The following is a 57,004-nucleotide window of genomic DNA, read 5'->3' on the forward strand; positions in this document are numbered from 1 at the left end:
TTCACTCTGATGGGCATTTATGGTGAATGGGGCGGAGGAGCTGCCAGGCTTGGCATTGCACAGATCCTACAGGCAGAGCGAGAGCTTACATTAGTAATATACCATTACCCTGCACCAAAGCGCTATAATGAGACTAAACTTACCACCAGCTGAAGGCTGCCACATTTATGCCCCGGGAAAACAAGCAGCTGTTTCTCCATACTGGGGCACAGGTCGCACAGGCCTGGGGAGATGAACATTGGTGTAATGAACAGGACATACTCTCACCAATCAACTCATTTATTCATTGGAATAAAAAAAATTAAATAAAGCTCAGAATTGGGCAGATAACAAAATAAGGGGTCTATTTACTAAGTAGGGTTAGGAGACAGAGTGAAAAGTGATAAGGTACCAGCCAATCAGCTCCTGTCATCTAACAGGCTGTGTTTAAAAAATGACAGTTAGGAGCTGATTGGCTGGCACCTTATCACTTTTCACTCTGTCTCCAAACACTGCTTAGTAAATAGACCGCTAAAGACCTCAGGTGAGTGCCAGTAAACTGTACAGTATGTGTCATTTTCAGGGACCTACCAGAAGCATCATGCGTTGTGGCTGCACAGAGCTGCTTAATATATTGGTGCTATAACACTAAAGTGCATTCCCATCAATACCTGCTGTTGTGGTGCTTATTATACAATTTATTATCACAGTGGCCCACGCACATAATACAGACAGACTAGTCAGAAACCAACCATCAGAACTGAAAACCAGGACCAGTCTGTCTAGCCGTAAGGTGCATTTTGCCTACAGTTATATCTTCATACGGTAGGAAGTTTTTACCTTTAGGGTTGTCTCGGGTGTCAAACTCGAAGAGTTTGGTTGGATTGTCAGGGAAAGAGTAGACATAAATCCGATTTTTCAGTATGATGACAATTCTGTAACAGGAAACGTAGTTCTGTCAGAAAGACGAGCAAGTCAATATTATGCTAACAGGATCTTATACTTCAGACTCTGCAGAGTATCCCATCTAAATGTTCTACTACTCATTTACAGAGATTATTGGATTACTAAACTCTCTAGATATCGCTAGAGAATTGCCTTATTAAAGACAACGTGACAGGGGATGTAGTTATAATACTGACAGTTGGGATGCCGGTGGTTAGAATGCCGATACCGGAATCCCGACGGGAAGTACTGGGGTTTGGCACTAGGGCAGTGGTTCTCATACTCGGTCCTCAGGACCCCACACGCTTCACATTTTCCAGGTCACCCAGCAGGTGCACAGGTGTAGTCATTACTCACTAACACATTTGCAAAGTTCCACTGGTGGAGCTAGTTATTTCACTTGTGATTCTGTGAGGAGACCTGGAAAACATGCACTGTTTTGGGTCCTGAGGACCAAGTTTGAGAACCTGTGAACTAGGGAAAGGGTTAGGGTTAGGCACTAAGGGAGGAGGTTAGGTTTAGGGGGTAGGGGAGGGTTAGGTTTAGGGTGCCGGGAGGGTGGTTAGGTTTAGGCACTGGGGGGGGGGGGGGGGGAGGATTAGGTTTAGGCTGCAGGGAGGGAAGTAAAAAAGGGGGCCTAGGTGCTGAGGAGTTAAATGACCCTTACAGATATGGTTCAGCTGACTGAGGGAGTCGCTCTCACCAAAACACAACAAAAAATAGTACAAAAGCAGCCGTAGTATTTGAGGGTTAGGAAGTGAAAAGCACTCAGAACAGTACTAAAAATAATGCAACATTTATTGGTGCAATAAACACAAAATTAATACTATGATAAAAAGTAGCAGCTACAGTGAAAGGCTGTGACAATATAAAATCAAAAGAACATAAATTAGTACTTCAATGAACAATAAAATCCTGGAGTCAAAAACACCTGAGTAATGATGGCAATGATGATGTTCCTTGGTAGGAAATGATTCCGTAGTGGGTATATTATAGATGGTGCACATGCTAGATCAATGCAATTCCAAAGGAGCAAGTTTCCTGTAAAGTTTCCACAGCGCTGAATAATACCTGCAAAAGTGATGGTACCGTCCCGTATTGTAGTAAGAGGGATTCCGGTAATAGCGGTATAGCAAACCGCTTCCACGGATAGCTGGCTCCGGTGTTCAACCCGGTCTAGGGGGAACTCACGTGGTGATGAGAAGCCGCTCTGGAGGGTCCGTGTAACTGGTAAATTCCGGCAGGTCTCAGTGTAGGTATTTCCACAGGTGAATTGGAAGGCGTGGGTGTGAGGCTGTGGGTAAAGCCGCTCACAGGTTATGGCAACCAGATCGGCAGTGTCCGTTGTAAACTGCTGGGGTAGGTGCAAGTGCTACCATTCAGTGCTCGCAGGATGAAGGTAAGCATGAGGCACCTACGCGTTTCGACGTCATCCTGACGTCTTTTTCAAGGTGAAGGAGGGGAAGTGTAGGGAGAGGGGGTGGGATAGGATACTGCCCGACACATGTAGGTATACTAACCCTGTCGGGAACACAGCGTTGGGATTCTGACCGTCGACATCCCGTACCCAACCTCGTGACAGGTGCAGGCTTATATATTCTGCATAATTCTACTACCCAGATATTCTCCTAAATATCTGTAGATCTGCAAATAATTCCTTACAGAATTTCGGCAGTTTATTTGCACAATCAACCAGAATATGATCAAGGGAATAGTAGTTTACTAACAGCAGTCTGCAGATGTCTCAGCTGATGAGCTCCTGATACTTTTTACATTTATATTAGTGAATATTGTTACTCTTTAATATAAACCAACTTGCATTGAGGGCTCAGTGGTCCTTTAAACTGACCTGGAACAATCATAGAAGGTCAATTTCTGAATTTTCTACCAAATTGCTCCAACATAACTGCAAGTGATGAACTAACACAACTAAGAAAACCAAATACGGATCTGAGGATCTGTTAGCCCAATGTGCACAGCTACCAGGTGCCCCCATGCTGCTTTTGGACCCACGTGATCTCTGCAGATTAACATGGGTAGCCTAGCATAAAACATGCCTGACCATCCTGTGATCAGTCCTGCCTAAGTGTCAGCAGCCACACAGCATGTTTGCACCTTCAGGTTACTTATGTTTTAAGTCTCCTGATGAAGCTTTCCGCCATGGGTAGAATAGTGGAGCAGCTTTGTGTTGTGCCACAGACCAATACAAGTAACAAAGCTGCCCGCTGATATAAATAAATAACAAAACAATAATGCAAACAAAAACTGGAAATCCAAAAAGTGTATTCAGTAAAAGTCGCAGGAGGGCACTTACCAGAGAATAAAATTATAGTGTTCATTCTAGCCCCATGCACCTGTTACAACCCCTGCAGTTCCCCTTTCCTGCCTGGGGTGTCGCTCTCTATTTTGGTGCTTCTTGCAAACTCAGCTGATGCAACAAACTGCTGGGATACAGACCAGAGTGAGCTACAAGCACCAGAGCATAGAGTGACACCCCTGGCAGGAAAGAGACACTGCATGGGTTGTGACAGGTGTAGGGTGCTAGATTGAACACTAAGAAATTCCTAAAGGTGGAAAACAGCTGAACATTCCTTGTACCAAGGAGCAGCACCTTTCCAAAGAGACAGATATACCTATGGAAATACTTACTTGTCAGATCTCAGGCGTACACTGAGCACGGGTTTAGTAAATGTAAATTCCAGAACCAGTTTATCCTTTCCATCACGTGAATCATCCCAGATCAGCACTAGACACAGAATAAAGACATGTAAGCACTCCGCCTGTACCATTGCCATTTTACTTTGTCAGAATGTGAAAGGCAAAATAAAGGCTGTAATGTTCTCTACCTGATATATCAGAGAATTTGGGATTACTTCCACCTCCAACCAGCGCCAGTAGATTACACCTGTGTAGCATTTCCACCTGTCCGACGCTGCCCACCTGTTCCAGGTCTAAGAGAGAAGGAAGACGATTAGCACAGGTGAGTGGGATGAGCCGCCCTCCTCACCCCTGGGCTCAGTCTGCTGTACTCACCAAGGTGACCCTTCTCCATCAGTGGCTCAATGTTAAAGATCCTCACTCCTGTCTCCATGGCACAACAGAAGCAGCCTAGAGCACAATATAATAACACTCAATGGCTGTAGGCCTACAACATACATCACTAACTCGTGTCAACATCACAAACCACTTTGGGTAGACAGGTCCACAACAATGTGCATTGGATAGCCTGACTGACATATAGAAATGTATGAACACACGGGATCTCTGTGCACTGATAATAGAGAACTAGTACAGTAGGTATACAGTTGAGATCCCGGCGGTTGGGATGTCGGCGTCTGCATTCCGACAGTATTGGAGTTAGGGGGAGGGTTAGGCACTAGGGAGAGGGTTCAGATTAGGCTGTGGGGAAGGGGGGAAAAGGTTACATCTAGGCTGCAGGGAGGGAGGGTTGGGATATTTATGGACAGGTGTCTGTATCCTAACTGTCAGGATGTTGGCATTGGGATTATGACCGCCGCCATCCTGAGCCCCGGCATCCCGTACCCAAACCTGTTCAGGACGGGCAAGCTCCTAGTAGTCAAGAGGTGTCCAGACTCTAATTAGCCTAGTGAGTAGAGAGCAACGACAGCGTTCGTCCATTAGTGTTGGATCCGAGATGAACCACACTAACCAGTGCAGGTGTAGGGAAGCAGAGGCACTACCACAAAGAAAAAAAATAGTATAGCGAAGTACAGTAGGGAGCACCCTTTTTCCGTATAGTAGTATTTACAGCTATACGGAGAAAGAGTGCTCCCTACAGGAGTTATCCAAGTCCCTTACAGATTGCTTACAATCAACAGAGTGGGAAGTGATGATAGTTTAGCTTGGTGTCCCTCCACATAGCAGCCCAATTACTGACCATTAATAAATCAGCATATCATTGTCACCCATAAGGTGCAGCACTATCACTACTAACCCCCATTTTAGAGTGTTACTTTTACACCAAATTCCCGGTCCAGCCCGGGTCACTGAACACTGGATTCAAGACATAACACAGCAGCTTGAAATGCGTTTACACCGCAGGCTGGACCCAGTTTATTGCCGGGGCTTCTCCTCTGCTGACGCTGGAGATGACATCATCTCCAAGCGCCAGTGAGCCACCTGTCCCTATGCTGTAAAACGGACCTGGGTTGGCTGACCCAGGTCATCCGTTTACACCGCCCCATAATCCGGGTCCAACCCTGTTCGCTACCCGGGTTGGATTGCCGGGTCACAGGACCTGGGCTATTTTTCAGAGACCCGTTTACACTAAGCCACGACCCAGGTTTCTTGGCTTAAAAGGGGTATTTGGTTGTATAATGTATTTGCTGCTCATCCTCATGGCTACTTTGCATACTGCTGCCAGCTGTGGCAATGCCATTGCTTCCCTACACCAACTAGCGTGGTTCATCTCAGAGATCTGACACACAGGGACGAGCGCTGACATTTCTGTCTAATAACACATAGAAATAACTAAGAGGTGGACAGAGTCGTGGATCAGTTCATCACAATCAGACTGCGACATTATTTTTAATTTGCAGACACGGTTTTTGGCATGACACCCCTTGTGCGGGTGAGGGACCATGTTGGCGGTGTAGATGTGACACATAAACCATTGTATACAGTGCCTAGGACATAGGCAGCACCTGACTCCCCAGCAGCTGTGGAACTATAAGTCCCAGCATGCCCTGATACCTATGCGTTGGTAAGGTATACAGTTCAACAGCTTTAGTCTGTCTCATCTGTGTGCAGGAACGGAGTAAAGCACATGGCACTGCAGATGATGTCACCGTAGCTGCCCCTGAGGTTCTCAGTCTGCACCTCCTCCACTCACTCTGATCCTGGTTGAACCGGAGCCCGTTCACACCGCGCTGTTGCGTCATGGCTCACCCCCAGCTGTAAAGAAAACAAATGATGACGTAACGGGAACGCAACACCCGGTCTGACTGACCCCTTACTTCACTATGACTGTCTAGCCTAGGGTAGCAGCACGTACCTGGGTCTCCTCCGGGTGACAGCGGCTGTGTTTTTCACTCGGTGCTTCCGTGTTTACATGCTAGTCTGTGTCATACGGAGGAAATGACGTCAGGATGGGCAGCGGCCCCCTGCGCCACCATTTTAGATTCTGGCAGAGCCCGTGACTTGCCCTTACTGCGAGGAAGCAGCTAGACCCCCATAGAGTAGGCCGCAGAGGTCTTCAACCTTGGCCCTCCAGCTGCTGTGGAACTACACATCCCAACATGAACTGCCACCTTTTTGATCTACCAGCATGCTAAAACTATGGCAGTGCATGCTGGGATGTGTAGTTCCACAGCAGCTGGAGGGCCAAGGTTGAAGACCCCTGGAGTAGTGGGGGGGGGGTTTCCTTTTCGTTAAGCAATGCATAGGGCGCAGACTAGAGTGGCAGGGACCGAACATTAATCTATCAACATATAGAGTAAATCTATAATCAATATATAGGTTATGCAATGGTTTTTGGTCTTTTCTTGAAATGCAGAGTTCTCCCGGGCTATTTCACAAGTGTCTGAATTAGAACTGTTGGTTAATATTTTTTTGTTCTGTGCATCAAATACAGTCTTCCAGCATCACTAATTATTAAGGCACCAATTGCACACGTTATATTGCAAAATATCTGTCTCTGAGGGCCTGTAGTACTCAAGGTTCTAAAGATAACACTACTGTACTTTTCCATACGTTCCCTTTTAGAGGCCTATGTACTAATATTCATGGAACTGCTGCGATTATTAACGATTTTTTTGTGGCGGATATTTTAATTCTTAATGAAAATTTTCCGTTTATGTACTAAGGCAGTGGTTCTCAACTCAGGACCCCACAGTTCACATTTTCCATGTCTCCTGACAGGGGCAGTCATTACTCACTGACACAATTTAAAAAATCCACAGGTGGAGCTAATTATTTCACTTGTGATTCTGTGAAGAGACCTGGAAAACATGCACTGTTTGGGGTAGTTTGAGTACCTGTGTACTAAGGGAAACTCACAGGGACAGAGGTTACCGCAACCGCTGTCTCTGTGCGTTACATTCCCGACATGTTGTAGAAGTCTTTCACGTCTGTGCGAGTTTACCTTAGAACATAGCGGGGATATTGTCATTAAAAATGAAAATATCCGCTGCAGCACAGATACTTAATAAATCACAGCAGTTCCGTGATTATTAGTACATAGGCCCCATAATACGTAAACATTTAACATTTTTCATTTCATGTTGTTTAGAAATGGACATTACATCCTCTAGATGTATTATACAATAACAATTTACATTTTATTTTTTCAATTTCTTTCAGTTAGATTTTCTCAAAAAGTCAGAGGTTCCTAAACGCGGACCTCAATGCCCCCCCCCCCCCCCAACAGTTCAGGTTTTAGAGATATCCATGGCTGAGCACAGGTGGTTAACTCAAATTGACTGAGGTACTAATTAAAATCACCTATACTCAATTATGGATATATCTAAAACCTGAAATGTTGGGGAGCCTGGAGGACCACGTTTGGGAACCTCTGGTCTATACTATAGACTAAACGCACCATCAGCCTCTTGGATAAAGCATCCATCATACCATCTTCCTGTTTCATGCTCTAAAGAAGGGACCAGCGTTATATGCAATCTACTGAAGCAGCACCAGGATGGATTTTGCTAGGAAGATATTTGATTTATTCGGATGGACATCTGGAGGTAGGTGCACCTGCCACATTGCAAATTATGCTGCTGCCATCACCTGGGATTTGTTTGTTCACTAAAGCCAGCAGACTTTGATTTCTACGTCTGGAACAAAATTCCTATGTATTTATGAATTAATTGAATTAAATATTTGATGTATTGAGCTCCAGCGGTCTCTGTGCATTCTCCAAAGTCCTTTTCCTCCAAATTGTAGATTTTATTTCTCTTTTGTATATTTTCAGACACCCGAAATGATTTGAATATGTATGGAAATCTGTACATTATGAAAGAAAATACATTACCAGAAAATTTAAATATCTGAACCATATATGTATGTTATACAGTTCTATTTTGTTTTTATACAAGAACTATAAAATCCTATAATTTTATATATGGAAGCTTTGTAATTATTTTTATTTTTTTTTTACACACCAGTGGAACTTAAAGCTCAAACCAGAGTGTTTAGTTCTATCGTGCTTGCATGAGACGGCAATGCCAGAGACTGGCCGGATGATGTGGTAATTAACCCTTATTGCTTCAGGCCAGTACCACCTGGGCAACTGAATGTCGCTGTATCCCATTTCCTTTTAAAAACATCACTGACCGGTAATTTTTTAAAAACATCCTTTGCAAGCTGAATTTTTTTTCTTTTTAAATACACTTTATTTGAATGTTGTCAATGGTACAGTAATATAACCACTTTAAAATACAGCAACAATTTGTCCAAAAAATATGTATCCAGGTTCCCAAACTTCGCAATTACAGTCCAGGTTTTAAGGATCTCCATCCTTGAGCCCAAATAGTTAAATCAAATTGACGGAAAGTACTAATTAAGTCACCTGTACTCAAGCATGGATATCCTTGAAACCTTTGCCTGTAATGGCAGAGTTTGGGATCCTCTGCAATTGTTTTTGTCTGCCATTTTCTTTCAGTTATCAATTCTACAGCAGTTTTTCCCAATTCCAGTCCTCAGGGACTAAGTGCATGTTTTCCAGATATCCTAGTGGGTGCACAGGTGTATTCTTTACGGGCTGACACATTTTCTGTTCACCGAGGGTGTGTGGCGGAGAGGGATCACTTCATGTTGGAGGAGTGGTAGTCGGAGTCCGCCTACATGTTCAGCATAGAGATGGACATCCAAATAGGATGGTGACTAGCCATCATGTTTTTGTTCTGATGGTAGTGTTTTTACCATTTGAAGGTGGTGGTCCGATGTTTGCCACCATGGAATGGAAATCATTCAATGGTTGGTTGGTTGTTTTTTAATTCCTGACAGCTTGCTTCCCCTGGCTCCTTTCTGACTACTGTGTCTGCATCATGGGCTTGTTGGAGGCTCTCTCTTACTCTCTAGCTGCCTCAGACATGATCCTGCTCAGTACCAGACTCCCTACCCTCTCTAGTCTGCTGATAAGCAACATGACACATTGCTATCTCTGATTGGCTTTTACTGTCTCAGAAAGCCAAAGCACAACCCTCAACCCTGCAGCAGTCAGTCAGTTACACACACACAGAGCACAAGTGTCTTTTCTGTGAGCTTCAGATGCTGCCTTGCTGTTTCAGCACGATGGACAGCTCCTCTACAGTCGCTTTGTGCAAGATTTTTTCTGTGACCACTAAAATAGTCACTGTTCGGCTCCAGTTTGTCACAGATGAAAGGTTCATACACCTAAACCTTCCTTGACCAATGCTGTATAGAATAGAGAAAACCCCATCAAAATCCATCCAATGGTGCTAGAGATTAGCCCAAACTAACGCACAGATCCCAAAACACAGGGAACTTAATTTTTTATATATATATATATACAAACACACAACAAAAGGAAATCCTAGATAAACATGGGCCATCAGTATGCAATAGAATGGTAATTTAATGCATTATGGAGGCTGCGGATCCTCCAAAGAGATACAATGTCCTTAATTAGCAATGTTCCTCTAAGTACGTTTCCTCAAGCATAACATGTTAAGGTGCGTACACACGGGACAATTTTTTGGACGACTGAACGTTATCGTTCAGTCGTCCAAAACAACATCCAGTTTCAGCCCCAAAACGATGAACGATAACTACCAATGCGCGCTCCCGTTTGTAGTTAGCAGTTATCGGTCATTGCCCGAACCTCCCCTCCAACCTGACGATATTGTCAGGTTGAACATGTTCGGGGATGAGGGAGGGAGCCCGGCACTGAACGATTTTGTCCATGAAATCGTTCAGTGTTTGTGCTCAGTGTCGTTAACGACACTCAGCACACCCCTGCCAGGGACACACGGGACAATATCGTTCATGGAGCGAATCGTCCTGTGTGTGCGCACCTTTACATTGTGTTACAAATGTTTGCCTTATAAACACCAAATACAAGACCGTATTCTAACCTCAACTTTAGTAATTAGATGTTGAAATGTAAAATCTTTCAGACTACTCTCAAGGGGAGGTGGGGTCCTCAGAGTAAACGTTCCCATGGAGCCCATGGATTCAGGACAGCCCCCCACAAGGTCAACTCAAAGCGCACTTTTTATTAACCAAGTATTAAGGTTAGTTACTTTAGCCAATATGACTAACTTAACGTAATGCTGGTTTATCTGTTTTAATTCCTTTACTCTGGATACTGGTAATGTCAAGTTGCTTGTTGGGGTTTTAATAAACAATAATATAATATAATAAAAACAAATAGGTCTTTATATAAAAAAAGCAAAAAACACAAAACACTTTCGGTCTGACTGCCTGCATGGAACATGTGTGTATGCTCATATGTAGAGTTGTATGCACCCGTCCTACGTGTGTGCCACTAGTCACCACAAGTGTGTACTTGCACCAGCCCTATGCTAGGTGCAAAAGGCAGGTCTCCAAATAGGTGTATATAAGCTATATATCACATCGGGTGTGGTATAAAAGATAGACAGTAATTAGTTAGACAATGTCTAGATAGACACCAGATGTTAGACAGTGAATAGTTAGATAGGGGACAAAAGTTAGACATGTAAAAAGGTCGACAAGTACAAAAGGTCGACAGGGTCAAAAGTTCGACATGAAAATGGTCGACACACAAATGGTTGACAATTTTTTTTATTTTTTTGTAGCCCTAATTTTAACCCTAACCCTCCCCTTGGTGCCTAACCATAACCCTAACAAAAAAAAACAAAAAAAAAGGGTAGACCATTTTCATGTCGAACTTTTGACCCAGTCGACCTTTTGTACCGGTCAACCTTTTGTGTGTCTGACTTTTGACCCTGTCGAACTGTCTAACATCTGGTGTCTATCTAGACATTGTCTAACTAATTACTATTTATAGTCGGGAACCCATACAACATCCAACACTGTGCAGCCCGCCGTGGCACTTTCATGCCCTCGCTGAGCAATGCCTACATGAGAGAGCGCCCCATTACACACCTGTACTCGTCAGTGTAGAGGCGATGGGAATACATACAACTCTGCATCGCTAGTAGGTGTGTGTGTGCGCTCAGTGTCAGAGCACGTCCAGTGTGAATACAAGTGCTACAAATTGTGCAAACTGAGAACTGCAGAGACTTCTACAAAACAACACATTTATTTACAGGTATACAATAAAAACACAGCTAGGAGGTGCAACAATGTATAAAGCGCCTATCGCCCGTGGTTACTGCAGGGCCTAGTCCTCATGCTCCCCCATATAGTGACAGATTACATCATAACTTAGGTTTACGGCTATATCCTGCTCGCCTTGCAGCTGCACCAGAGCTTTGTTCTTCTGTTTGTCTCTATGCAGGATCTTTCCCACCTAAAAAATAAAAATGAAGAGTCAGGAGTTACTGCTGTGCCATCAGAGTCACACTCGCCAGCTGCATTATACTCAGCTTCCAATGGAAATGACCAATCACTTCCCTGTGGGCCTCTCGCCACCTAATGGAAAGATCAGTCCATGCCCTTTAGGGCCCTCCGTGTCATGGGAATCGCCCATCTCCATCTTAAGTTGACGTCAGGACCAAACATGCATTTTCAAATTGCAAAATGGGGGCAGGAATGATAGAGGTGCTCCACATGCTCAGCTTACTGCAACAAGATGGCGTAGCTGGCCAGGCATAGGGAGCAGACTAGCTGTCGTAATGTGCCAGACTTCATGTGAGATTGTTTTGTAGGACAAGATATTGGGGGGGGGGGTGGTGGTGGTGGTGGTGGGGGGTTTGGAAACGCTCGATTATCCTCAAGCCCAGAACCCACTTTTGTCACACAAAATGGCTGACAATCTTTACTCCACCCTTGAGGTGATGGCAATGGTGCCCGCCACCACAGTGACCTTTATTGCCATTATAGGTGCATATCATAGCTCATAACCAAATAAAGTAAATCACAATAGGCCTGATTCAGAGTCGGCCACAGTTGCTTCGGTGTCTTACATTAATGCTGCGGCAGATTTTAGCACAACTGAGACGTGCACTTGCAGTGTCTTGGGCAGCTGCAGTTCCTCAGACTTAAAACATCGGCCTGCTGCGTGTGGCATAGACTCTGCATCCGACCGACCGAGAATCAGGCCTAATGTCTCTACTTTTAAATAAACTCATGGTAGTAACATTAAAATGACGTAAGATGACCAGTGAAATGTGCCCTTACCTGTCCTTTATGTTCCCCCAGCACCACCATGACATGGTCCCCTTCCTCCTTAGGGATCAGGGTCTCCAGCATGTCCTGCGTTATATCTAAGAGAGACAACACGATCATTTAGAAGCACCACGGACATGGGTCAAATTGGAAACACTTTATATATATATATATATATATATATATATATATATATATATATATATATACACACACATATACACACACACACACACAAGGCAGCACTCCACGGATTTATCACTCAGCATAAAAGAGCCACTTCCAGACTCAGACGTAGCAACGTTTCAGATTTATTCCAAATCTTTCATCAAGCTAGCTTGACGAAAGATTTGGAATAAATCTGAAACGTTGCTACGTCTGAGTCTGGAAGTGGCTCTTTTATGCTGAGTGATAAATCCGTGGAGTGCTGCCTTGTGCATATATATTAAGATTCAGCCTGCCTCTGCCTTTATTTATTGGTGGACTAATGCTGTGCAATACAGACTAATTCATGGACATTACAGCTTTCTGTCTGAGCCGATTAAATGCTACATCAAAAGCAAACTCTGGATCTATAATCAGACAAGTCCACACAGACTATACATAACCCCTGTTCATTGCACTCTCCACGGGGTAGCGGAAAAGCGAGACATCTGTCTGCCAGCAGGAATACTGCAACCCCTCTTCCATATTGAAATCGCAACCATTACAAACGACCAGCAGAGGGCAGCCATGAACACATGGATTCAGCCTACGCAATGGTAGATTTTGGGCTGAAGTGATCCGTGTCCTATCCCGACCCCACAGCAGCACGACTTGTCTATCCTCACCCAAACTCTATTTTTTTTGCATACAAACACCTAATGGCTTTCTGCAGAATGGGGAAGAAAAACAGGAAATTGCAGATTATATATCCAGAACATCCACCTTTCTGCACCGAAACATGATTCGTGCAACATTTTACTGCAACTTTGCTCACTTCCAGCGGGAAGGAATAGGATTCATTAGTTGCTATCAATTTTGGGACGCCGGTATTCAACACAGAGGCATAGACAATACAGGAGCTGCATATTTAAACGTTAAATCCTATTCCCACAAGAGCATCTAAATATGCACTATATACTATTAGCTCTTCTAATAACCCCTGATGGCTCATCCTTCCCATGCCGTCTCTTTTCTGTGGCGGAGGAGATAATTCCAGGCAGCTAAGCCGCTGGCCGACTCTACAAATCCGCTGTCAGGACTTGGACAAAGCCGAATGAGGTCGGTCAGTGATTAGTTTTACTTACGTCTCCCTCAACGATCAGGTGTACATTAATGGCGGAAGGAAATAATAGTAGTTGCTAACTGAATGACCCTCAGCATCTGTATAACCTGAAGCCGGTCATAGAACTCCACCGTGTAATACGAATCTGCTGTCCTGACACTGTACAGAACGCGGGGGGCCTGGTGAGCAGCAATGAATAATTCTGACCAGCATAGAACTTACTCCCGGCCCAATACAGAATATACCCTCCAATCCCTGATCCCACTCCTCGTATGGCGAGGGCCACCCAATATTTTGTGGGTCCCCAGGTTGTATAGTTTCTACATTATTAACATTGGATTTTGCCATAGGAGGTGGTTTTCATGTGGAAGAATGTTCCTTAGGAGTGGGAAGACCAGGATGAGCCAATGGATAAACGTAAGCTGCATAACTATCAGTGATCTGTGGGCAGGTGTTCACCTTCTAAGAGGCGGCCATTTTCTGTCCGGCACACACAGGTCCTAGGGCTCAGCAGGTCTTCTACTAACATCTGTATGGAGGGATGAAGGAGAGGAGAGCGTTAGCTTCTAGCAATGCTGCTTAATAGGAGAATACACTCACAGGAGGAGGAATGGGAGAGACTTTTTAGAAACGGTCACTGAATACCTAAATGCATATCGCTCAGAACTGCTACATACAGTGTGGTTGAACCCCAGTCAAACATGTATTTTGGCCCAATCAAACTAAGTGGTCTTAGAGGAATAGTGATCTTACAGGGGACTTGCTGAATGCGTTTTGGGACAGTCCAGCCATTAAAGCCCTTTGCGCAGAAGTTTCCAAGCCAATGACATATTCTGCTATCCCAAAGTAAATATGAAACTAGCAAAAAGTAGGGGTGCAAAGCATCATCCCTTTAAATTTGACTCCTCACCAACAGGTGGAGTTCATCTGAAACCTGAATCAGAACCATTACTAGGTATGGAATCTATTATCTAGAATGCTTGGGAATCATTACTGAACAATAAAAATTGTTACAATAGCATTAAAAATTGATCGCCATATTTCGCGCCAATGCAGACTACACTGGCGGTGGCAGCATGTGACGTTCACGGCTCATGGCAATGTGAATAACGGAAAAGTACAAGGCAGTATCTCCGAATCACAGATGTATAATAAATGAAGTTGAAGGAGAAAAAAAAATAAAAAATTATTATATATATATATTCTGAAGTTGATCGCAGATGCTAACTGTGGGGGAGAGTCACACTAATATGTGGATTATCCACCCAGGAACACCTCACGCTCATTTTAGCGCACACCCCGTAGAGATGCGATCAGAAAACGAGGAAAGTTTCTCTCCCGTAATTACCCGCCATGTGCCGCAAAGTTCTGATGGAATCTTGCACTTATATGAATCTCCTCCATTAATTTCTTTGTGGTCCCATAAATCCGATTTATGCCTTAGCTAAATCAGCCCAAATGTGTTGTGGCAGAAAATATGTCCTTACTAAGTGGGCCACAGTAGATTTGTTGCAGGAGAGAACGGAGTCTGCACCCTCCCCCGTTACAATATCTTGTGGCTGAAATTCACTTCTAGGCGTGGGCCCAGTGCTCTGCCATTCTCTCGTTACATTACACCATTCTCTTGTAATACAGGTAAAGTCTACCTCTATGGGATGCCATCCCTACAATGTATCTATATTCTGCAGCCCCAGAAATGGTTAATTATTTTAGATTTTCTTAAACCTTCCTCATCACTCCACAAGAAGTGTCTATTTGCATGTTATTTCCATATTAAGACAATGGTCGAAGTCTGTTAGAATGTTTAAAAAAAAAAAAAACCACACAACTAGAAAGCATAAATGAGGAACAGGTGGACATAACATAAAATGAATACCTTGGAGTTGTAGTATTTTCCACCTTTATAGTGTTTGTCTATAAATCGAACTCTTAAGTCCCGATATAACCAGCTGAGGAAGAAAAAACAGCAGATATTTAATTTATTTTCCTACATAGTACAGACTGATATAAAACAGTTAGATTTATAACCTGTGGAACCAGCCACATGACCTGTGTCATCAATAGAGACCAACCCATAAAAAAGCTGAGGAAATATTATATCTGCATATAGCATAATCATGTTTCCTATATATAGGTGTGGAAAAAAATACACCATGTGCAGTGTACTGATTATCAAATATCTTCTAAGTTCTTGAAAAACAGTTCTATTATTTATGAAAGTACTTATTTTTATTTTTGCACAATAAGGCATTGTTGTAAAGCAGATTAGCATACAAGCGTTCCTCTGACCCAAAAATGTAAAAGAAAAGGGTGGTTTGGGTAGAAAGTAAATAGATTTAAAATTAATGAAATGAGGTTGGAAACTGTCAGTTCATGGGAGTCTTGATGCTGAAGAATTGTCCTTCCCTTGTAGCCTTCTCCAGATATCAGATAATGTGAGTGCTTGCTTTATTTTACAAAAATGCATTTGAATTTAAATTGCCTATATACTGTATTAATTTGTCATTATTTTTATTGAAAATGTATCGAATCTTCTGTCCTAATAAACTCCATTTAATAATGTGTCTGTGTTCTCAAATAATTTACATGCTATCAACTATTGTTTTCTTTTTTAAATGCTGCATTTAAGGCAGAGAATTGTGTGGTGAACAGTAACTGACTACATTGAGTTGTGATTGTAGTTTCATATTAGTCAGGCAAGTGTGAGATTTTTGGGGTGATGTTGAGTAATTTTTAGATAGACAGACATTTTTTTTTTTTTTTTTTTTTTTTAATTCCCCAGACTAATGCTGGGTACACACTGACAGACACACTGGCCGATCAATTGATCGGCCAATATATCTGCTGCACGTCGGCCGGTGTGTACCCGCGATATGTCGGTTCACCGACATATCGCATCGGCTGTGCTGCACGGCCGATGGACAGATATGTCTGCATACTGGGATCTGTTGGTCCCAACAAGTTGAGCTATTAGCACTCATTGTAGCATCATATGGGCTCCCAAACAGATAATGCTTCTGACTTAAGCTGCATATACACTAGACAATTTTTTGAACGATTTGGCAGATTCCGACGCATCGGAACGACAAATCGTCAAGTGTGTACGCACCATGCGCGCTCCCCCGGCGTCGTCCCTCGCATATTCTGGTCGTCCCTACGTGCAGCTCAATCTGACAATCTCATTAACGATCTCCCGCAAATCATGCAGCATGTACGCTCTAGCGAACGACCAGGCAACATGTTATTATATAGTACACAATCTAACCACCAAACTATGCAAGATATATTGTTTGGTCGTTTGTTAGATTGCACAGTGTGTATGCACTAGATCGTTTGTCCGGGAGTTCAAGGGAAATCTTAACGACCATTGCATCGTTTGCAAGTCGTCTAGTGTGTACTAAGCTTTAACAGCTCTTCACAAATTCAACTTGCACGGAATGATTTGTAACAATCTGATAAACGTTACATATAATGTTCATGAGCAGAAGAGAGAACGTTTACTAGTGTTCAAACCATCTCCACACAGAGCGATAAAATGGTTTTAAGATTCAGGAAGATCAAAATAAATTAAAAAACTTGAACAAATATCTTCATTTAAGATCTTTAGATGCCAATACAGCGAGACAAGCTCTGTAGGAAGAGTTCATTCTCACTTCTGTTCCTCCGGCTTTGGTCTCTTCTTCTTCTCTTGCTCAGGACTCCTCGGTCGATGTCTCTTATCTCTGCTGCTGGAGTTTCCGTTCCTGCTCGACTCTCTGGATTCCTCCCCATCCCTCCTCCTCGGTTGCGTTCTCTCGGGCGAACACTCCTTGCGCTTATCCTCCTTAGTTTCTTGCTGCTTCTTTTGCTGCTCTGCTTTACTTAACCGGCCTGGAGAGAAGAATATGAATTAAACGTTGCCTAATTGTAGACACTACATTGGATACATGACAGCCACAATTTACTAGCAATGTGCAGAGGTGCAGTAACCTAGGTGAGTTGAGTCTGCTTATTGAAAATCACATGGGCAGGCACAGCAACAGATCAGGCTAACATACTCTAATAGCATACGTAGTCACTACTCCGGCTTTCTGACCCATATCCTTACCATACCTTTCTGTTAGGTCACCATCGTCTCGTACATAACCAATGTTGCGTTCATCTGGTTTCAGAAATTATTACTAGCTACTTGTGCTTTTGTTAGTTTTTCTATATACTCTATAACCTACTATAGAAATTAGGCACAAGATGTTACTGTGACCAACTAGAACCATTGTGCAATAATCTAAAACCATTATATTCACTGCCTCTATTCCACATGCAGCCAACAAGGCAAATCATGTTTCACAACATCAAGTGCCTACTTTTCACTAATGCCCAGGATTTTAACAGATAAAAATTGGCGTTGTCGGCAGGATGAAATATTGTATGTGCTGATGGAAGATGCAGGGAGAATTTGGGAAGTTCATAACTAAATGTGGGCTAGGTTGATATGTATGACTTATTATATGCCCAGATGCAAACATGTAAGTTTGTTTTAAAGGGACAAAATATGACTAAAGGAAGCATGTGCAGGGTCGTACCCTAGTTTCCAGGTATTCACAGAGCCTTTATTACCTTGCACTGGATTTCTCTTTTCTTTAACGGGTGCTTGCAGAGTGTGGTAACCAGGTTTCCGCCTATACTTTCATTGGATATTTTAACACCTTTCACAGATGCACGTTATAAGTACAGAAAAGTGCATTTCTGACAATAAAAACATTGAACTGTATAACAGAGACACAGACAGTAGTTGAAGACTACTAGTAGCTTTGGGCTTATTATAAAACTTTTAGTAAAGGATAACAGATGATAAATTATTAAAGGCATTGGTCCTAAATTGTTAGTAGGCTGGACTTTGTAGTGATGCTGTTATTCTCTTCACGTTTGAAGTATCAGTGGTTTATCAGATGACTACAAATGAGCGTATTTTGTATCTTTACATCCAATGTACTTTGTATGCATGCAGAAAGTGGTTTATATACCCTGTATTTGCTCATCTTATTTTTGGTGGTAGAAGGTAATTTAAAAAAATGTAAAAAAAATAAAAAAATAATACTCAGACTACCGAACACCTTTTTAATGTTTCCTTGGTGTAGATGTTATGAAGTGTGAGTTGCACACAGCTTTATCTATTCACCAGGAGCTAGCACTTCACAGATATTTGTCATACATTAGAGAATTGTTAGGAAGCAATCAGGCATAATGGATAAGCAATAAAAATCGCTGCCTAGACTGAAGGTTACAGATGCTCTTTAAAATGACTTAACATTACCAGTATTGAGTGTGTGTGTGTGTGTGTGTGTGTGTGTGTGTTCTAGAAGTCCACTCCGTGTTCTAAGAACAGATGACAAAGTTCATAGAAAAACCTCTTATCTATATAAACGCTCCCTTGCCCAGGTGGCTGCTGTCTTATTTATGCTTTGTTTAATCAGGTGGGGCCTATGGACTAAGCCGTGGACAGAGGTAAAGTACCAACTAATCAGCTCCTAACTGTCGTCATTCAAACACAGCCTGTTAAGTGACAGTTAGGAGCTGATTGGTTGGTACTTTATTTCCCTCCAAGGCTTAGTACATAGACCCCTGTATTTGTGTGCCTAAAGTGCATGCCTACCAAATAGTGACATTTACAACGCTTATCTATATATATATATATATATATATATATATATATATATATATATATATTCTGTGTCCCCTTCCATATGTGAAATCCATCTCATGTGACATCATCAAAGATATGGTAAAATCTAAAAGCGACCTAGTTTGTAATAATGAAGGCGATTGTCTACGTACCAAATATACAGATGTGATGCTCATCAGAGAGTCTTTAGAACATCCTTCAGAAATCAGCCTAATGCTGGAGAAATCTCACGTGAAGACAAAAAAGCTCAATAGTGTAATACAGTATTAGAACCATCACTGTAATAGAATATCGGCGCCATATAAATAAAGGCTAATGATAAAATAAAGTACCTGCAAACCATAAATCAGTAAAGTGTTTATAATAATTTATTCAAAACTTATTTATTTAAGAAAAAACCCTACTTGCGTGCAGCAATAAAAAGCTACATTTTATTTGGAGCTCCTGCACGAAATCCCAGGTTTTTTACCCCTGAAGCCGAAATTTTTTTTTTTAATTATTTTTTTTATTGTTTTTGCTATTATTATTATTATCATCAACAAAATCAAAGTAATTCCTTACAATGAAACATAAAAGGGGATAGAAACTTAGCCCCACACTCTCCTTTAAATCAAGCACTTAAACTGACTAAAGATCACACAACACAAAATGCCCTTATAATTAGATATTAATCCTTTAGAATGTAAGCTCTCAGGCAGGGCCCTCTACCCTCTTTTTCTTCTTTGCACAGCCCAATGCCCCCAACGCTCGCTCTCTCGTCTCCTAGCATTTATACTGTCTACTCGCCTATATACTGGGCACAGGATTTTTTTTTTTTTTACTTTTTTAAACCTTCATCAACCACCCACACCCGCTACTGCTCCCAAAAGCTACAAGTTACCCCGTTACCCCTACTCCTGTACTCATCCCTCTCAGTCTGTCATTTTTTTTTGTAATGTGTGTTATACTTACTTTTTATTTGATTTTTACATCTACTATATGCCCGACACTGCGCATACTTGGCGGTGACAAATAAATTAAAGATAATACCTGTAATAAAATTCAAATCTAACTAATAAAACCCAGCATGACAATGTCGATTTCCCTGACTGGGGTAATTGCAGGTCTCTGGATTATTAATATTTTCAATAAATCAACTTGTATTAACAGCGATCACTTACATGCACCAAACATTTGTTATTTGTACCATGCTGAATGAACGGAGTTATCAATTGGATTGCTTTCGGAAGAAGCCATATATTACATTTTTTTAATTATATTTTCACCATGGACAAATATTTCTTTAAAAAAAAATCAAAAAAAAAAAAATCCCTACTTATGTGGCCAAATTGCCGGTCACAGGAATTGTAGAAATCGTACACTTTGTACTAATACCTCTCATTTTATAGTGGCTGCCGCATGTTTTGTATGTAGTATAAAGCTGGATGGGATCCAACGGTTAAATCAGTAACCCTTATGCAAATATGTATCTAGGTAACCAAATTAGTGCTTCTAAGGCCTTTGTAGGATACGGGGAGATGTAAAGTGTCAGATTGGCTCCAATTAATTTCTAAAATCTGCTCTCTCTTATCTCATCCCGGACATAAAGGGTGGAGAATAGGCAGCAATCCAGATGCTGAGAGGTTACAGAGTAGGAGCATGGTGAACACATACATATTGGGTGTGGATCTGTTTAGCAGCAAACGATATATTAGTGAAGCATGATCTGAAGTATTTATATGGCTAAATGAACGTATATGCCTCATCTATGCAATGATACAGACGGGAGTGACTGGGTGTGTGTGTTTTTCCTGGTCAATCCCATTACTCATGCACACACTGAAACACTACAGACATGTTACTCACTCAGATCCTTTGCATACTTTGCGTATTCTGTGCTGCTGACTAGTCGCAACGCGAACTGGGACACGGTCGCCATTTTACCACCGATCGCTAGCTTCACCATTGCCCGGCAATTGTCTGCATCCAGGCCTTCCACCTACAACAGTGACACACAGTGGTCAGCGGAAACCCAAGGAGACGCCATCTTTTCTCCCATAACAGAACACGACAACGGAGACACACCTTCCCATAGAGCTCCTTGTGGGCGCCACTCTGGATTAACACGGTGCTTCCCGTACCTAGGCCCTTCGCCTCCTCCTCTGGCTCCTCCCCTGGTTTCAGGGGCCTGCGGGGTTTCTGAGGCTCCAGGTCCTTGAGGGCAGTCCGGTCAGCACCTAGTCCCAGGCCCTTAGGGCGCAGCTTCTGGTCTAATGGCTTAACATCCCTATGTATAAAAATAAATAAATTGTATGAACTTTTATAGAGAAGAGATTACCACACAAGTTTTGTAGCCAAGTGGTGACATTACTGGTGCTCCAGTTGGCCAATGGTTATTCTAGGCATGAACTGGTTGTAGGTTGGTCTGACCCTGTAAACGTTTCAATACTTAGATTAACTACAGGTAGATTTACATCAATGCTCAGAATTTTTTATTTTTTTTTTAACAATTGTATACAACATTTCTATAATCTGTAATTAACATATCTTGCTAGGAAGGGTGTGGTACAAAATGTCGACAATTCACCAGAATGTTGACACCAGAATGACAACACTGACAGAGACAATCGGCATGTCAGCCATGTGGATGTCGTCCATTGGTGAGGTTAGTATGGGTAACATAATTCTAACATCATAAAAAAATAAATAAAGATTACATCATGTCAGCATTCAGACAATGTTGACAATATGAACGTATGCAACTATGAATGGTGGATAGAACTTTGGGAGGATTTACTTCGCACAGAAAGTTATCTGAAAAAAATAGGAACTGAATTACATAAGTGTCAATGGACATGTTCTATCATCAAGACACCAAACAGACCATTGTCTCCAGTAGTGTAGCTGATTTCAGCAGCGCGAATGCCCCGGTCATCCTGAGTAACCAGAGGTTGCTCAGATGACCAATGATCACGCAGATGATCCGACGCTGCCTCCTGTGTGATAAGCGTACATTGTGAATTGAGCCATATATGCAAATTTTCATTGAAGGAATTCTGATGCGCTTATAAAGCCTTGTGATAGTACAGTAACAGCCACATTCAGGAAGTACCTAATAAACAAATCTGCTCTACAGAACAGCTGCCTGGCCCCATCGTAAGCAGCATGCAGCTCTATCACAAAATATAGACAGAATGTCTTCTATTTAAAATGGTGATATATAAAATTATAAATCGGGTTCTTTTTTAAATACCCTCCCTCTGCCCCAGTAATTTCTGGGTGCAGAGATTTAGATTACCTATGTGGAAAATTGAGAAAAGGTGAAGTTTACTCCTCTATATAGCGATTTATTTTTTTCTCTAGTACTTTGTACTGTTCATTTACATGATTTTTTTGTGATTTGTTGTAATGCAATACTTATTTGGGATTATACCTTTCAATGTTTATCACTCTCGATCCTTATTTGCATTATAATAATATGTCAGGTGTTACTGTATTTCTAGTTTGTATGCTTTGGAACTAATAAAAATATTAAGTAAAAAAAAATTATAAAAAAAATACCCTCCCTCCCAAGAAAAATAAGAACTGCTTGGACATTGGGGGTCATTCAGACCCGCTCGCGAGCGGCAGGATGCTCGCAAGCGGGTTGATGTTCCCACTGCGCACGACGGAGGGAGCTCCGTCGTGCGCATGCGCGAGACCCGGCGAGCGACGGGCTCACCATCGCTCCGGGTCTTGCACCAAAGGGGGCGTGCTGTCGATGTTGACTGACAGCACGCCCCCTTTGGTGGGCGTGCCTGCCAGACAGAGGCGTTCCCATGGGAACGCCTACCGTCTCAAGCCGGCTCCACTGACATCACTAGTGATGTCAGTGGGAGTGATTTTGGCTCTGATAGAGCCAATATCACACCAGGGCTTGCGGCAGCGAGACCCTACCGCAGGGTCTCCGTCGCAAGCCCGATGGCCGCGATGGTCAAGACCATTGCGACCATCATCATGGACGCTCGCTATAGCTGTGGGTGGTAACCCACAGCTATGCGAGCGTCCATGAGGACGCTCCAAAAAAAGGTAGGAGGGCCGATTCAGAGCGAGCGCTCTGGTCAGAGCGTTCAGCTCTGAATCAGGCCCATTGTTCCTAGGAAAATCAAAGAGTACTTCACTGAGTATATTTACCTCAATGTAAGAGTTTGACAACTTAGTTATATAGCAGTTAATAAAAAGGCACTCATTAAATATTTAAAAGCAGATGATAATGTATGCTCTTCTGGTTAGTGTAGTCTCTACAGTTGAATCACAGAAAACATCTAAGGGGTCTATTTACTAAGCAGTGTTAGGAGACAGAGTGAAAAGTGATAAGGTACCAGCCAATCAGCTCCTAACTGCCATCTCACGGGCGGGGTTTGAAAAATGACAGTTGGGAGCAGATTGGCTGGCACCTTATCACTTTTTACTCTGTCTCCTAATACTGCTTAGTAAATAGACCCCTCAATGTGTAACGTAATACGTGTGTGTGAGGATTCCAGCCAGCGCACAGGAGCACTGGTGCAACACCAGCTGTTATTTCATATTTCAACACATGAGTTTATATTCCAATGAATGCCATGATTCTCCCACAAGACTTATCAGCCAGGAATCACACGTACTGTTTGAAGGTTTTTCCGATGCCTTCGCCCTCCTTCCAGCCCATCCCTCTAAGCATGGCCATCCCGTACTGTTCCACGGGCACCACTTCATAATCTGCAGCCTCTGCCTGGCAAATCAGAAACAGAACACAGTTTAGCCAAGGATGGATAAACCCCAATCTCCAAGGTAACAAACCAGAAAATAAATAAAGGGACCTGACTGCTGGAGACGGCTATGAATGACAGGCCACACTTCTATACTTTATCCAAGGATCTTTAAAGCTGGTTAGAGGCAATTACAGCTCCCAGGCAGAACCTTACAGAACGGTGTGCTGTTCCTGTAGCCAGAGCCATGCAGGGAGTTATTACAGGAACGGCGCAGTATATCTTAACACTATGAACCTTTTTTTTAATGGTTTCTAGAAGAGGCACAAGTGATTCGGAGAGCCAAAAGCAATGCCTACCTGGCAAAGTAGCCCAGGCTGACTGAGCGTGCGATGAGACAGTAAAGACTAGTACTGGGTGTAAGGATATAGAAGATTTGGGTTACGTATATTATTGCCATTGTTGTGCATGATGCCAAGCTACATCCAGACACCCAGAAATGTTTTACACAGCTCACAAATTGCTGGCATCTAATTTTTGGGCATGTTTGCCCAAATGATAAAAAAAAACAAAAAAAAACCCAAACATGACAAATGAAATAATAATAATACAACAACCACATGTATGTACACAGCATATAAACAGTTTAAAGAGTTCTATACAGGGTGCAATAATAAAATAAAAAATAAAAAAAACTTACGGCTTCTGGTCTCAGGCTAACATCCACCTTGTCCCCATCTTCATACCCACTGGGTACCTGGTTCTGCATGAGGAGAGGTATCTGAAGGGTCTGGTCCACAACAGATTCATTCTGCTCCGATTTACGTGATTCTTCAAATTAAACGATAATAAAAGAAAAAAAACAACAATGAATTACATGACACAAAAGTCAGGTAGAGAGAGGAAACAAGCATCTTGGGACCCAGTTACAGTCTCCACTTACAGAGCTGCCCGTTACTATGCATGTCACTACAGTATGAGTTTGAGCACACTATCAGGAGTGTACTGACAGCACAACGTTGATACTATATGAAGAGTTAATAGAATGCTAAAAATATAAAAGGTAACAGAGAAGGCGCTGCCACTGCACAGTTATATTTCTGTGACACCCTCCAGGTGAGCATCATTTCTGCCCTCTGTCGTGTGTGTGTGTGTGTGTGTGTGTGTGTGTGTGTGTGTGTGTGTGTGTGTGTGTGTGTGTGTGTGTGTGTGTGTGTGTGTGTGTGTGTGTGTGTGTGTGTGTGTGTGTGTTCTGGGAGTCGACTGCTTCTGAATGTCAACAGTAAATAGCTCGATATGGTCATTAGGTCGACACATTGAAAAAATCATGAGCTCCATCCCAAGCATGCCTAGCAATTATACAGGTAACAACATGCAGGGAATATGGTGCCTCGGACAGCAAGGTGGTCATTTCCTGCTGTAACTACATAGGCCATCATGCTAAATGGGCTTTCCCTAATTGGTCATTAGTCAGTCATATGACCTATGGCATCTTCAGCAGTGATGCACTGAAACTCTCCTCTTCTCTGCAAGCTTGTACGAAGCACAATCCCATCACCCCCATCCTAATATGTACATACCAGGGAGGGATCAAATAGTAGGATCTGGTGACGATCTCCTCGGTAATGGGTCACTTGAACGTAAAGCTCCATAGTAGCCTCGCACTTTGGGGCGGATTCTGAGACAGAAGCAAAGTGGCTGTTTTGCATGAAGTTCCAGAAGCCCGATTTACTACCTTATGCTAATGCTAGTCTCCATAGGGCGAATGCAGGCATCCCTGCGGCTTCAAGCAGTTGTTACATGCACTGCTGTATCCGTCACCATCGGCTCTTGCAGCAGCTCTATGCTAGGTGCAAGAGATCTGTAGGAAGCAGTCTTTACTTCACCCTATGCACCGCTGAGAATAGCATGGCACTCTGGCTACACGCCGACAACAGGTTGGATATGAAATCCTGGCGATCAGGAAGCCGCTGGTCAGAATACCGACAGGCAGAATCCAGACATCCATAGGAAGTAATGGTACGTATTTTTCTAACCCCTACCCTAACCCTCCCCGGTTCCGAACCCTAACCTCCCCCCCTAGTGCCTAAACCTAACCTCCCCCCCAAGTGCCTAAACCTAACCTCCCCCCCAAGTGCCTAAACCTAACCTCCCCCCCAAGTGCCTAAACCTAACCTCCCCCCCAAGTGCCTAAACCTAACCTCCCCCCCAAGTGCCTAAACCTAACCTCCCCCCCAAGTGCCTAAACCTAACCTCCCCCCCAAGTGCCTAAACCTAACCTCCCCCCCAAGTGCCTAAACCTAACCTCCCCCCCAAGTGCCTAAACCTAACCTCCCCCCCAAGTGCCTAAACCTAACCTCCCCCCCAAGTGCCTAAACCTAACCTCCCCCCCAAGTGCCTAAACCTAACCTCCCCCCCAAGTGCCTAAACCTAACCTCCCCCCCAAGTGCCTAAACCTAACCTCCCCCCCCAAGTGCCTAAACCTAACCTCCCCCCCAAGTGCCTAAACCTAACCTCCCCCCCAAGTGCCTAAACCTAACCTCCCCCCCAAGTGCCTAAACCTAACCTCCCCCCCAAGTGCCTAAACCTAACCTCCCCCCCAAGTGCCTAAACCTAACCTCCCCCCCAAGTGCCTAAACCTAACCTCCCCCCCAAGTGCCTAAACCTAACCTCCCCCCCAAGTGCCTAAACCTAACCTCCCCCCCAAGTGCCTAAACCTAACCTCCCCCCCAAGTGCCTAAACCTAACCTCCCCCCCAAGTGCCTAAACCTAACCTCCCCCCCAAGTGCCTAAACCTAACCTCCCCCCCAAGTGCCTAAACCTAACCTCCCCCCCAAGTGCCTAAACCTAACCTCCCCCCCAAGTGCCTAAACCTAACCTCCCCCCCAAGTGCCTAAACCTAACCTCCCCCCCAAGTGCCTAAACCTAACCTCCCCCCCAAGTGCCTAAACCTAACATCCCACACCCTAATCCTAACCCTTCCCGGTGCCTAAACCTAACCCCCCCCCCCCTCCCCACACCCTAATCCTAACACTTAATACCCTGTGCCTAACCCTAACCCCACTACCTAACCATAACGTCCCCCTAACTCCCCGATACTTACCTTTGGGAAGCCAGCGGTCGGGATACTGGTGCCTGGATTCCGACCAGTCGGGATTTCAGCACCAGAATTCAGACAGCCGGGTTGCCAACTACATCCCCTGATAACACTCCCACAAGACTGAGCAGTTTAGCAATACTTCTACTGTGAGTGAAACAGTGCAAAACACTGCACATTGGCGATGACATGAGCAGATATAAAAGATTTTGGACAAGGAAAGAACATAAGAATTAAAGGATCAATGAATCAATACAGCCGCAATATCTCCCTTCTTATGTCCCTACCTTCTAAGAGGGAATACTCTCAGGAATATCAGAGACAGAAGCAGTGGGAGACAATTATCTCATTATCTTCCTGCTATGAGCCTCCAGGGAACCACGTAATATCCCACCAGAACACAAGGACTATATGCTCTAAATGCATCTCTCAGCTACCACTGTAAATAACATGTGTCAGCCACAGTCCTATACTGAAGTGCTATAATGCATAGAATACGTACAGAAGGGCTTTTCCTGGGATAAGGCCTACAGGCAGCATGTCACAACATATCCGCCAGAGTCAAATAACCTATTAAAAAAATGGTACATACCCAAATGCCCAAGACCAATCATATTTATGGTGCAGTCAGGGGTCACAATGGAAAGAAAAAAAAAACAAAAAAAAAAAAACTGTGTCGTCTGGAAGCTTGAGGGGACCGCAATGCGGCACACCGAGATGACGATACCTGATAAGGTCCCCTATGCTCAGCAGGGGAATGCACCCAAGGCCAAATAATCTGTCTTTTAGTTTATTGCAGGTTAGGATCGTAAGGACATTGTCTACGTGCACTTTCACCCCGGGAATAACTTGCTAGTGAGGGTTTAACAGTAATCCTGTGATTCTCACAGTTTGTTACGGTTTAAGGTGTGTACAAACGTAACGATTTTTTGAACGATTTAACTATAACGGCGTCGTTATCGTTCAGTTTGGGAGCTATAACAATGAACGAAAATCGTTCAAGCGCGCTCCCGTTTGTAGTTCATTTCAGACTGTCCAACATAACGATTTTCATTAAGGGAAGGAACATATTTCGTTCATCGTTGTAAAAATCGTTCCATTACACTTCAAAAAATCGTTCCCTTTTCAAGGGAAAATCTGACAGATAATCGTTGGTTACAAAATAGTTATGTGTGTATGCACCTTTACTGCCATTCCCACAAACTGAAACATTCATTTGTATTCAAGACAACTTAAGCTGGGTAGATATCAGACGATCAGCAAACGTTGTGATGTCCGGGAGTTCAAGGCGAAATCTGTAGGACCAAAATGATACAGTGCATACACACTGTGCAATCTTACAGACGACGGGACGATATATCTTGCATCGTTTGGTTGTTAGATTGCTAACTATATAATATTAACATATCGCCCGGTCGTTCGCTAGAGCGTACACTCTGCACGATTTGAACAAAATCTTCACGAGAATGTCAGATTGAGCTGCATGTAGGGGCGAACTGAAGATGCGACGGACGCCGTCTCGGGAGCGCGCATAGCACGTACACACTTGAATATTTGAAGTTCCAGTCAGTCGGAATCGGGCAAATCATTTAAAATATCGTGTAATGTGTACCCAGCCTAAGTCTTCGCTGATAGTGGCTTACAATTTTCCTCAACTGCGGTTATATTTAGGGGCCCAGTGCTATGTAACTGTAGATTTTCGCACACTGTAGACGGGTCAGCAAAAATATTTGTCTCCATACAAAAGTTTTTACTCTACTCTATTAAAAATAATTTCTTTAGCAGAGTTAGCTTATAATAGGAGTGTGGGTGCATCCCAATTAACAAATGTAGTTACTTTACAGATGATCGGAATGCCGGCGGGCGAAATCCCGGCGCAGGAATCCTGACATGCGGCCACAACACCGGAATCCCGACCGAGTGAGATGCAGACGCCGGAATCTCAACAGACTGCATTCCGATCGTAAGTATAGCGCCTCCAGTTAACTGTTAGACGCGCGGGGGATTGAGATTTATGTTTAGGCACCGCATTAGGGTTAGGCTGCGAGGTTTGGAGGTTACACCCGGGGGTGAGTTAGGGTTAGGCACCAACATTGGGGGTTAGGCATTAACTGGGAGCGTTAGGGTGCGGGGGAGGGTTAGGATGCAGGAAGGGAGGGTTAGTATACTTACCTACCTCCTGTCGGGATTCTGAGCATCGGGATGCCGCTGTGTCTTTTGGCAGCCGGAATCCCAACTGCCGGTCTCCCATACCCAACCCCTATTCAACAGTGGAATCAGCACCTGTTTTGTTGCACATACCACTATTGCTATATGAAGTGGTCTAGATTGATTGTTCACGTTAAGCATAAGAACGTATTTTCATGTAATATTTCAACATCGATCCCTTTAGTTGCTGTTATGTTTGATCAGATATAATTTAAACATTACTAAATGTCACAGCAGAATTCATGTGCATTACATAACTGGCTACAGATACTTTTATGGTTTACTTCTTCAGAGCTTCAGGTTCACTAATTTCACACTCTCAGTTACTTTCTCCTATACTATGGGAAATACCAGCAGTAAGGCAGCACTCTCCCCAATAGCTTTACAGTTTTTCACAATTATGCAGAATATCTATCCCCCCCCTCGCCCTATCTTTATTTTTTATTTTTCAATTTGTAGGTCACACAATCATTTTTTCTGGTTCCACTACATTTATTATACTAGTCACCTTAAGGCTTATAACGCAGCACTGCCCATGTGGATCGTACCTTATACATTACATATGAAGACAGGAAACAGGAGGTAAAGAAGGACCTGATCGTGTGAGCTTACAGGTGATGCATTCATTGGGGTCAACCAATTAGGTGCGAGCTGGTTTCATGAAACTAGCAGACTTCGCACAAGAGAGTTCTCCAATCCTATTAAAAATGTCTATTCGAAGTACTCGCAGCGAGGGGTTGCGAATGGTCAGCCAAAATGCGATGCGAGAGGTGCATGAAAAAGTGGGGGGACCCTCCTGGAACCTAAAAAGGTGACAATTTGGCTTGCAAAATCATACAGAAGGCTGTTGGAGGGCATCCTGTAGCTTTTGAAAGGGTGTTAAATGACTGATATGTACTTTTTTTTTTTTAAAGTAAAAAAAAAAAAAAAAAAAATGTATAAAGGAAAAATCAGCAAAATATAGTACGCCTCACTCAAACTGGCGTGGCAGCTCCGAAGGGATAGTTACCAATTCCCTCTATGCAAAAAATGCAACCAAATTTATTTAAAAAGATACAGAGCGCCTATCCTGCAGCAAGTAGTAAAGAGACATAAAAACCCTAGTTTACCAATAGTAACATTATATAATGATAGTATCTTATTGGCATTTTAGTTAGAAGGGCTAATGCAAATAGATACTATCAATGTATTATGTTACTATTGGTAAACTAGGGTTTTTATTACCTGAAAAATATAATTTATAACTTTATTGCTATTGTGTTTTATGCATTTGAGGATAATAAACTATTGTCAATGATTGTGATGGAATTGTGAGTGACATATGTATTTTTACTAACTACTTGCTGCATTATAGACACTATCTTTAAATAAAAAAAATTATAAAAAGTAAAAAACTTCTATCGTTTACTTTCATACGAAAAAAAAAAAAAAAAAAAAAATGCTTTCGGGGGACTTTGAGGTGGCTATAATTATGTAAAAAGGCATTCTGGAACATATATACGAACACACACTCTAGGGGTTGACAAAAAGAAACAGGCTACTCCAGACCAAACTGGCTGCAGCTGCAAAAAAACAAACAAACACTCTTTCACAATGGATTGACCCTGACCCACCCACTCCTACATTATTACATCCTCAAATTACATTTTTGTTTACAATGGACTGGACAGAGATGTCCACCAATAAGGAAGGCCTTACAGAAAGGTCTTTTGGCACCTGGTTGCCTTACGACCATACTTTATCCCCATCACTTAAAAGACTCTGCGGATATGCTCCAACTCACTTCATGGTTTACATTGGAAGTTCTTTACAATGGCCCTCCCTTCTGACCCCCACTCTAATTTTAACTGGACCACTATTTATAGATGTGATTGATTCCTTTGTGTACAATTGTAGTTCATGTAGATTTATTTACTGCAAATAAATGTGCATCTTGCTATGTTGCTTCTCTGTTTGTATTATTCGTGTTACTGATTACTTTTAAGTTTATTTGTATTGAATATGCTGTTCTAACAATAAAATATAAAAAAAAAAAATTATATATAAATATATATATTATATAAAAATTATTATTTTTCAAAAAATAAATACTCAATTAAATTTGGGGTGCATAATGCAACAAAATAGTTGATTTTGCGGTATTTTGGGCCTTTTTTTTAAACCCCAAAAACTGACATGTAATTATTGGAATAATTAAGCTAATTGGAAACTTCCAATTGCCCTATTGGTCATTAACTGTGGTGTCCAAGAGGTTCTGCATGATTTTAACCTTAAAATAAGATTTTTCCTTCCATCTCTCACCCTCAGGGAGGTGCGAATGGAAAAAAGTTTACTCTGACTGGTTCAATGCGAGTTTCTAATTGGATTGCAAAATGCTAAATGAATTTGCTGAGAAAGTGGCACCTCGCACCTAACTAGATTGACCCCATGGTATCATTCAGAGGAAAAGTATCATTGGTAACACAGGGAGGTTTTTGTTTTTGCCATTTTAACCTGCCTTATAGAGTCATTCTCTCTTCTTTGGTGGTAATCAAACAAAAAAATTATATATATATATCTCTTACTTTGTGCTGTGCTCACATAGCTTGTGCTTCGGCTTCCCTTTGTTGGGTTATTTATATTTTGATATACACTTAGTAGCACGCACACAACACTTATAGTCTCCCACATATATTTTTGTGACTGCTCCTGATCCCACCTCTAATCTCTTTCCCAGATATGTTTAGAGAAAGATTCATGCTGGAAAAGTCTCATCAGAGACTGGAAAACTACAGTATCCTCCTTTAAAAAAAATAAAACCTTTGCCAAGAAAATGAACAGTTTCCCCATATAAAAGTGGGAGAAGCAGAGGTCTACTGAACTGGGTGCCCATAACAGGTTTGAACTGGGAGCCCATAAACAGAACTTCTTGCATCGTTTCAATGAGTGCGAATTTCTCACTTGTTCCGGTTTATTGTTCTCTGAGTTTTTATGAACCAGATAAATATCTGCATCTGAACTTTTTAAAATTTTCTGCAGCTCAACTCACTGTACAACTTTTATTATTGTGTGCACTACTTTCTTGTAATCCTAAAAATCCCAGCGAGAGCAGCGGCCGTCAGAGAATGCGGAGGGTTGAAGTGAAGTTTACCAGCAGCTGTGTTAACAGAAGTTGCCTTTGTATAGTATTTTGTGTATTACCCGATGCCTTCTTACAGTACGTCCCTTACACACAGTCAGATTTGTTCTCTTCAAAACCTAGAGCGGTTTTGCACTAACTGTTTTTACTGTATAGAATACCGTAAAGCAATCTATGCCATAACAGCGGACAGAGCCTCATTGAGAACATGCAGACTGAAAGGTGGATTTTGTTTTTGCACTAATAAATATAAATTAAAAACAAGAATTGTGTTTTTGCTTAGTCCATACATGTCCAAAGATCCAAACTTCTAGGAACCTATATCCAATATCTCTGCTAATTTATGTACATACTGATTTCAGTAAGCATTCACATGGAGAAATTCTCTGTGCAAAGGCAGAACAGATCCAGGGATCAGTTTGGCATAGGTAAACTTGTTTCCTAAGCAAATGTTCCTGATGTATGCAAAAGGTGATTTAAATATGAAAAAAAAAAAAAAAAAAATTAATTAAAAACATAAAAACGCTTTTTTCCTCATGGCGTTCAGGTTTTCATAGTTAAAAATGGACCCAGATACAAAAGGAAGCAGCCATTTTCTGGGCTAATCCATCATCCATATAAATTCACTAGGAACTAGTAACATGAATGAGGCACTGAGTGCCTCGTGTCTCAGTGACAACACTTTTTCCTAGCAAGCTGAAAGCCTAAAGGCCCCCATACACGGTGCGATATAGCAGCCGATCTGACGGATTGGTACGATATCGCTGCTATAAAGGTACCGTGTATTGGCAAGATATCGGACAGAGTGCGCTCCCGTGGGGTTGTACATCGCACCTCCATATCTTTCTGTAGGTACATTTGATCTGGGGATGCGATGTACAATCTCATGCAGCGCTATGCAGGTGGGGGAGGGGGGGGGTGCTGGCATCTCGGGCGGTCGGCCACCTGATCGCACCGTGTGTGGGGACCGCCGATATGTCGTCCATCGGCTCCCCCGTCGCATGGTGCATATTGCACCGTGTATGGGGGCCCTTAATCGTCTTGCAAAACGGCGGACACCACCACATGTAGGCGACTCGTGCACTCCCAATTGACAAAAGGGTAATATGGCACAGATGTAAGGGAAAAGCGCACATTAGGAAAGGGGTATTGTGACGGCACCTGCAATGAGCTCCTGCACAGCCTGTGAGAGTACAGCATCCTGCTCCGTCTGTGGGCCCTCATTTTCAGCTTTCTCCTTATTCCAGCCGCTTTGGGACCACCGGTTCTTTTGTATAAGGGGGATCACCAGAGGCTTGGCAACGGGAGCCGGGTTAGCACTGAAAGGAGAGAAAGGAAATGGTTTATCAAGTCACAGCTCAAAGGAGACATTATAGTGAGCTTACTGCTTTATAAAACAATATAAAGCACTTTTCTGGCACAGTAGAATGAGAAATCCTGTGTCTGAGATGTGTCGCTATTGCTTGACAAATCCGTGAAAGCATACCATGGTTCCCAAAATAATGTCCTACAAGTGGCACAGCTTGAAGCTGAACTACCACCTATAGAAATTCATTTATAACCACAACCTAGCCAAAAACTGTGAGCTTTTCCACTGAAGCGTCCCACCCCCTAGCCAATGCCCTTGTGTTCCTCCATTCATATGCCCAACACCCTATAACCAAGGCCCGAGTGCTCAACCATCGTGCCTCACTCACCCCCTATCCAAGGCCCATGTGCTCCTCCACTAACATGACCTACCCTCTAGTCAACGCCCCTGGGCTCCTCCACTAATGTGCCTCACCCACTCTTAAAGGCTCCTTCATAGTTGTACCCTATTCCCTAGCCAAAACCAGTGTTCCTCAATTAATATACTCCACCCCCTATAGCAAAGGCCCCTCTGCTCCTCTATTAATGTACCGCACCCCCTATCGCTAAGGCCCCTGGGCTCCTCCATTAACTTGTCCTACCCCCTATAGTCAAGGTCCCTTAGTCCTCCACTGACCTGCCCCACACCCTAGTCAACACCCATGTGTTCTTCCATTAACGAGCCTCACCCCCTATAGCAAAAGTCCTTGGGCTGCTCCATTAATGTGCCCCACTCCGTAACCAAGGCTTCTGGGTTGCACAACTAATGTGCCCCACTCCCTAGCCAAAGAGCCTTGGCTCCTCAACTAACATGCCACAGCCTCTACCCAAAGGCCTCTGGGCTCCCCCACTGATATGTCCACCGCCTAGGGTGGCTCTTTCATTTCATTTACAGTCATGTCTGAAAGCTGGGAGGGTTTCAAAACAATACAATGTTATTGTGTAAGCGTTAAGGTGTCTACACATTCTGTAATTTTTGGCAAGTTCCTTATTTTAAGCCTAACTGGACAAACGGTTTGCCAGGTAACCCGACTGGATGACCAATGCATCAACCCTCCATGATCCAACTAGTTGACCCCAGGCTAAAATAAATTTCTTCAACTTTGACAAAGTTAGCAGCATTTTCATTGTATTATTTCCACATTTTCCTATTTAATCACTATAATTCCCCCAAAATCTGAAACTGGTTTTGTAGAGTAGCCCAGTATATGATTCTAATATACAGTACAACACCCTTGAAGAACTTAAAACAACAGTATACCCAATAAATGTTTGAAGCACCATTAAGTGAAGATCTACTGTACACAGGCGTGCCAGTGCGTTTGAACGCCGTTGCAGGGGCGTGCATAAATTATCCACTGCAATGCCCTACGCAGCCTAAGATCTCATAGCGTGTGATGAAGTTAGCAATTTCTGAGTAAGGTCAGAGCTTGTGCAAGTGTGCGCGAGGCTGCGATGGTACTTGATTGTACCGATGTTTTTGCAGTATTGCTAAGGATTACAGATGTGTGTAAGGTAAAGTGGGCGTCCTTATGTAGTGCTGTGGTGGCACAGCGATCGCAATGGATTAGCATACCTTCGCAGTGAGACTGCGTGCGTAAATCGCAGTTGCGATCCGTAATGAGTCAGGCCCTTGGTACATAGGGGGCCAGAGCCCAATCCCCATTGAGAGTAATGGGGACTGCGGTCTGAATCGCTAATTAGCCTTTTGCAGATTTCTGGGAAATCTCTTGCATTTGGCTACAGCTACGGTTTATAGCCCCGATACTTAAAGTCACGCCCAAAATATAGAAATATCCTGTAAAAACGGCAGCCACAAGTATCGGGGCTGGAGCCATTCCTAAAGCTGTTCAGATCAGAACATATAAATGAAAAGCAATCTATATAAGCACGCTTTGGAAAGTCTGTACATATAGAACCTCCCACTAGATCTGTCTACTGCTCCATGACGTTGGCAGTGATTAAATCAATAAAATAACTATTATACAGTTAACACGCTGAGACCTGCTCCTGACTCGCTTCCCCATTGATTGCCCTAGGGGAAGTCATTAGGTTACAGGCTACTACACTCAAATTATAATTAATTACAGCAAAGGCCACTAGTGAATGCTACATTGTAAAACAGATGCAATATATTAGGCACAATTGAGAGTATATAATCTGTTTTTTAATAACTTGCGCACTGTATTAATGGCACATCTCTGGCACAGTAACTGGTTATAGGTTTTATGAATAAATAAAATAAATGATGTGTAATCTTCATATAAATACACGGCTCCTGGAGTAATCTGTACAGACAATTGGCTCCATTATGTACGCATACTGCCGGCCATGAACAAGCTTTGGCAGCCTGGATCCCTCTTATACAATATAAATCTCTCCCTAATGCTGGGTACACGCTAGACGATATGTACCCCCGATGTGTCTGGGAACAAAGTCGTTTGCAGACATATCTCATCTGCTCTGCAGCACAGCAGATGGCCGATGTATCGGCAGATATATCGCCGCCCGGCGTGCACATGCTGCAGAGACCCCCCCCAGTGACTGACAGCTGAAATGCTCGCCCAGTTGTGATGTCAGGGAAAACACATCAAGCGGCAGATTGGTAAGTCTGTATAGCTTACCTGATAGACCACTGTGTCGGCAGATGCGTCGGCACAGTGCGTTCCCAGCTTAAGTTAGAAGCTGATTGGTTGGTACTTTATCTCTCACCAAGCTTTGAGAAATACCTTTTCCTTGGTCACACCCCCTTTCTGGACGCATGCGCGCCTATGGCGCGCGCAGAAGCGCCCTGGCTCTAGGTCCGGCGCCCTGCCTGCCGCCGGACCTAGGGCCTGATTCAGACCCTGATTCAACCCGCTGAGAGCTCGCAACCGGGTTGATGTTTGCCCACTGGGCATGCGCACAATGGAGCCGGCTCCGTTGTGCGCATGCGCGAGACCCGGCTAGCGACGGACGCTCCGTCGCTCCGGGTATCGCACCAAAGGGGGCGAGCTGTCGATGGTGATTGACAGCTCGGCCCGTTTGGTAGGCGTGGCCGGGGGGGTGGCTTCACAAACGGAGGCGTTCCCAAGCGAACGCCTACCGTTTGTGGGCGGCCCCACTGACATCACCAGTGATGTCAGTGGGAGAGCTTCCGGCTCTACTAGAGCCAGAAGCTCTCTGGGGCTTGCGGCCACGAGACCCTACCACAAGGGTCTCGTCGCAAGCCCGATGGTCGCGATGGTCAGGAGGCCGCACAAAAAAACCCCCAAAACGCCCAGATTCAGAGCGAGCGCTCTTTCAGAGTGTCCGGCTCTGAAGCAGGGCCCTAGAGTGAACAGCAGGACCCGCTCTGCGCATGGGAACAATGAGTTATTAATAGGTCCTCAGAACTTGTGACAATACAGTGATTAAAGTACATATTATCATCCTTTATTTATATGGCGCCACAAGGTGTCTGCAGCGCCTTACAAAGCACAGAAACAGTAGAAGCAAAACAGGAATAAAAAAGTGATTTACAGCACAGAACATTGCAGGACATGGGCAAGGTTTATAAACATTAGTGCAGCATCAACCATAGCACCCAAATACACAGCAGGGCGGCAGAGCCCAAAGGTTTGGATCAGTTATTGGCAGTGGGGTGGAGATGAGTGAGGGAAAGAAAAGGGAAGAGGGCCCTGCTCGTGGGAGCTTACAGTCTAAAGTATAACCGTATAAACTCCAAAGTGAGAAAGAGATATAGAGAACTCTCCCGTGTGGATTACACATCATACTAATGATCAGCAGATCATATTTTCTTTTATGACCACAAAGTTTAAACGGAAACCTACAGACCAGAATGAGTTTTTACATAGGAACAGTTCAATTCAACACAAGCTCTTAACCATCTAGATTGTTCAAAGATAAAAACAATTGGCGTGAAAATATTTGTCATAGGTTCAAAGCTTCAGGCAAAATTGTGTTAATTTGTCCAAACAATCTCTTTAATCCTTTTAACTAAATAAATTGTTTGCTCACATGACTTCAAAACTCAGAGCCGCCACCTCTCTGACCCCGCAGGCGGATATAAACTTTAATGTGCGAATCGCTCGGGGTCCGATAATTTGATATGGAAACAAACCGGCCAGCTTGCTCACTGAAAATCATATAGTGTACCGCTACGTGGCAAAACTATGTGCACCCCCAAACCCTTATGTGATTGATGGACATCTTTCTCCAAAACCACACATATTAATATGGAGTTGGTCCCCCCTGTGCAGCTATAACAGCAACCAGTCTTCAGGGAAGGCTTCCCACTAGACCAGCGTTTCTCAAACCCAGCACTCACGGAACCCTAAGGCTGGATACACACTTGTACAACCAGCTTTCTTGCTGACAGTCAGGGCGATTTACCTTTGCCCTGGACCATGCAAGACTGCCGATATACATTAGGAGATTTAGTATGTACTGCACCGCATACTATATCGCGCGACTGTCCTGCCGTATGGTCAATCACTCGATATCGCATGTGACTCACGGGAGCACGTAATCGGGCATACACACTGCACGATATGCCCGATTTGTTGTTCCAATTTGGCCGATATCGTGCAAGTGTGTACCAACCCTAACAGTGCATGTTTTCCAGATCATCTAACTGGAGCACATGTGTGTTAATTGACTAACACGAAAGGTCTACAGGTGGTATTATTCTTGAAGATACCTTAAAAACTGTTAGGGTTCCAGGAGGACGGAGTGTGAGAAGCACTGCACTAGATTTTGTAACAGGGCTCCAGGAATTCGCATCCATTAGTGAGGTCGGTCTCTGATGTTGTTTGATAAGGCCTGGCTCATGGTCAGTATTACGGTTCATCCTAAAAGCGTTCAATGGGGTTGAGGTCAGGGCTCGGTGCAGGCCTTTCAAGTTCTTCCACAACCAACTGTTGATGGACCTCACTTCAGGCATAGCCATGCTGAAACAGGCGACGGCTTTGCCCAAACTGGTTACCTCAAAGGTGGCAGCACACAATGCTGCCTATGTCATTAAGCTGTATGCATTAATATAATAATTTTCCTATACTTGAACTAAGGGGCCCAGCACAACCATGCAAAACAGCCCCGGATCATTATGCCTCCACCAGCACTACAGTATACAGCTGGCAACACGCATTCCGATAGGAACTGTTGGCCTGAGACCCAGCAAACTCAGAGTTGTCCTTAAGTCTGCCATATGCCGTAGAGCGATTTGTCACGCTAGAGGACAGGTCTCCACCAATGAGGGTGTGCCTTACACTACTAGAGCCAACGATTGGCATTGTGATTGGTGATCTGAGCTCCCAATGAATAGTTCTTGTGCTGACCTTGCGTCTAGAAGTTAGGAACTCAGTAATGAGTGTTGTAACTGAGGACGGATGATTTTTATGCACTACACGGATCAACACCCTGCAGTATCATTCTCTGGGCGGAGTTCAATTCTCTCCAGCCCCTATCGCGCCCGACGGAGCTATTCTATTCTTGCTCCTGTCGGGCGCGATCAGCTGCCAAGCGCTACATTTCAGCTCGCAGCCCCTGGGGGATGAGAGCTGAAATGTGCGAAAAGTGACATGTTTGGGCGCCCAAACATCACTTTTCGCGAACGCACCCAGCACTTTGGTCGGGTTTAGCCGCTTTACGCGGCTAAACCTGACCTCTATGGGCGCGATCAGCGTGAAATTCTGGCACAATTGAATAGTGGCCCGCGATCTCCTGTCACTTTAGACGGGAGATGCGGTCCGCGAAATCAATTGAATTCCGCCCTATGTGCTACCGTTTCATGGCCGAGCCGCTGCTCCTAGAAGTTTCCACTTCACAATAACTGCGCTTACAGTTTTAAGCAGGGTAGAACTTTGATGGACTGACCTGTTTGGAGAGGCGGCATCCTATGACAGTGCCACATTGAAAGTCACTGAGCTCTTCAGTCCAGCCCATGCTATGGCTAATGTGTGACTATGGAGATTGCAGGGCTGTATGCTTGATGCTATAAGTGTGGCTGAAATGGCCAAACACACTAATGAGAAGGAATGTCCATGAAATGGAAGTGCTAACTCTGCTTAGTTCCCATCTATTAGAAATGGATGTTATGAATGCTAAATTGGGTTGTACAACGGGTAAATGACTATTGAAAGTTTTTATGATCTATAAACATCCAGGCTGTAAGCACTCGCCACAAACTTACTTGCACGTCTTTTTAGATCTTAAGAAAAATACCAAGAAATTGGATACAGGCGCTGTAAAGAGTGGTTATTTCCTAGCTGCCACTAAAAGAGGGCTAGTCAGGCCCAAGACAATACACAAACAATATACAAAAATGAAGTGGCGCTTTTGATGAATTGTTCACGAATACGGTTGATAAAATCATATAGACCACATGGGTCACTTTAATAAAATATATATAAACACTAAGATCAATATAAAACCATGTGGTTAACAAGCCAATGTATACATTAGGTACAGACCACATCAACACACTTCCTGTAATTGCCAAATATTGGGGAAAGAAGATGCACAATAATGTCACTTGGATGGTAGAAGATGTATAAAGTCCAATAGCAAGGACACAATGAAATATTGACACACTAAATAGTGTGTAGCTCTACTGTCCTGAGTATAATTACCAGATCCTTGTACCGATGGCGGGATACTCCTATTAACATACAATGAGTATGCTGCACTTGGAGTCCTCCAAATTGTACGGTGTGGGTCTTTGTAGATGTTCCAGATCTTGGAAGATGAAAAACAGAAATGTTCCCAGGCAAACGATTAGGTGCAGGAAGATAGATCCAAGATGGTTTGTATCCAATCTTTGTGTGTGTGGACACTTGGCAAGGGGATCCATCGTCCAACATATCGGGCGGTCCGCACACACGGTGCGATCGGGTGGCCAACCGCTGGACATGCCGGCTCCCCCCCTCTCTTACCCGCATAGCAATCCATGGGATCGCACATCGCATCCCCTTGTCTCATGGCCCTGCAGACAGATTAGGGGGTGTGATGTACGACCCCGCAGGAGCGCGCTCGGCCCGATATCAGGGCCATACACGGTGCGATATAGCAGGCAAATCGCACCAATCAGTCGGATCGTCTGCTTTAATCGCCCAGTGTATGGGCACCTTTAGATTAAATGAAATACGATCATTATGAGTGCTGCCTGTAGTATTTGCTTATACATGGTTGCGTCCTTTGCCGTCGGCATCCCTCATATAATTGTGCACAGAGTGTCCTCCGATACCCAGGTATATAATCTACACACAGAAGTGCACCTCTAATTACATAAAACAAATCTTACTCTATCTAATGCCTGACAAGATAGTTGGATACTATGGGCTTCATTCAGAGGCGGCCGTACGGTCTATGACCGCACGGCCGCCTCAATGTTTGTCCAGTGCGCATGAGGGAGCCGGCTCCTTCGTGCGCATGCGTGAGGCCCGCTACGACTGACAGCGCCGGTCGTAGCGGGTCTCTTTCCAAAGGGGGCGAGCTGTCGATGTTGATTGACAGCTCGCCCCGTTTGGAAGGCGGGCCGGGGGGGTGGCAGCCCAAACTGAGGCGTTCCCATGGGAACGCCTACCGTTTGGGGGAGGCCCCACTGACATCACTAGTGATGTCAGTGGAGAGCTTCCGGCTCTGACAGAGCCAGAAGCTCTCCGGGGCTTACGACAAGTGAGACCCTACCCTAGGGTCTCGTCGTAAGCCCCGATGGTCGCTGACCATCGCGACCATCACCCTAGCGGTAGTTAGAGCTGTGGGTGTAAACCCACAGCCTAACGACCGAAACGGAGGCGGCCGGTCAGGATGCAAGCGGCCGCCCAGTTTCTGAGCGACCGCTTGCATCCTCCGACCGCCTCTGAATCAGGCCCTATATGTAGTGACAAGAAAGCAGCCAGTGGATGGATTGCATATAAAAGGCTGCCTTATGTTAGGATTCATGTTCAGCAATAGTGGCTTCACTAAGAAAATTAGCTATGAAAAAATAGCAGCTAAAACCCCCCCTCCTGAACAAGCAGATCCCTATGTACACAGTGCGCTGCAGCTGCCCCCTCACCAGATGGCACACAATTAGCATGTACACTGTCTGCTTCTACACATACGGTATACTCGGCAGGGGAACACAGAATAAATGCAAACATTCAGAAAGGACTCATGCACTAAGGCAGTGGTTCCCAATCTGTGCGCCGTGGCACCCTGGGGTGCCTCGGGACACTTGCAGGTTGGTTGTCCAGCACCAAATCAAATTTATTTGTGGTCAATGTAATGTAAATATGTGGACAAAAAGGAAGTGCCAACCTGTCCACCACCACATAACAGAACCTAAGGATGACAGGTCAGCACCATTTACTTCACTTTACTACATTTATTCTGAATTTCTCAATAAAAAAAACTTTTGGCTTTAGGGTGCTGTGAAAAGAATGCCGATACACTAGGGTGCCGTGGTTCAAAAAAACGTTTGGGAACCACTGCACTAAGGCATCAGTTTTTACTTTAAAAGGTTATAGCATCATATACCAAAGTCAAGGCCACTAAAAAGCTGACCAGCAGGAAAGAAATGGCCTCTCTTTTTAGCCACAAGCTCAAATAAGATCAGATCGCCATCCCCAAATGCATTTATAACCTCGGGGGATGCGTAGCTATAGGTTTATTGTGTAGAGATATCGTCTCACCATCTCCATGCCCAATGGCTGAACCATTCGACAGGGCCTGGGAACAGGATCTAGGGACCTCCCTGAATGAGGAAGGACAGTCACTTACACCTTCATCCACCTCCTTACACTCACTCCAGGCAAGGGTTCACTTTCCATTTGGTGTAGCGAAAACCCTAAATACTATATTTAATAATTCATTCTGCTGTGTAATTTCTAGTACGGATTAAGACTTGATACAATAAAGGCGTCATCTCTAAATATCATTCACAAATACAAGTCAGATCATGAACTGTTAGCCTGCAGCATTTATAGCACAGGATCGAGGTTAAAAAAATACTTTTTCCAATACGGAGAAAAGAAACAGTCAGCATTTTCCACCACTGAGGAACTGCTGAGAAGCACTTCCTAATATTTAAGGAGCTCCATCATAAGGTCTTTATTTTGTGTGTGCGTGTGTTTTTAATAGACAGAAAAACACCTTTACTTAGGTTGTAAACTACTCTTGGTATTCCTAATAAGACTTACTTCCAAGAGCGAAGTATTTATTGGACGGATTATATATATATATATATACACACATATACACACACAAAAAGCACTAATCCACGATTTGGGGTGCAACATGGTATGTGACCACATTGTTTAAATAGAAATTACAGGGGCTCTGCACTCACCATAATAACTAAAAATAATAAACATAATAAACAGTGGGGTTTTAGTTCATGAATTGATCAATGCATTTAAGCTTGCAGCCCATCGTCACGGGACCCCACTTTACTGCATATATGTGTGTATTTTTATTTTTATTTTTTTGCAATGATTGGATATTGTCTGCAAGGGTATGGCTACTTATGCACCGCCCAACACACAATTTAAGAGGTTGCATGAAAGTGGTGGACAGGGCAGGGTGCAGTGGTCCAACACGGGAATGCATAAGAGGTTCTGTCTTATGGTGCGTAAACATGGGACGATTAAAATGCTCGATATGAACGATATCAATCATATCGTTATCGTTCATATCGTGCATTTTTTGGTCCCTTCCAACCCACCAACGACCTGCAATGCGTGGGCATGTATGGACGATAACGATATCGTCCATGCATGCAGGCCAACCTGGTCGATATCGGCCAGGTTACTATAGGGACCAGCGATCGTTGATCGCTGGTGGTGTTCTGGATGGTTGATATCGATCATCCAGCGCACCCGGGAGATCGTTCAGCGATATCCATATCGCTGACGGTCGTCCCGTGTGTATGCACCAATACTGTATACAGCCAATCTGGTCAGCTACTATGGTGATGTTTCCAGACACCTTGTAAATGGTTAAAAGAAAAAGTGTAGTAGACATTCTTCTGGCTTTTTATTTGCTTTTACACAATAAGGGGCCCAATGCGATCTGCACGCTATATTAGCGCCCATGATCGCATTGCAGTATCCCATGATAGCACCGGGATGTATTAAACCTCACGCAGGGACAGGGGCTCCAAAAGCAGCCCATCCCTACAATGTGCTCGGAGTGAAGAGTCTACATCGGTGGTCTCTTCACTCCGCATTTAGGACTCCTGCGCACAAGCATGTACAGCGGCCATTGCCGGGCTTCCGGCAATATTCGCGAAGTGTAACCCATAGGCTACAGCAGCACGGCGCCATCTGCATGAGGTGGAAGCTGCGGGGACCAAACTCCGGAATGCGAGCTTGGCAAGTCTGACAGCATCGCATCCCCCACAGAAACCTAAAGGGGCTGCGGCTGCTGTGGGAAATGGAGGGACTTCAGCAGATATCCCTCCAAAATACATCTGGGGGATACTTCATTTTTGCGGGTATCCCCTGAAAAAAACTGGTGTTTACAGGAAATATGCAGCAAATATCTCAGCACCTTCCCAAAAAGAGAGAACATCTCATCTGTAACTAGAATCATATTTCATAATAGAAATATAGGTGGTAATTCTGAGCTGCAGCCAGCCGTGTCTTTATGCTAATGTCGCGAATACGGAGACACCCATTTGTGAAGGTGCAAATCCATCTCGGTGCACCATGGAAACTTACAGCAGCCCTACGGCAGCAGGAGCAGGTTCTCCACCCAAGTACTATGGCCTCCTGTGTAAGCCGCTGGGCGCCTTTGGACGCAGCCACTTTCTGCGTCACGCCCGTGACGCACATGCTTCTTACCCACCCCCGTGTAACCTACCAGGAGCGGCTACAGAAATCCAGAAACCGTGCACCCGATTCTGCTCTGCGCCTGAGTGCTATCGATCGGGGACATGTTCTGTACGACTCTGACACATGAGAGGACTTACAACATCGGCCAAGTGCGTGCGGCATCAACACTGCATAGAGTCAGGTCTATAATATGTGAGTCTACATGCTCAAAAGAGAGAATATAATATAATATATATTTTTTTTTTTTCACAATGACAAAGCCGCACTACACTTGATGTAGTCAACATAATTGGTGCAAGGTCCTCATATTAAATAAAGTAATCATCCATCCAAGAGATCCAATCAGGGGCTCAGGTATAGATCTGACCAGCACTCCATTAAGTCATAAATATTTAATATCCATAGTGCAAAAAATCTTTTAAAGCAGCACATGTACTAGCAGCATATAGCATTTAATATATCACTTATCCCGCCATAGCTGGGGCTCAGCGTTCCCTGTGGGAATAGTTGCTGGATATGAACGCTGAGCCCCAGCTATGGCGGGATAAGTGATATATTAAATGCTATATGCTGCTAGTACATGTGCTGCTTTAAAAGATTTTTTGCACTATGGATATTAAATATTTATGACATAATGGAGTGCTGGTCAGATCTATACCTGAGCCCCTGATTGGATCTCTTGGATGGATGATTACTTTATTTAATATGAGGACCTTGCACCAATTATGTTGACTACATCAAGTGTAGTGCGGCTTTGTCATTGTGAAAAAATAAAATAAAAGATATATATATATATATCTCATGAATCAAAGGTTCTACAGTGTGCAGTCATATCATTATCAAAAATACACAAACAACTCTTCTATTCACACCAGTTGGCATATCATGGGCCCTAGACAGGACAGTCTTATCTAAGAGTTCAATGGTAGCTTTTTTTTTTTTTTAAATCTAACTCCAGACTTCCCCAATACAAAAATATTCTGGAAGATACCCACAACCCCCTCAAAAAATGGCAAGATGTTACTCATGCAGTAAATCCGATTAATTTTGACAAATACACATTATTAAAGCCCATATATCAAATCTAAAAAAACAGCTCGATCGAAAAAATCCGATCACAACAGACCTGTTTAAGAGATAGTAACAAGCTTCATCCAATGCTGGAAGGGAGCTCCACAAGGTGCCTCCGTCAACTGTGATTCCTCGGGGCCCAGGAAAGCATTGGAAGAAATAAGACCACCCACGCGTTTGTCTATACGGGCTCCATTAACAAACATACTGTTGGTGAAACTGTGATACTTACTAATATGCCGCTGGCATTTACCATACCTTACCTGAACGGCGAGGTTCAGCATTGTCCCCCCCCCCCCCCCCCCGTCTGTGGTGTCCTCTAGTGTGTTGCTGGCAGCCTAGCGCTGTCATCAACAGGTTACTGACTAATGTGCATGCGTGATGAACGCCTACGCATGCAAGTCTGGAAGGCTTTGCTGGGTCGTCACTGCCGGAAATGTGGACTGTGCCGCTTACACAATCTATAAATGACGTCATAGAGGTTTGCCAAATATTGTGTGTATGTCATAACTCCTTTAGCAAGTGCTAAAGTAGTTATGACTCGTTCTTAAATGGAGCCCTAAAGCTAGGTACATGCTAGACGACTTGTAAACGATGTGATTTTGTCAACGATTTCCATTCAACTACCGGGCAAATGATCTAGTACATACACACTGTGCGTCCTAACAAACGACCAAATGATATACCGTGCATCATTTGGTGGTTACATTGTCAACTACATAATGTAACCATATCGCCTGATTGTCCGGTAGAGCGTACACACTGCGCGATTTGCTGGGAATCGTTGACGAGATTGACAGATCTTCCTGCATGTACAAAAGATGTGAAGATGCGACAAACACAGCGGGAGCGCGCATAGTGCGTACACGCTAGACGTTTTGAACGATTTGATGTTCCGATGCGTCTGAATCGGCCAAATCGTTCACAATAAGTCTAGTATGTAGGGGCCTTAAGACTTCTTTGGGGGTTTGGCCTCCCACGCCTATATACATGGCTGTTTTATATTATAGGATAATTGAATGCACCAATCTATACAAAACAGGAAATAGACAACCTACATGAACTTGGTGATCTCCTTGGTCACCTCTCAAACTAAATAAACTACATTAGTCAATCAAATGTTGTTCATAACTAATAACCAAACAAAGCTAACTAATGTCCGGGTACACACTGAAGCGATGTCGCTACGATTTGACCAGAACGGAACGACAAACTGTGCAGTGTATATGCACGATATCCGTGCTCCCGAGATCGCATGCAACGTTGTCAGGTTTGATTTGCTGCACATCAAACCCAACGCTATCGCACGAAGCGCCATGCATGTTAGTGAAGGATGGAACGAGTAATAGTTCCGTCCTTCATTAATCGCTGCAGTGTGTACTGGCATTCATCAGATGTGCTGGAAACTGGCATGATTGCCGGTTGTGCACAAGTGTGTACCCACCTTTAGTTGTAGAACCTACCAATTAGTTCTATTTCTTTACTTTTTAATTTATAGATAACCAACAAAACGTTGCCCGTTACCCTTATAGGATTTTTCCTATTATACCGTAATAAATTAAACGTACCCAAGTCACATGATACTGGTCGGAATTGCAATGAGCCGCAATAATACAATCATGTGACCTAAGTCAGACAGTAATATTTGGAATAAAGATCAGCCGAAATATTATAATAATGAGAATAATGGTTGACCGCAGTATTAGTAATCACACAGACTGGTTTACCAGAAATAAATAATTACAAAGAGAAACAGCATGCTAGTTAAAAGGATGGTCTGTCTCCATACGTTGTAAAGAATTTTAAGAGGGCTAAATTCGCCAAATGCCGCCATTTTTAAAAAGCCCAACTCAATACCTGTACCTCAATTATACAGTTGTGCTCTCCATTTTGCCAAGGACCAGTTGTATTAGCAGTACACACACACACACATAAAGAGATATATATATATATATATATATATATATATATATAACAATAAAATAAAATGCACTACTTAGCTAAACATGTTTTATTAGGAAGATGAAGAAATATCCTCATATGATTGTTAAATTAAACTAATCTCCTAAACTGGAGTGACTCCGTCCATTTTCTTGGTTACTTAATTACTGTTCATTCTAGCACCTTGCACCTGTCACAACCCGTGTAGTTCCTCTTTCCTGCCTGGAGGTGTCGTTCTCTGCTCTGGTGCTTCTACCACCCTTTCACATGTATATCAGCAGTTTGTTGCATCAGCTGAGTGTGCTAGAAGCACCCAGAGCATAGCGACACCCCAGGCAGGAAAGAGGAACTGCACGGGTTGACACAGGTGCTATAATGAAAACTACTTAATTATATAGATAAAATTAAACCAATCATGTCATCCTCCACCATTCCAGTGTAGATCCGGTATAATTTTCAATATCAGAAACATTTTTCAAGGTAAAAAGGTTTGGACCTACGTACATACAGTCAGGTGTATAAATATTGGGACATTGACAGAATTTTCATATTTTGGCCTCTATTCACCACCACAATGGCTTTGAAATGAAACAAACAAGATGTGCTTTAACTGCAGAGTTTCAGATTTAATTTGAGGGTAATTACATCCAAATCAGGTGAACGGTGTAGGAATTACAATGGTTTCTATATGTGCCTCCCACTTTTTAAGGGGCCAAAAGTAATGGAACAAACTAAACAATCCTAAATCAAACTTTCACTTTTTAATACTTTGTTGCAAATCCTTTGCAGGCAATTACAGCCTGAAGTCTGGAATGCATAGACATCACCAGACGCTGGGTTTCATCCCTGGTGATGCCCTGCCAGGCCTCTACTGCAGATGTCTTCAGTTCCTGCTTGTTCTTGGGGCATTTTCCCTTCAGTTTTGTCTTCATAAAGTGAAATGCATGCTCAATCGGATTCAGGTCAGGTATGCTAACATTATAAACAATTACATCAAAACACTTCAGGTAAAATGACATAACCTTATGTTAAATCGGGGGTATTTAATTGCAAAAAAAGACTTGTTTCCACTTTCCAGTATAACAAGGAATCTCTGCACTATATAAGTGGGAACCAACCTAGGCTACCAGTATTGGAGGGAACCATTACCAAGCCTAAAAAATAAACGTGTATCCCGGTTCATCAAAGGACACTATATCATTGGGGGTCTAGCTGCACCTCCGAACGGCTTGTCGTTTTCACAATAATCAGCACTTCCCTGTGTTAGTGGCGAGCACCCCAGACTTGATTAATTGAGGGAGGGGAGAGATAAGTCTTCTGATTTTATTGACATGTCTCTCCCATCATTTCTACATGTGATACACCCACCGGAAGCGCCATTGCAATAAATGGGAAGAAGTCTACACAGGTAAACCCGTCCAGCAAACATCAACCACATGTTGACAGCATATCCAACGCTGATCGGACACACACAATCATGATGTTTAAATGTATTTTGAACTTGTATTTTATTATTTATTTTGCTCCGGCACAGTAAGGCCCCTCAGACTTTGTCAAAAATTGCAATTTCAATTTAAATCTATAAGATCCTGATATGAACGTGAATTGGTATTTCACACACCTACAAAAAAAAGGGGTAAGAAGCTACTGGTATCAAATGCAACAGTCTGTAGAGGGGTTTGGTATGTTTTGTCGAGAGAATGTGGACAGCATTATGCCGACAACATTATGATGACGCATTACTAATGCTAATTTAAGTATTTTAGCAGTGTCAGCAATATGTTTAATGGTGTACTGCCGACACAGATTTAGCAGTAATGAATGCGTCGGTATAATGATGACAGCATTATGCAGTCCACATGCTGCCAACAAAACAAATACTTCCCATGTAGTGTCAGGGAACCATCAGCTATACATGTATAGGATGAGCAAGTTTGTGACAAGGTTTAACAGTCCCAATTTACATAACAATACAGCTAGCATGCCAGGGTGAAAGGATCCACCTAGCATACTAGGGACGCAGTATTCACCTAGCATGCCAGGGACGCAGGATCCACCTGGCATGACAAGGACGCAGGATCCACCTGACATGCCAGGGACGCAGCATCCACCTGGCATGCCAGGGACGCAGGATCCACCTGGCATGCCAGGGGCGCAGGATCCACCTTGCATGCCAGGGACGCAGGATATCTTGCTCACCTCAGCAGTTCCTTCCCTTCCGCCCCCAGCAGGTACTCCCTCTCTTCGCCGCCTCCGACCTCCGCATGCCCGGGCACCAGGAGCTTCTGCTTGGTGGTGCGGCTGAAGCCGAATGATATGGGTGCTGGTGAGGAGCCGGGCGCCGCCATTATTTCCCAGCTTCCAACAGGAGATACAGGACTGGCAAACTGGTGCGCAATGCATGCCGGGAGGTGAACTCTGCCGCGGGGCACGACGGGAGTTGTAGTTTTAAGGCCGCAGCTGCAGCTAGCTGTGATTCATAGTGTTGAGGTTTGTTCTGTACTGTATATTCAGTTATCAGCTCTGCTGTTGTGTTGGTGATAGGTTAACAGGAGTTATTTTCATGAGAAGCACTTTTATGCGTTGTTGTAACAGTGACCTACTCAGCGTGGTTATAGTCTACCTGTGGCTCCTCAGCTGATGTGGAACCACAAGTAACAGTATGCTTTGTCATCCTGTGCTGGAGAAGAACAGGGTGCCAGGGATATTAATTGCATGGTTATCTAACCCATCAATGGCATGAAACCATTGACGGAAAACCAGTGTTTTAAACTGTCGATGGGCATCACTAGCGGTGACAGGTGATGACGGAGAGACAATCGGAGAAGGAGGGTGAGGCTTTGGGACGTGCAACTGGAGGGAGACGCCAATGGACATGTAACTAAAAAAAAATCACATTGCCAAATTCAATTAGACCTCTGCCATCGATGCCAAAAATCGACCATCAGCAACAAACCAGCAATGGTTTCTACCTAATGATGGTCGATGGCCATCCCTAGTTGCCTATAAACCTATAAGCCATCATGAAGATCATAAACCATAAAGAACCTGTTTCAGAGGTGGATGTCGGCGATGTCGGATGCAAGCGGTTGATGTTTCCAATCTGCACATGCGTCCAAGTCGCACTGTACATGCACTCCGATGGTTACCGCACAAAGATGCAGATCCATGCAATTTCAGTGGCCATTTCTGGTAGGTAGCCTTAGTGACTAGCCAGTCGCGGGTGTGACGCAGTCAGCGAATCCATCCAAAGACATTTTCAAACATCGCTGATTTTCAGCATTTTCCCAGCAACAACCCATCTCGCTGGGGTTTGCCTCTGATAACATTGCCACTTAAAAACCTGCCAGGAAAATCGTCGATTTACAAACATTGCTACATAGTAAATAAACCCCTAGGTCAGTGGTTCCTGAACTCATTTCTCAAGGCACCCTAACAGTCCAGGTTTTCAAGATATCTATACTTACGCACAGGTAGCTTAATTAGTACCTCAGTGAGTTTGATTATACCATCTATGCTCAAGCATGGATACACTTACAACCTGGACTGTTAGGGTGCCTTGAGGACCGAATTTGGGAACCCATGCCCAGGGCCGTAACTAGGGTAGTGCGACCAGTGCCGTGGCACAGGGCACTGCAGGGCAGGGGGCGCTGTTTGGGCCTGTCATTGTTTTCCTGTATTATTCTCTCTTGTAGCTTCCTCTTCTTTTATCCCCAGCATCTCCTGGCTGCCCCAGGAGTAGCCCTATCTCTTCCCTGGTTCTTCCCATGTAGCCATGGCCCTTTTTCAGGTGCACTCTTATGTCCCTATTTCAAAAATGGGGGGGGGCGCCAATGCTCTCTCTGGCACAGGGCACCAAAAAGACTAGTTACGGCTCTGCAAGGGGGTTAAGGATGTAGGAGGGAAAGAAAGGATCAAGAAAAGATTCGGTAGGCTAGGATGAATAGGTGAGACTTGGGGGAGCATTTAAATCAATGGAAGTTGGGAGAGAGTCTGACAGAACTAGGGAGAGCATTCCATAGATTAGGGGCAGCACAGGCAAATAAGTGGATACTGTTATGCATGTTCTGCCTCAGAGGTATGACTTTAACCACTTGCCTGGCATAGTTGCATCAGATGCAACCACGCTAGGCTGGGCTTTCCCTGACAAGGTCACATCTGATGCGACCAGTCAGAAACGCCCACTGGGCTACTGGAAGATTATCTACCGGCCCCTCTGTATCTTCTCGCAACATGCAGTAGTGATCGGGCAGCCGGGTGTCCCCTCCTTCCCCACCCGGCAGCTGCAGAGAGGAAATGGGAATGAGTGTAGGTATTGGGGAGATACCATGCCCTAGGTGTAGCTGACAATACTGTAGATATAACTTCCATAAACAGTTAAAAAAGTTTTCACAGGAAACAATAATACCCTTTTTGTCAGTCACAAATAACTGAGCTTCAAATAGGTGGTTTATTTATACCTTTATCACTCTCAGTGGGCCCGTGTCACGTTACTGTGTAGGAGAAAAAAAAAATCACCCTAATTTTAGACACATTCCAACACTCTGTAATCATCCACAGTATTTTCTTTCACACTGCCCAGATGTAACAAACTGCACATGGGCTCTGAATGGTGCCCGTCCCTGCCATGTCCCGGGAGTGAAGTAACCACGTCAGCGATTACTTCACTCCTGTGCCAGGGATCCTGCCTTCCTATGGAGCCCTCTCCCAGACAGATTTGCGATGTGTAGCCCTTAGACTACAGAGGCTTACGCCATCTTCAGATTCACATTCCGGAACTTGATCAATCTGAAAGCATCGCACCCCCCTCCCCCCATAGAAACCAATGGGGGTTGCGATGCTGGCGGAAATAGAGGGATATCAGCTATATCTGCTGTAATCCCTCCATAATACAGTAGGGCGATACTTAATATTTGCGACTGTCCCCCGAAAACTGGTGTTTTCTGGAAATACTCCGCAAATATTGAATGTTAAATGGGCCACAGTGGCATCTCCAAGTGCCAACAGAACAGCTCTACTACACCCGTGTGCGGTGTAAATGGCGTCCGACACGGGAATAACCTGGGTCGGTGCCGCGTTCTGAAGGAGTCTGACCTGGTTTGAAACCATGTTCCAAATACCGGGTCGGACCCGGGATTTTAGTCTAAATTATTATACAACACTCCCCCACTCCTGGGTGATTTAGGGGCCCATTTATCAAAGTGTATTTGAGGTAAAATCCCCGAAAACACCTGTTTTCGGGGGTTTACCACAAATATTAAGTATCCCCTGTACGTATTAAGAAAAGACCGCAGCAGGCATCTCCGATACCTGCTGTGATCCCTCCACTACCGCTAGCAGCCGCCTCCCCAATAGGTTTCTATGGGGGATGCGATCCTGCCAAATTGACCAATATCCGGAATGAGATGCATTCCAGATATTGGCCCCCGGCAGCTGACGCCATCTGAATGTGCCGTTAGCCACTGTAGCCTAACCTATGGGCTACACCGCGCACTATTAGCCGGCGGAGGGATCTGCCGGAACCCTCCCCGGCTATGGCGGGTGTACATGTGCAGCACCCCCTGCACTGGCCGGCATCTCTCCAGAGACATCGCAGGGACGGAGCCCGTGTCTCTGCATGTCCCGGGTGACACATCCGGCCGCTATGATCACATTTTGCAATGCGATCATGGGTGTTACTGGCATGCCCTGATCGCATTGCAAAAGCGATCATTAATAAATGGGCCCCTTAGGAATTTATAGCTGGACACAATTAAAAGGTAAACAAAAACCTTAACAAATGTTACATGACCAATACACAAAAAGACTTTGCTGCAAAACCAATTCTTATGAGTACTAGTACCTTTATTCTGTTGGTAATTACACAAGTTTCATATCAGCAGTCAAAACGTATCCTAACCATTTGGAATATTGAAGCCTATTCTCAGTTTCCTATATGACCATATATCTGATTAAGCAGAGGGCCTGATTCAGAGCCGGACGCTCTTTCAGAGCGCTAGCTCCGAATCAGTGCCCGCCTATTGTATTTTTAGAGCGACCTCCTGGCCGCTCGCATAGCTGTGGGTGACCACCCACAGCTAGTGCGAGCGGCCAGGATGATGGTCGCGATGGTCAAGACCATCGCAACCATCGGACTTGCGACGAGACCCTTGTGGTAGGGTCTCGTTGCCGCAAGTCCCAGTGGACTTCTTGCTTTTCTTACAGAAGTCCACCAACTGACATCACTTGTGATATCAATGGGGCCGGCCCTAGACGGTAGGCGTTCCCATGGGAACTCCTCCGTCTGGGCAGCCACGCCCCCGGCCCGCCCACCAAAGGGTGCGTGCTGTCACTCAACATCGACGGCACGCTTCCTTTGTAGCGAACCCGGAGTGATGGCTTGCCCGTCGCTATCCGGGTCTCGCGCATGCGCACGACGGAGCCGCCTCCGTCGTGCGCATGCGCACTGGGCCAACATCGACCCGCTTGCGAGCGCTCAGCACACGCGAGCGGGTCTGAATCAGGCCCAGAATCCCTTAGGCATCTATATGATATGTTTGAGAAACAAGTACGATGTTATCATCACATAGAGAATTTCCTTTAACTCATAAAGGTCTGACTAATAAAGCCTACTGCCACAGGGCCTGATTCAGAAACGGACGCAGAGGTGATTGCGCACGCAATCGAGTGATTGCCATCGCGCATGCGTAGAAGCCGCACTGCGCGTGGCAGCGATCTCACTGCGATCACGGACGCACATAGGAATAGTGAGTGGCAGCTTTTCGGCGTTTGGGAGTGGTCTGAGAAACGCAGGCGTGCCTGTCCGTTTAAATACCATTACATGGGCGTGCATAAATTAGCCACTGCGAGTGCATACCCAGCGCTGCGTGTCTGAAGAGCTCCCATGGTTGCGACAGTTTAGACCTGCCGCAAGGCCAAGATGGCTGCCAATGTGCGGCAATGTTACCGACATTTACGCAGGTGTGCGTCGACGCACGTAGGTAAGAAGGCAGCTCGGGTGATCTTTAAAGACATTCACAGATTTACGCTGCTGCGTTGCGTGCGTAATCGCAGCTGTGATTGCATTAGCGTCCGTCTCTGAATCAGGCGCACAGTCCCATCTTTTGAAACTTAATCAGTTGAACTTTATTAATGTTTCTGCTCATGGGGAGGTTCACACATTTATCACCCCCCTTCTTTAGAGCAAAGGGCCTGATTCAGAGCCGAACGCTCTGACCAGAGCGCTCGCTCTGAATCAGGGCCCTCCTCCATGAAAATGGAGCGGCCTCCTGACCGCTCGCATAGCTGTGGGTGACCACCCACAGCATATGCAACCGTCCATGATGATGGTCGCGATGGTCTTGACCATCGGGCTTGCGACGGAGACCCTGCATAGGGTCTCGCTGCCGCAAGCCCTGGAGTGATTTTGGCTCTATCAGAGCCAAAATCACTCCCACTGACATCACTAGTGATGTCAGTGGGGCAGGCTTGAGACGGTAGGCGTTCCCATGGGAACGCGTCCGTCTGGCAGGCACGCCCACCAAAGGGGGCGTGCTGTCAATCAACATCGACAGCACGCCCCCTTTGGTGCGAGACCCGGAGCGATGGAGAGCGCGCGAGCGGGTCTGAATGACCCCCAAAGTACGTAGCTTAAATGTGCTATTTAGTCCTTTTACTATACAGTAGTAATACTGGGTACACACTACGCAATCAGTTGCACGATATAGCAATACGACAAGGATCGGAATCATATATATCGTGCGGATCGCGTGGTCATTTGTCACATCGTCCCATTGGATGGTGATTGACGCCATGCTGCTACATGTAGCATGGAACTACAAATTGCGCCATCATCCACTGCATCATGCAGCGTGTACGCATGGCACAATGTATCGTGCCGTCGCTGGTTACACGCATCGTGTAGTGTCTACCCAGCATTAAGCTGGCCATACACTACACGTGCAACTGTGCAAACCAGTCGGTTATCATTCTGTGTATGGTACTGAATGATGATCTTTCACAGCCATGGAAAACAGTCTGGAAAATTCAGTTTGGTTTCCAAACCTGTGCAATCCACCCGAACTCCATCCATCGCCTAGTTCATGGAGGCGCTCCGATTATCGGGCAGTGGCTCCTGACCTCTTCCCTGTCGGCTGCACTGTTGCGCCGTGTATGACCAGCTCAAGACAGCATTTGGCAAACAAGTAACGCAAATGAAAAAACAAACAAATATTTGTGTCCCTGGAGCTTTTAAACAACTACACAAAGCCCATGATTTATCTTGATACAATTTTCCTTTTTCTGTTGTAATTAGTTCAGCATGATCAATTATCTCTTGTGCTTTATCAGGAATATAGACAGAGCATTCTTTCAATTTATAGACCACACAACCTCATTATAGGGCAATGTAAAGCCTAATGCCATAATGTCCTGCATGGAAACAGCTCTTATGGTACATATTTCCCCAGTTATCTGTCATACGCTCACAGTCTCAGTGCTAACCTTCTATAGCACTCTGGGGGGGCCCATTTATCAGTGTATTTGAGGTATAATCCCCGAAAATACCCGTTTTGGGGGGGATCACCTCAAATATTAATTATCCCCCGTATGTATTAAGGAGGGACCGCAGCAGGTATCTATGATACCTGCTGTGATCCCTCCATTACCGCTGGCAGCCGCATCCCCCATAGGTTTCTATGGGGGAAGCGATGCTGCCAAATTTACCAATATCCAGAATGCGATGCATTCCAGATATTGGCCCCCGCAGCTAATGCCATCTGAAGATGACATTAGCCGCTGTAGCCTATAGGCTACACCGCGCATAATTAGCCGGCGGAGGGATCTCCGCCGGAACCCTCCCCGGCTATGGCGGCTGTACATGCGGTCCGTGGGACTGCGCTTGCGCAGCACCCCCTGCACTGGCCAGCGGCTCTCCATAGACATCGTAGGGACGGGCTCCTTTCGGAGCCTGTGTCCCTGTATGTCCCGGATACATCCTGTCGGTATGATCGCATTTTGTAATGCGATAATGGGTGTTGCTGGCATACCCTGATTGCATTGCAAAAGCAATTATTGATAAATGAGGGCCTCAGTCTCACTGCCTCTTTCGCAGGTCCACAGCTAGGAAGACCTAAAATTAAGAGCACAAGGCAGCATCCATGGGTCCTGTCACGGTCCGGCGGGCCGACCCTCAAGATACGCCAATCTGATAATCACCGCCCGTGACTTTTACAGGTTAACTCAGCACGTGTGGTTTACTAAACCTGGTAACTGCCGCCAGCAGAAGAATATAATACTAAAGCATACGGTGAACGTCTGCTCTTACCTGCATATTCAATTATCAATACTTATTTGAGGCCTTGGGTCATAAAAACACAGATCCAGAACCAGAATTAATATTTAATTCAAGAATGTCTTCAAAGCTTATGTACAAAAAGTTACAAAGAATATAATAATGTAAAAAAATCACAGAAAATAAACTAGTAAAAGGAGTAAAACAAACCATTCGGGTCACGGCGGATTAAATAGTTCTGGGATGAGGCCTTCCCAATGATGAACTCTGGATCATCTGTATCATTCGAAAGCCTCATGCAGGATGAACGATGGGCCAGGGTTGACTCACATATTTA

General features: G+C 44.3%; 2 protein-coding genes across 2 annotated transcripts in view; both read right to left on the bottom strand.

The window, feature by feature from the left end:
• The window catches only part of WDR45 (WD repeat domain 45), a 9,979-nt gene extending 3,936 nt beyond the window's left edge, over nucleotides 1-6,043 (bottom strand). Inside the window, exons 1-8 of the mRNA XM_088453386.1 lie at nucleotides 5,939-6,043; nucleotides 5,777-5,838; nucleotides 3,958-4,032; nucleotides 3,771-3,875; nucleotides 3,574-3,670; nucleotides 820-914; nucleotides 144-223; nucleotides 1-66 (exon numbers count right to left, since the gene is read on the bottom strand). The exon at nucleotides 1-66 is cut by the window's left edge and continues 143 nt beyond it. Of these exons, the coding sequence (XP_088309512.1) occupies nucleotides 1-66; nucleotides 144-223; nucleotides 820-914; nucleotides 3,574-3,670; nucleotides 3,771-3,875; nucleotides 3,958-4,032; nucleotides 5,777-5,825 (567 nt within the window). The 5' untranslated portion in view covers nucleotides 5,826-5,838; nucleotides 5,939-6,043. The remainder of the gene's footprint in view (nucleotides 67-143; nucleotides 224-819; nucleotides 915-3,573; nucleotides 3,671-3,770; nucleotides 3,876-3,957; nucleotides 4,033-5,776; nucleotides 5,839-5,938) is intronic.
• A 5,088-nt stretch (nucleotides 6,044-11,131) lies between these two features.
• On the bottom strand, nucleotides 11,132-49,802 carry GPKOW (G-patch domain and KOW motifs). Its single transcript, XM_088453387.1, has 11 exons — nucleotides 49,596-49,802; nucleotides 33,403-33,560; nucleotides 24,519-24,649; nucleotides 23,735-23,841; nucleotides 21,177-21,378; nucleotides 20,958-21,090; nucleotides 17,104-17,320; nucleotides 15,327-15,399; nucleotides 13,910-13,979; nucleotides 12,196-12,281; nucleotides 11,132-11,365 (listed from the first exon to the last, which is right to left on the bottom strand). Exons 1-11 carry the CDS (start codon nucleotides 49,742-49,744, stop codon nucleotides 11,237-11,239), a joined length of 1,455 nt encoding a protein of 484 aa, XP_088309513.1. The 5' UTR covers nucleotides 49,745-49,802; the 3' UTR covers nucleotides 11,132-11,236.
• Nucleotides 49,803-57,004: the final 7,202 nt, after the last annotated feature.

Source organism: Taudactylus pleione, unplaced genomic scaffold, assembly GCF_031769625.1.
Source record: "Taudactylus pleione unplaced genomic scaffold, aTauple2 ptg000579l, whole genome shotgun sequence".
Classification (NCBI taxonomy): Eukaryota; Metazoa; Chordata; class Amphibia; order Anura; family Myobatrachidae; genus Taudactylus; species Taudactylus pleione.

Coding starts and splice junctions, on each gene's coding strand:
- GPKOW (XM_088453387.1), bottom strand. CDS start 49,744: ATGGCGGCGCCCGGCTCCTCACCAGCACCCATATCATTCGGCTTCAGC. Junction 21,379..23,734: donor ATCGGAAAAACCTTCAAACA/GTACGTGTGATT, acceptor TTTTATACATAG/GGATGTTAAGCCATTAGACC. Junction 12,282..13,909: donor AAATGGCCGCCTCTTAGAAG/GTGAACACCTGC, acceptor TGTCTCTCTTAG/ATATAACGCAGGACATGCTG.